Below are 72,089 nucleotides of genomic sequence, written 5' to 3'. Positions count from 1 at the left end.
TAAGACTTTCTAAGCATAGATTAGGGTAGGAGTATAACAAGGCTTTATGGAACTTTTATGGTGTCCTTCTTCTTCTCCAATCCTTCGGTTCTTGTTAATTTTTATATTTTTCTTTAAGATTTCTATTTCAATCATGTCTATGGTTGGCTAATCTCTTAGCTAGATCTAAGAGATGAAGCTTGTAGTTTTTCTTAATGCCTATTCTACTTTGATCCAAGTTATTTGGTTTCCATGTTGAACAATTCATTGATTTATGATTTGAATGAAGAAGTATTTTCAGTTTAGTTTGAACAATTGTTGACTTCCGGCACATTGGATGCTTAAGAAGACTTTAGATACTATCTTACCTGTTTTGCAATTGTGTGATTTGTAAAATTCCTTAATTTATCATTGACTCTGGGCATGGTAGAATCTTTTAATTCCCTACGATCACTACATTGATGCTTTATAAGGGAACCAATCTAATGAATGTTCAGTTTCTTTTTTGTGAATGAATTATGTTTTAACCGCTCTATCATCTAACTGGATAGGATAGGACATCGATTCCAATTGTGTTATCAATTGAAACAAGTAAAGTAACATTGAAATGGCTACAAGTGGACCTTTGCGCTCTAGTTTTTCTTATATTTGATAGTTTTTTCATAATTGTTCTCTTTTTCCATATTCCAGTAATTAGTCTAGATTCTAGTTCTAATTCTAATTTTTTCAGAAATTGTATCAATAGCAAGTCCCTGTCTGGGACTTCGTTGTGTTTTCTAAAATTTATTAGTTTTGAATTTAGGTTAGGATTAAATTTTCTATTTTTATTTTAGATTTTTCTGAATTCTCTTTTAGACTAACTTATTTTTGTGATTTGTAGCAATTAACATAGCGTCTTCAATTCGGTAACACATCCTTTCAACTTTTCTCTTTTCTAGATTTTCTATATTTCTTCTTCTGTAGTTTTTCTTTTCAAACTTGGGAATTAGAGTGTTTCATGCCCAAGTGGGTCCGTGACAATACGCTACGTCTCTTAAGTGAAGGAGGGTTAGTCGAAGGTTTGTCTATCCATTGTCGCATTAGACACCTTGAGATCCTCAGAGTTGGCAGAAACTATGGCTCAACCTCAACATCCGACTGAAGAGCAATAAGATGAAAACGAGGTATATAATGCTCCACCGCTGAGAACTTAACATGATTACTTTTAATTAGTGAAGGCTAGTACACCTTCCTGCATGGTGTTTCCACTCAATGCAGGAAACGTGGACTTTAAGCCAGGAGTGATCTAACTACTTCTAAAGTTTCATGGACTTGATTCTGAAAGTCCATATCTACTTCTCAAGGAATTTGATGAGATTGTAGCAACCTTGCACTTTCACAATGTGACTGAGGATACTCTAAGACTGAAATTGTTCCCTTTTTCTTTAAAGGAGAAAGCCAAGTCTTGACTTCACTCTTTAAGGCTACGATTTATAGGGACATGGGCTAAGATGACTTGGGAGCTCCTTAAAAAGTTCTTCCCGATTCATAAGACAAAGAGCTAAGGAAGGCAATCATGAATATTTTCCAAAAAGAGGAAGAGGCCTTCTAATGTTGGGAGAGATTTAAGGATTTATTGAATTCCTCCTGTCCAGACATTATCTATGAAACCTAGCAGGCAATAAGCTTTTTCTATGATGGACTGACTTCATCGACGTGCCAATTTGTAGAGATGATGTGTAATGAGGAATTCATGAATAATGAAGTCAATGATGCGTGGGATTATTTCGATTTACTTGCTGAAAAGGTATAATCATGGAATACTTCATCCAAGCCTGCTACTTTCAGGCCAACTTAATCTGGAGAGAAGGGAGGAATATACATCTTAAGAGATGAAGATAGTGTGAATGCAAGGGTGGTTAATCTCACAGGAAAAGTCAAAACCATGGAGCTAAAAAGAGTGGAGACAGTCAAACCTGAAAAGACCACTGAAATTGCTTGTGGGATTTGTGCCAGTAACATACACTCGACATGGGAATGTCCTACAATTCATGCATTTTAAGAGTTGTTACACGAGTAATCAAATGTTGTAAATAATTATCAAAGGCCTTTCAGTGCCCCCATCTCAAACACATATAATCCCAGTTGGAGGAACCATCCCAACTTCAGTTGGTGGAATGGACAGATGGCTAACATAAATAAAACACTCAAGGGGATCTTCCTCAATTTCCCAATTAGCAAAGATCCCAAGAGGACACGGTTCATAAATTTATGCAAAATCAAGAGAAATTTAATCAAAACAAGCTACAAGCATTCCAGGATATTAAAACAACCATGGGAATATTTGCATCATCAATCCAAAGGATTGAGCCACAACTAGTGGTTAGAGAGAAAGGGACTCTTCCAGCCAAACCTCTACCTAACCCAAAACCATAATTTGAGATAAGTGACCTGAGCTCTTCAAATGAGCATGTAGAACAAGCTAAGTCTATCACCACTCTTAGAAGTGGTAAGGTAATTGACAAAAATGTCCTGACGACAGCGTATAAGCCTGAGGACTCGGAATCCAAAAGGAATGGACTTAATGAGTTGTGATATGAGAAAGAATCGGAAAATATGTATATTTCTCCATTCCCACAATAGTTGAGTTCACCATAGCCTCTAACTAACATTCAGGATATGTTGGAGGTGCTTAAGCAGGTAAAAATCAATACTCTTCTTTTGGATGCCATTACACAAATACCCTCATATGCTAAATTTCTGAAAGATTTATGTACAATTAAGAGATGGAAAAACATACAAAAGAAAATCTTCTTGACTGAGGAAGTGAGTGCCGTCCTCAAGCAAGATATACTATAAAAATACAAAGAACCTGGTAGCCCAACCATGTCTTGTGTGATTGGGAACTATCGGATTGAGCAGACACTTCTTGACTTAGGAGCGAGCGTAAATCTAATCACATAATTGGTTTACAAACAACTCAGCCTTGGTGAATTAAAACCCACTAGGATCACATTTCAACTAGTTGATCGATCCATTCGCATACCGAGGGGGATAATAGAGGATGTGCTTATACAAGTAGATAAGTTCTATTAACCAGTAGATTTTATTGTCTTCGATACACAACCCATCATAAGCACAAGAATTCAAATTCCTGTCATCATTGGCGGACCATTCCTAGCTACATCAAACTCCATTATCAATTGTAGGAATGGAGTTATGAAATTATCCTGTAGGAACATGACATTAGAGATGAATAACTTTAATACCTGCAAACGACCCGAGGATTTTGATGATGCCCATGAAATAAACATGATCAATTCATTTGTGGAAGATTGAGCACTTTTGACTCTATACGTTGACACTTTAGAGACATGCTTGGCCCACTTCCCTGATTTGGATGATGAGATGATTAGGGAGATGGACACCTTACTTGATGATGACATCGGTACTTGAAACTAACCGGTGGAAGCTATAATTTGAAAATTTTCCACAAACCGAGACAAAGCCTCTACCGTCCAGTATCAAGGCACGAAGCTTAACCTAAAACCTTTACCAGGTGATCTTAAATATTCTTACTTGGGTCAAGATGAAACATATATGAGGGTGATTTCCTCCCACTTGGATGAAGAACAAGAGAGTGTACTCATTTCTACTCTTAAAAAACACAAAGGAGCCCTTGGATGGACAATCATGGACCTCAAGGGAATTGATCCTTTGATTTGTACTCATCGATAGGGGTGCAGACAAACCAAGCTAGCTCAGTTAGCTCGCTTGAATCGACTCAAAAAAGCTTGATTCAACTCAGTTTGAAGCTGAGTTCAAGCCAAGTCAAGCTGATTTTTTTAGCTCGAAAATGAGTTCGAGCCGAGTTCAAGCTTAACTCGACTCAGATCAAATCTAGCTCGAATCTAGCTCAAATCGAACCAGTTTGGTGACTCGGTTACTTTTCTCTTGATGTTGCTCACCAAGTGTTTAATGAAATGACTCAACGAAGTGTGGTTGGTGGCAAGGAAGGTATGTACATGAAATAAATACCCTTTTTTCTTAGTTTTTATGTTGCTTAGAAGGTGTTTGATAAAATACCTGTAAAACCATTGATTCTGTTTTACACACAATGGGATTTTGAAGTTGCAGTCCAGGTGTTTGTGAAAATGCCTCAATGGCGAACTCAGCTCGATCTTGGCTTGAACTCGGCCCGAGCTAGCTTGAGGACCGACCGAGCCGAGTTCGATCTGAGGTCAGCTAGTGGCCAAGCCGAGTTCGATTGGATGTACACCCCTACTCATCGCATTTGCCTTGAGGACAATACAAAAACTTCTTGACAACCACAACGTCGGCTAAAACCAAAGATGAAAGAAGTGGTTTAAAGCCGAGGTGCTTAAGCTATTGGATGTGGGTATCATATGCCCTATATCTAATAATCAATGGGTGAGTCCAACTCAGGTGGTTCCTTAGAAGTCCAAGATCACCATCATACCCAATGCAAAAAATGAACTTGTGCCAACTAGAGTTACGACTGGTTGGAGAATGTGCATTGACTACCAGAAGTTGAATACTGTCACTAGGAAAGATCACTTTCCTTTACCTTTCATTGAACAGATTTTAAATAAGTTAGCTTGTCATTCCTACTACTGTTTTATGGATGGGTATTCGGTCTACAAGCAGATAGAGATAATTGTTCACAACCCCAAGTGTAGGGTTGCAATGCAGTAATAATCTCGGTGAGACCAAGGTCGAATCCACAGGGACTAATCTCGTGTATATTCTGAGAGCAACTAGAAGTAGAACTAGAAAAAGATGTAAAACTAAATCTGGAAGTGTAGAGAGAGTAATTGTGAATTATTTAACTAAAACTTGGAAATTCAAAGGTGGGAACTAGAGTTTCCAAGGATCCACTTATAGAGATCTGGGAGATCTATGCTTGATTCAAGAACACAACTGGAATCAGAGTCCTATCTTATTATGTTGGAAGATATCTTAGTAAAACAAAATCTGAACTTCCTTTGATCTAATTCTCAATGGATGAGAGGTGTGAGAACTGGAAGTGATTCTATCACAAACCCATGCCCATGAAATAATGGCTCACAATAGGATATACCATTCACATAACCAAACATAAGAGAATTATGAGGATTAGAAGGGATTCCATCATCCAACCATGCGCAGGGGACGATGGTGAATAACAGGATTTCCTAATTTCACAATCTCAAAATAAGAAAAGAGATACTCAAAGCTATAGTAGATCTATTGCAATTTGAGTCACAACAAACCATTAAAAACTGAATGTATTTCTTAAATATCAAACTAGAATCAAAGAGAATTCAACTTAAACATGACTCAAAGAAATAGAAAACATCCCATCACGCTACAAGCTTCACCTCTTAGCCCTAGTTAAGAGGTTTAGCTAACCATAGACATGATTGGATCTAAAACCCTAGAAGAAAGCATGAAAACCTAAGGAAGGAAGAAGAAAAACGCTTGGCGATGGCTCTTCACGCTTTTGCTTCACTCCTTAAACCCTAGATAATGCCCAGGGATGCCCTGGGGACTCCTATTTATAGTTGTGCAACACCTCCTTTCGCACCTCTCTGAAAAAATCTGGAAATTGCCACAAATTTATGCACTCTGCTTAACTCTGCATAACTTCACATGATCCGTTCGATGACATCGAACAAGCTTCAATGTCATCGAAGGTGTTTTTTGTACGCGCTTTTTCCATGCTTTTGTAACTTCATCCAGACTCTGTAACATTCCATGTCATCGAACCTAACTTCAATGTCATTAAAGAGACCTTCGATGTCATCGAGGAGTGCTTCGAATAATAAAAAATGGTGCCTAATATGTCCAATGAGTTTTACCAAAATTCCACAGAAAATTCAATGTCATCGAGCAAAGCTTCAAGCCATCGAACAAGTTCTCAAGTCATCAAAAAATGTCTTCACTTTGTCCAGCGACTAACTCAATTTTCCTTCAAAAAATTTGATGTCAGCAACTTGTATTCGCTGTCATTAAATGTGTCCTCGATGTCATCGAACAATTCTTAATGACACAATCAATGTGTATTATGCACTTGTTCTTTCAGCTTTGTTCCTTCTCTACTTGGCTTCCTTGAATCTTAGGACCTTGAAATCTTCCATCTTTGTCTCCTAAGATCCATTCTTTGCCTTGGTGATCTTTGAGCGTTAAATCCATGCTTTTAGCACCTTTTCCAATCCAAGCTCTCAAATTCACCTTGCAACATAAACATGAGTAAATTAGGATATTAAGCAGTATCATGTTCATAAAACTAAGATATAAATGGGGTCCAATATGTAATATTTGACCCTCAACACAATTCCCAACTAGCATTTTGCTAATCCCGAGTAAAATATGCGAAAAATAAATCTCAATGCTTGATGTCAGGTAACATTTTCAGAAAATAATCTTTTATGCACTCAAGTACGAATGGGTAGACATAAGATACAAAAGTGAGATTTTGAAAACCTAGAACCAAATCACATAAGCAACCAGTCAAATAAGTTCTTTGTCTATTAAATCGAAGCATAATTTGTATATTAAGTTTTTCAATGTGCTCAGTGAAAGTCAACTTAGTTCCCGTACAAATACTATCAATTCATCATGTTAGCCATGCTCATCACTTCAAGATTAATTTGAACCTCAAGTACTGATTCCGAACTTATCCCATTTTCCTTCTTTTTCCAGTTTTTAATTTTATATCGACGGTCAGTTTTTATTCATTCTTGTTATTTTTGCATTCTTTTCCTTCTTTTTCATGACTTCTTTGTCGATCCCCTGTTTTTAACTAGTTTTTTTTAAGGTGGATAAAATTCTCCAAACTCGCTTCTCACCATCTGTCAATGATTCACATATTAACAATCAGAACTTCTAATATATCTACAAAAGGCAGATTGAGTGTGTTTGTGATTTAGATTAACATGATATTCAAACTTCCTTTTAATTAATTAAGTGCAAGAACTTAAGTGATAAATTACTTAGGTGATTAACTTTAATAATCCAAAATTCGATCTCTATCTTATCATACCCAAAGCATTCTTAAGTATACAATTCATCACTTCCCAAATAGATTTCAACTTAAATCATTGAAAATTTTCAAAATTTTTGTTCAAAACTGAGAAAACACTAATTAGTTTACCTAATCCCTCATCCCCAAATGAAAAATCTACATTGACCTTAATGTAAAAGAATTAAGCATGTAATGCAAAAGAAGCAATGAAAAGAAGAGGGAAGTAATGGAAAGGTAATACCTAAAAAGGAATTCTGAGGCATTTCCAATGATCTTAGTGTAAAGATGGGTTAACACAAAACAAAACTCAAAAAAATATAAGCAAACTATCCTAAAACAACAGAAGTAAACTACCCTAGTCTTATGAAAGCGATAAACCTACCTATACCTCTATTAGACTAGGAGATCAATCCTGGTACAGAGGATCAGTCAGAGGTATTGACATGTCCTCTGAATCAAATTTCTCAACAAATGGCTTTAATCAATGTCCATTTACTTTGAATTCATTGTCATTATTTGGATTCTTTATCTCGATAGCCCCATGAGGATAAATATTAGTAATATTGAAAGGGCCAGTCCAACGAGATTGGAACTTACCCGGAAAGAGGTGTAACCGAGAATTGTATACGAGGACTTTCTAACTTGGTGTGAATGATTTTTGAAGAATGTGTTAACATGAAACACCTTCATCCTATCCTTGTAAATTCTCGAGTTCTCATGCGCATCATTTCATATTTTTTCAAGTTCATTCAACTGAAGGTTGCGTAGTGAGTCAGAGTTGTCTAAATTGAAATTCAGATTTTTAATAGCCCAATAGGCCCTATGTTCCAATTCCACAGGTAAGTGGCAAGCCTTCCCATAGACGAGTCTAAAGGGCGACATTCCAATAGGGGTTTTGAATGGAATACGGTAAGCCCATAAGGCATCGGTCAATTAGATTGACCAATCCTTATCGTAAGGGTTAACCATCTTTTCCAAGATGTGTTTAATTTTTCTATTGAAAATCTTAGCTTACCCACTTGTTTGTGGGTGGTATGGAGTGCTCACTTTGTGGGAGATGTCATATTTCTTCATTAAGTTCGTAAATGGCCTACTACAAAAATGTGAACCTCTATCACTAATGATGGCTCTTCCAAACTGGGAAAGGATGTTCTCTTTTAAGAATTTAATGATCGCTTGATGATCATTGTTCTCGCATGGAATCGCTTCAACCCATTTAGTGACATAGTCTACAACAAGAAAAATATATGATCATCAAGCGAAAGATTGGGGGAATGGTCCCATGAAATCAATTTCTGAAGATTGGGGGAATGGTCCCATGAAAAATATATTAATTTCAATGATCAGAATGGGGTTCAAGGGCATCATATTTTGACGGGACAATGCTCTCAATTTCTGACAATGCTTATAAGCTTTGCAAAACTCATGAGTATCCTTGAACATAGTGGGCTAATAAAAGCCATACCGCAGAATTTTGGTCATGGTCTTTTTAGCAGAAAAGTAACCACCACAGGCTGGAGAATGATAGAAGAAGATGACACTATGGTGTTCATTGTCTGGCACACATCTCCTTAAGATTTGGTTTGGGCAATATTTAAACAGATATGGATCATCCTAGAAGAAATTGTGTACCTCGGTGAAGAATTTTTTTCTTATCTTTTGTAGTCCAATGTATCAACGTGAAACCTGTAGCAAGATAATTAGCAATATCCGCAAACCAATGTGAATGGGAGACTTTAAATATTTGTTCTTCAGAGAACATGTCATTTATATGTGTCATCTCAAGGGAATCAAAGAGATTAAGGCGGGAAAGATGATTAGCCACTAGGTTCTCTACTCCCTTTTTATCTTTTATTTTCAAATAAAATTCTTGAAGTAGGAGGATCCATCTTATCAGGCGGGGCTTAGCATCATTCTTAGAAAGAAGATACTTGAGTGTCACATGATCTGTGTAAATGACGATCTTAGATCTGATCAAGTAGGACCTAAATTTGTCCAAAGCGAACACCACGGCTAAGAGTTCCTTTTCCGTAGTAGAGTAATTCACTTGGGTAGGATTTAGAGTTCTACTTGCGTAATGAATAACATAGGGCTTCTTTTCTTTTCTGGCCTAAAACTGCCCCAAGAGCATAGTCAGACGCATCGCACATAAGTTCAAAAGGAAGGCTCCAGTCGGGTGGCTGCATGATAGGTGCAGTGGTTAACATGCCCTTAAGCTTAGTAAAAGCTTCTTGACATTGCTCAGTCCACTCATATGGTACATCCTTTTGAAGTAGATTAAATAAAGGACGAGAGATGTGACTAAGTCCTTTATGAATCTCCTGTAAAAACCTGCGTGTCCTAAGAAGGATTGCACATCTCGTATGTTCTTGAGTGGAGATAAGTTAGAGATAAGATCAATCTTAGCCTTATCTACCTCAATTCCCTTGGACGAGATGATATGTCCAAGGACAATTCCCTTACGAACCATGAAATGACACTTCTCCCAATTCAGTACCAAATTCTTTTCCTCACATCGCTTCAGCATATTTTTTAAATTTTTCAAGCATTCGCTGAAGGATGGACCAAAGATAGTGAAGTCGTCTATGAATACTGTTGGGGACAAAAGACACGGAGTTCGGAAACTCAGACTCTATGCCTCGGTCGCCATTGGATGTGTCGGATCCGGGGCATGGTTTACTGAACCGAGATAGGAGTTGAGCCGGCTCGGACTGCACATCAGCAATCTCGATTTGATTATAGCTCAAATATCCATTAAGGAAACAGTAATAGGAATGACCAGCTAGCCTTTCCAAAATTTAATCGATGAAGAGCAAAGGAAAGTGGTCCTTCCTCGTGACGGTATTCAACTTCCAGTAGTCAATGCACATTCTCCAACCAGTAGTGACTCTAGTTGGGAGAAGTTCATTGTTGGCATTAGCTACAATGGTGATTCTGAACTTCTTAGGAACCACCTGAGTTGGACTCACCCATTGACTATTGGATATAGGGTATATGATACCCACATCCAATAGCTTAAGAACCCCGGCCTTAACTACTTCCTTCATGTTTGGATTTAATCTACGTTGTAGTTGTCGGGAGGTCTTCGCATTATCCTCTAGATAAATGCAGTGAGTAAAAATTGAAGGGTCAATTCCCTTGAGGTCCGCAATCGACCATCCAAGGGCTCCTTTACGCTTAATGAGAATAAAGATGAGCATACTCGCTTGTTCTTGCTTAAGGTGGGAAGAGATCACCACTAGTATGTCTCATCTTGACTTAAATAGACATATTTCAAATCAGAGGGCAAAGCTTTTAGGTCAAGCATCGGTACCTTGAGGTTAGACGGTAAAGGCACTACATCAGTTTAGGGTAATTCTTTAAATTGTGGCCTCCACCAGTTAACTTCAAGTACTGGCACGTTATCCAGCGTGGTCCCCATCTCCCTAATCATATCAACATCAAAATCATGGGAGTGGGCCAGGCACGTCTCTAAAGGATCAGAGGATAAGGTCAAAAGTATTTTATCTTCCACGAAAGAGTCAATCAGGTTAACATCGTGGGCATCATCATCATCCTCTACCTGTTTGCCCATATTGAACAAGATATTCAACTCCAATGTCATATTTTCAAAAGACAAACTCATGACTCCATTCCTACAATTAATGATTGCATTTGATGTGGTAAGGAATGGGTGACCAATATTGACAGGAATTTGAGTGCTCATGTCCACGATGGGTTGAGTATCCAGGATGATAAAATATACCGGGTCGTAGAATTTGTCAACCTGGACCAACACATCCTCAATTATCCCTCTCGGTATACAAACTGAGTGATCAACAAGTTGTAATGTGGTTCGGGTGGGTTTCAATTCACCCAAACTTAGTTATTCGTAGACCGAGTAAGGAATCAGATTTATGCTCGCTCCTATGTCAAGAAGTGCGTGCTCAATCCGGTAGTTCCCAATTACACAAGGGATGGTTGGGCTACCAAGATCTTTATATCTTTGTGGCACATCTTGCTTAAGGATGACACTCACTTTTTCTGTCAGAAATTATTATTTTTTTTATACTTTGTCGCCTCTTAGTCATGCATAGGTCTTTCAGAAATTTGGCATATGAAGGAATTTGTTTTCAGTATCCAGAAGAGGGATGTTTACCTTCACTTATTTAAGCACCTCTAGAACGTTCTAAGAGTTAGAGAGAGATTTTGGTGCAATCAACCATTGGGGGAATGTGGTCATCGGCTTACTTAGGGGTTCCAGTTCTAATCCATGTGGAGTATTGCTAGGTCTATCAGTTTCATCTACTTCCGGATCATTAGACTTTTCAGCCCTTACCGGAATAGATTTGTCAATTGTCTTCCCACTCCTAAGAGTGGTGATAGACTTAGCTTACTTCATTTGATTTGAAGAGCTTTGATCACTTATTTTGTATTGTGGTTTAGGATTGGAGAAAGGTTGGGCTGGAAGAATCCTTTTTTCCCCAATTGAATTTTTTATCTCACGCCCTTGTATGGCCTTTAAAAGGTCTTGAAGGGTTTGCAATATACTTTGATTGATAAGCTCTGGATTTTGAATATGTTTTTAAACCAGATCCTCTTGAGGTTTCCCTTGATTCAAGAATTGGTTAGGGATTCCTTGAGGAGTAGTAGTTTATCCATTCCTCCAAGTAAAGTTTGGAGGATTTCTACAATTATGATTATATGTGTTAGAGATGGGTCCACTAAAAGGTCTTTGATAGTTATTCATGGCATTCGATTACTCATTCAGCGCCTCTTGAAAAGCAGGTATCGTTGGGCAATTTTCAGTTGTATGTATGTTGCAAGCACAGATATCGCAAACAACTTCCTTAGCCTTATCCTTCTTAAGTTTCATAGCCTCGACCTTCCTTGCGAGACTGGCCACTTTAGCATTTATATCATCTTCTTTCAGCAAGTATATCCCACCTCTCTCCCTTGCTTGAGTAAGCTTAGATGTGGTGCTAGGTTTTGGGGTGAGGTCCCATGATTGTGCACTTTTAGCGAGTTTGTCAAAGTAATCCCACACCTCATCGACATTTTCGTTCATGAACTCCCCATTGCACATCGTCTCGACGAATTGGCGCATGGAAGATGTCAGTCCATCGTGGAAGAAGGTTGTTATATGCCACGTTTCAAAATTGTATTGTGGGCATGAACTAATGAGATCGTTGAACTGCTCCCAACATTGGAAGAATGTTTCATCTTCCTTTTGGGCAAAGTTCATGATCAACTTCCTGATGGTGTCCGTCTTATGGTATGGAAAGAATTTTTTTATGAACTCTTTCATCATGTCAATCCATGTGCCAATAGATCGCGGACTTAATGAGTGCAACCACATCTTAGCTTTTTCTTTCAAGGAGAAAGGAAAGAGTTTTAGCTTAACCGTGTTTTCAGACACGTTAGGAAAGTATAAAATGGCTATAACCTCATCAAATTCTTGCAAGTGCAAGTATGGACTTTTAGATTCAAGTATTAGGAACTTTGGAAGGAGTTAGATCACTCCAGGCTTGATATCCATGTTTCCTGTGTTTCCTGCAAAAACCATACAAGAAGGGGCGCTCAAAGCCTCCGCCGGTTGTAAGTAATCTCATAAAGTATGAGGGGGGGGGGGGGGTGCATGATGCACCTCATTCTCATCTTGGGCTTCCGCAACTCGAGGTTGTGGCTGATTTACCGGTTGATTTATAGGTTGATTTGCAGCTATAACCTCAATTAACTCTGAGGATCTCGAGTGGTGTCCAATCCTGTGATGGGTAGATAACCCCTCAACCAATCATCCTTCACTCAAAAGACATCGAGTATTGTCATGGACCCACTTGGGCATAAAACACTCTTAGCTATCAATTTCAAAATCCAACCTAAACCTAAAAAGGAAAGAGGGGATAGAAACCTAGAAATAGAAAGAGAGAGAGTTACCAAATTAGAAGGTTTTATGTTAGGATCTTGCAAAAGAAAAAAGGAAAGTGAGTTTCTAAAAAGGAAATAAGGAAAGCAACCTAGTTTCTAAAAATAGAAAATAGAAAGTTTCTTAAAAAAATAAAGTAGGAAAGTTTCTAAACCTAAAATTAGAAAGTAAATCTAAAAAGAAAAAAAAAGAAAGTTTCTAAACCTAAAAATAGAAAATAGAAAAACTGTAATCTTAAACTAATTCCAAAACTAGTTAATCTCAAAAAAATACAACTGTTAATACCTGGCAATGACGCCAAAAACTTGTTCACAGCCCCAAGTGTAGGGTCGCGATGCAGTAATAATCTCGGTGAGATAGAGGTCAAATCCACAGGGACTAATTTCATGTGTATTCTGAGAGCAACTAAAAGTAGAACTAAAAAAAAAGATGTAAAACTAAATCTGGAAGTGTAGAGAGAGTAATTGTGAATTATTTAACTAAAACTTGGAAATTCAAAGGTAGGAACTAGGGTTTCCAAAGATCCACTTGTAAAGATCAGGTAGATCTATGCTTGATTTAAGAACACAACTGGAATCAGAGTCCTATCTTATCTAGTTGGACAATATCTCAGTAAAACCAAATCTGAACTTCCTTTGATCTAATTCTCAATGGATGAGAGGTGTGAGAACTGGAAGTGATTCCATCACAAAACCATGCCCAGGAAACAATGGCTCATAATAAGATATACTAATCTCATAACTAAACATAAGAGAATCATGAGAATTAGAAGGGATTCCATCATCCAACCATGCCCAAGGGATGATGGTGAACAATAAGATTTCCTAATTTCACAATCTCAAGACATGAAAAGAGATACTTAAAGCTATCGTAGATCTATTATAATTTGAGTCACAACAAACCATTAAAAACTGAAAGTATTTCTTAAATATCAAACTAGAATCAAAGAGAGTTCAACTTAAACACGAATCAAAGTAATAGAAAATATCCCATCACGCTAAAAGATTCACCTCTTAGCCCTAGCTAAGATGTTTAGCCAACCATAGACATGATTGGATCTAAAACCCTAGAAGAAAGCATGAAAAACTAAAGAAGGAAGAAGAACGCTTAGCGACGGCTCTCCACACTTTTTCTCTACTTCTCAAACCGTAGATAATGCTATGGGATGCCCTAGGGACTCCTATTTATTGTTGTGCAACACCTCCTTTTACACATCTTTAGAAATTTTGAAAACTGCCTCAAATTTACGCACTCTGCGTAACTTCGTGCGATCTGTTCGATGACATCGAGCAGACCTTGATGTCATCGAAGGTGTCTTTTGTACGTGCTTTTGTAACTTCATCCAGACTCTATAACCTCCGATGTCATTGAACCTACCTTCGATGTCATAAAAAAAGCTTTCAATGTCATCGAGCATTGTTTGAGGAATCGATAATGTGTCCAAAACAGTCCAGAGAGTTAATCCAATTTCTTTAATAAATTCGATGTCATCAGCAGGTCTTCGATGTCATTAAGGAGTGCTTCGAGTAATAAAAAAAATGGTGCCTAATATGTCTAGCGAGTTTTGTCGAAATTCCACAGAAAATTTGATGTCATCAAGCAAGTCTTCGATGTCATCGAGCAAAACTTCAAGTCATCGAACAAGTTCTAGAGTCATCGAAAAACATCTTCAATTTGTCCAGCGACCAACTCGATTTTCCTTTAGAAAATTTGATGTCATCGACTTATGTTCGATGTCATCGAATGTGTCCTCAATGTCATCGAACGGTGCTCGATGACACAGTCAATGTGTATTCTGCACTTGTTCTATCCGCTTCGTTCCTTCTCCACTTGGTTTCCTTGAATCTTGGGACCTTGAAATCTTCCATCTTTGTCTCCTAAGATTCATTCTTTGCCTTGGTGATCTTTGAGTGTCAAATCTATGCTTTTAGCACATTTTTCAATCCAAGCTCTCAAATTCACCTTGCAACACAAATATGAGTAAAATAGGACATTAAGCAGTATCATATTCATAAAACCAAGATATAAATGGGGTCCAATATGCAATATTTGACCCTCAATAATAGCCCTTAAAAATTAAGAAAAGACAACGTTTACATGTCCCTTTAGCACTTTCGCTTACCAAAGGATGCCATTTGGATTGTGTAATGCTCCCGCCACTTTTCAGCCATGCATGCTGAGTATCTTTTTAAACATGGTAGGGCAATTTTTAGAGGTTTTCATGAACGACTTCTCTGTCTTTGGTTCAAATTTCAGTGAATGCATTGAACATCTTAAATTAGTGCTAAAGAGATGCAAATAAAAGAACCTTGTGCTAAATTAGGAGAAATGTCATTTTATGGTTCAAAATGGGATAGTCCTTAGATACATTATATCGTCCAATGGAATTGAGGTAGACAAGGAAAAAATTGATTTGATCTTTAACCTACCTCCACCCAAAAGCAAATGCGACGTGCGATCCTTTCAAGGATACACCAATTTTTACAAAAGATTTATTAAGGACTTTAGCCACCTCTCTCATCCTTTATGTAATCTTCTTCAAAAGGATACTACATTCGAGTAGAGTGAAAAATGCCATAAAGCTTTCACCAAGCTTAAAAGCATGTTGATTAACACTCCCATCATGCAACTACCCGATTGGAGTCTTCCTTTTAAAATTATGTGCGACACGAGCAATTTTTCCATTAGGAAAGTTCTAGGCTAGAGAAAATAGAAGAAGCCCTACACCATTTACTATGCAAGTAAAACTCTAAATTCTGCCCAAGTAAACTATTTCATTACGGAGAAGGAACTCCTAGCCGTAGTGTTTTCGTTGGATAAAAAGATACAAGGTAATCATTGTAACGTCTCAAAAAAATCTGTACAAAGACTAGAGTACCATCTCAAGCAGAATCACCTAAGGATCGTATCCTGTTGTAATTAAGACGAAAAGTAGTTATGTGCTAAACTAAATAATCAGTGGATTTAGCTCGAACCACCATTTCCATAAATGACAAGACCTAAAACCGTTAATACCACTGACTCAATACTACATAAAGACCTAGGTGAAATCCCAAGAGCCTGTCGCTCTCGGGAGTATATTGAAACTCCGTATCGGACCTAGACCACACGTCGAGAATCCGATGATCGCAAAACTATAGGGTTATGTCCATCCTACTGGGCTTGACAACCATTGCGAGAATCGAGCCCATATAGTATCCAGAAACACACAACTTCAGCCTTGAGTAAAGTGTGTGAGAAACGTGAATATCTTTAGAAAATGTAATAAAACTTAAATGAATTGGGCCATTCGCTCACACGTGAAATTGAGGATTTCGGAACATCAGTTTCTGACCAAACTTCACCGATGGGAAAAGTAAATTTCTCTGTTGATATGCGTATACTTGTTGCCCCGATCAAGCAAGTTCGACCGTTAATCTGACATAGGTCCTACACAGTCAATCGTCCAATCCAATCACACTGAAATCACATCCTGGCATAGATCCATTGTCAGGAAATTTACCCTATGATGTATGTGATTTGTGGTTCTCCCTATGTGCCCTGTTTGTCAAAAACAGTCACCCTTTAGATATAACCTAAGTATACTAGGGCCCTAGGGCCATTTGCATCACTTCTAGGCCTATATATAGCCCTTAAACCACCCCATCTCTCTCCCATACGAATTTCTCCAAACCCTAGGAGAGATAAGAGAGAAAAGAAGGGAAAAGAGGGAGGAGGGAAGAGAAATCTTTGGATATAGCTGTAGTGGTTCTCTCCCACTACTCCACATAATGATTTACCTCCTCACTTCGCTGCCAAATCATTTTCGGCTACAATTTGGGTAAGAAAACCTAACCCTAGTATCGTTGTAAAGATCCAGATTGAGTAATTGACAGACTAGCTAACCTATTTCATGATTTAAGTACCCGTCGTTCTGTTTTAAGGAACGTAGAATTCGAACCACGTCCGAATCGAGTATTCCGACGAAAGGTGTGGACTATAAACATTTGGGTTATGGTTTTCAATGCTTTCAATGTCAACTAATGATTTATGTCTGACTTGATTGCTGCCATACAATCATAGTTACGCCATTTTCGATATAATATAAATGTATAAACTATGTAGAACGAAATATGCATCCTGTGTGTTTGTGGAAATGTTTGAATGAACATGTAAACATGATTTGTGTTTGCCATGATTGCCAATCTAGGATTCGTGTTAGTCATATGCATGATAACCTCTTTGTATAAGGATTTGCTAAAATATATGTTGTAACTAACCTAGTCTATATATTTGGTGAAGCATAGCTTAAGTGTTTGATAAATTGTCTGAATGAGAAAATGTTGGTGATTTGTATTTATTAAGGGTATTGAGATAGGATTCTCAATTACCTTATTCACATGTATAGTTTCCTTTAAGTAATCTTATTTGCGTTTATGCATTTTATGGATAAAATGCAAGTGCTAGGTAATATGATCAATGTGTGAGATGAAATGTTTAAATGAGGAATTTATTTGGATTGTTTGCTAAATGCTGAGACTATTATTACATGTGCTTACTTACTGCATTTGAGTAAGATTGGGGCTACGACATAGCCCAGGCAATCAGTAATAGTCCCCGTTTAGGTGGTCGTATTAGTTTCGCCACATTAGATATATTCGATGAATCTGGGTCGCATGACGATTGTCGACAGTGGTTAGGCCATGAGGGGTGCTTATGCGCTCCATGTCGATTAAGTTAGTGTGTGCTCGTACCAATCGAACTTGTTTAATAAACCGATCGGCCTATTGTATGTTTACCATGTATGGACACCACTACTTGAATCTAAGGTACCCATTTCCAATGTAAAAGCCCGTTTCAACCATAGTACCACGATCAGCTAAGACTCATAAGCTGGGCATGGTGGTATGGGACACCATGGTCGAGCTTTCGGCCTATGCTAGGGTGATAAGCCTCCCCATAGTGACCTGTGCGTAACCCAGACTCATGAGTCGGGCATGGTGGTATGGGACACCATATTCGAGCTGTCGACATATGCTGAGGTGACGAGCCTCCCCGTAGTGACTGCCAGTATAAAATTTTAACTTGCCTATTGACTGCTTTTCATTAGGGGTGATGCCCTACAACTTGCCTATCGTATGTAGTTAACTAGGATTGACGACCCTAGATGGACCCTTCAGTTTGGGTTAATGATATAAAGGAAGGTACCTTAACTTTCCAAACCTGCTATATGAATAAGCTTAATTAAGTACTCAGCTAACATGGCCATGCATCACATTAGTTAGGATGTGCTTTTGGCAAGGAAGGTGCACTTTAGGGAGTGTTGTTATATGCGAACTTGGTTGTCAGAGTCGCTTGTGAGGGAGCTTTATGCGAGGGTATACATCATTACCTACACGCCGTTCCTGCATTAACATGAGTAGCTAGGAAGTGATTGTTGTATTACTTTATCATTACTGCTTGATTGACTTAACAACATGTTAACCTTTGCCTTATAGTACCATTGAGTTGATCACTCACTCCCACCCTGGGATGGTGTTTTAAAACACCAACCAGACTCTGTTGTAGACGCAGGTGATGGAGAAGTCTATGCAGCGGAGTTGGACTTCATAGATGAGGAGAAAGAATTCTTCTACGTTCAGCTCTAAAGCAGGTCTATGTAGACCTTGTGCTGATTTGACGAGATTACAGGGACATATGGATTAGTTGGACTGTAAGTGTTATAGTTTATAGCCCCTTTTTGTTGTCAAATTTGTGGTGTTAAAGACACTGTTATGAAGCGTGCATATGTGAAGAACAATGCTTTACTCAAGATCAACTTTGATTGACAAGCACTGTTCCAAGTCAAGATCTCAAGAAACTTTCAAGTTCAACCTCAAGATCTCAAGAAGCTTTCAAGTTTGAACTACATCAAGACTTCAAGCTTCACTACTTTCAAAGGTCTCTTGTCTCCTATTTTCAATGTCCTTACTTCACTATTGAGGTATGACTGACCTTAGGTTGACCTTTAGACTAGGTCATTCTGGATACATAATTCATATGTTTTATATAAGTGAGTTTAGGTTGTTCTAAGACTAGTCATAGACCTTGTTCGACTAGTCCTAGCACTGCTTCGACCTATCTAAGAATTTCATAAATCAGTTGTAAGTTTCTTACAAAATTTGGATACTTTCTGTTAGGCTTCGACTAGCCTTAGGGACTGTTTGACTAGTCGTATGAACAGTGTCGACTACTTCAACCAGTCGTAGACCTACGACTCAAAGTACAGTATTGAAATTCGGCTAGCTTCGACTAGTCATGAGCAACCTATGACCAGTTGAAGGAGACCTACGACCAGTCGTAGACCACCTACGACCAGTCGTGAAACTGCCAGATCTTATCGTTCTATGACCAGTCGTAGAGTTCTTTAGACCAGTCGAAGACGTGATTTGCTCAGTTACAAATAGAGTACGAATCTCAGAATAAAATAATGAATTTTAAGCTAATTTAATCGGCCTTCTGAGAGATAAGTCTGTGCTCCATTTAAGCTAAGTGTGCATATTTAATATTCTCTTTCTTTAGCTTTTGTCATTTGATTTTATTCCTATATTCCAATCTTATTTAAAAAGAGGAATTACTTTATTCTGTCTTCTTGGAATCAAAATCAAGTAGAGCTACGCCCAATTTGGTTTAATTTAAAATCTATTAGAACCTAGAACCATTATAAAGTGAGTATTGGACATTGAACTTTCACATTTAAATCTTTACTCCAACTTGGTTCTTCTAGGCTGCTACAACGAAAGAGAAATTCAGGTATTTTACATTTGTGTAATTTACTTTTATTTGGTTTTCTTTTGGGATTTGCCAGAAAAATCTCATTGTATTGGTTATTTAAGGAGAGCTAGGAAAACTCAGAAGAGGGGTTTTTTTAATTGTGTAAGCCCACAGAGAAAAACACAATTGTAAAGGTTTTGGGTGAACCTGGAAAACCTATCTTTGATAGTGAATGCTGATATCCTCTATGTGAGGATATTAGGAGTGGAGTAGCGCTGTGTGGTTGTTGTTGAACAGTTGGTGTACACACAAGCGAACCACTATAATTCTTTGTCTTGTGGTTTGAATGCTTGCTTAAGTTTTATATATCTTTTCATTCAGATTTGTGGAATGTATGTGTGGATGTGAATGTTATAAAATTTACATTTCAAGCACAGTGGGAATGTTGTAATAATTTAGTTTTAAATTCCTGCAATTTATTTCAATTCCTTGCTATTTATTTATTCCTCTCTGGTTTGAGTTTTTGATACAAATGACGTTCTAGAAATAAGGTTGTCCTGCCATAAACCCTTGGTTTTTATGGTGTAAGGTTGTCCTTAGAACTGAATTCGTATCAACCTCTCAATTCTTGTTTAGAGAGGTTGCTTTTATTTCAGCATTGTGATTTGATTTAGTTTATTTGGTTATCTATCTTTCTTTATACTGCTGTTAAAGTTATATTTTGACATCGTCCTATTCACCCCCTCCCCCTCTAGGACATATAGCTTGGACATTTCAAGTAGTATCAAAGCCTAATAGCTCACTCCTATGCTTTTTGTTTGGATTTAATTCCTGCGCTAACGATCTAAGCTATATATAAGATGTCACATTTTGATAGCCTATCAATCACTAGGCCTCCAGCCTTTGATGGCTCCAATTATGCCTATTGGAAAGCCAAGATGAGGATCTTCCTGAAATCAATGGATAAGAGTGTGTGGCAAGCCACAGTGACTGAATGGAACCCACTTACCACTGAAGTGACTGGTATCGATGGTTCAAAATCAATGAGAGTAACACCATATTTCTCATGGACCACTCTTCAAAAAAATGAGAGTAGTGCCAATGCAAAAGCACTAAATGCAATCACTTGCGCACTATCACCAGATGAGTTCAAGAGAATCATATCTTGTGATACTAGAAAGAAAGCCTGCGATATATTAGAAATGACACAAGAGGGTACTATAATTGTCAAAAAATCTAAAGTCCAACTCCTCACAATCAAATTTGAAGAAATTCATATGGAGGAAAATGAAATGTTTATGGACTTTTATACTAGATTAAATGACATTGTAAACTCAATATGGGGTCTTGGCGATAAAATCCCAGAGAGTAAAGTGTGTGCAAAGATACTACGCTCACTTCTTGAACGGATCAACTCTAGGGTAACCTCGATCCAGGAACTTCTTAATACGGATAATATGAGGGTAGAAAAACTAGTTGGTTCTTTACAAACCTATGAGTTAAATTTTAAAGCTCCTAAAAGTAAATCTATCACTCTTAAATCTTCTAAAGACAACTCTGATTCTGAAGATGATATGGCTCTTTTAGCGAAAAATTTTTACAAGATTTTCAAGAGTAAGAAGAGGGTTGATTTTCAAAAATCAAATGACAAGATTAGATCAAAACCTAAATCTGAAACTAGGAAGTCTTTGAAAGATAGTCAATGTTACAACTGCCACGAATATGGGCATTTAGCAAACAAGTTTCCTAAAAAGGATAAACCCAAAAAGAAGGGTATGTTGGCTACTTGGGATGAATCATCTGATTTTGAAGCTTCTTCTGAATCAGAAGATTCTGAAACCGAGTCGGGCAGTGAAGTTAAAACCCTTATGACTCTAGCCAAATTCACTTTTTCAGATCATGATGATTCAACTAGCGAAGAAAATTTGAATAGTGATTATGAAAATGAAGATGATCTTCAAGATGCTTACAATGCCTTATACGAGAAAAGTTGTAAAATTGCTGTCAAACTTAAACTTCAAAAAGAAAAGTTTTTTAAACTCAAAGAATGTTTTGAATCTCTTGTTTTAGAAAAATTTTAAATTTCAGATTGTTTTGAAAAATCAAAATGTGATTTAGAATTCAAAACCTCCTTGATTAAAAATTTGAAATCTGAAAATGAGAAACTTAGAAATGAAGTATCTTCTCTTCTGAGTTTAAAGGATACATGGAGGTATGCCCAAGGTGATCCAAAGTTAGAAAAACTTTTATCCGGATCTAGAAAATGTGGCAACAAATGAGGGTTGGGCTACGATAAAAATGTTCCTCATAAACAAAAGAATACTTCTCCTATGTTTGTGAAAGGAGAGTCCTCTAACTCAAAAGGGAAAAATACTAGTCGAGGTTTTTCTAAAAATTCAAAAGCTTTTCAAAAAACTAAAAGCAGCTATGTCAACTTCAAAAATCAGAACAGAAACCCACTAGCTAAAAAGATAGTGGATTTACTCAAGGAGCTCTTAAAATCTAGCCCAGTAGGTCATTCTTATAACAACAGACAGAAGAAAACCAACTATACTCCTAAACCCAAAACAATTCTGAAATGGGTTCCTAAGGTTGCCTGCTTGGTTACCCACACCGCTTTCAAGGCAACAAACCATTCAAAGTGGTACCTAGATAGTGGATGCTCCAGGCATATGACAGGCGACAAGGCTTTATTCACCGATTTTAAAGATATGACTGATGGGTCAGTTACTTTTGGTGATGGAAGCAATTGCAAGATTATGGGCCAAGGTACGGTCCAACTTTATAACCTTCATTTGTTTAAAAATGTTTTGTATGTTGAAGGACTGAAACATAATCTTCTAAGCATATCTCAAATTTGTGATAATAACCATAGTGTACGGTTTTCGGATCAAAGCTGTGAGATTCTAAACAACAAGGGTTTAGTAATACTAACTGGACGTAGAACATCTGAAAACTGCTATATTATTAGTGAATCTAGCTCATCTAATCAATCGTGTTACATGGTCCATACAGACGAGACTGATTTGTGGCACAAACATCTTGGACATGTACACTACCGAAATCTATATAGATTGAGCAAACGGGAACTTATAAGAGGTCTACCCAAACTATGAAAATTAGATAAAATATGTGGTGAAACCAGATTGGCAAACAAATGAGGAACTCACACAAAAAGGTGAATTCCAATACCACATCAAAACTACTCGAGCTTCTCCATATGGATCTTGTAGGACCTACCAGGACGGAAAGTCGAGGTGGCCAAAGATATATCTGGGTAATAGTAGATGACTTTACCATATATACATGGGTTCTCTTCTTAAGGGACAAATCAGAAACCTTTGAAGAAGTGTAAAAGGTTCTCAAAAGGATTCAAACTGAAAAAGGTTCTCAAGTCAGTAAGATTCGTAGTGATCATGGATCTGAATTTGAGAATAGCGGTTTTGAGAAGTTCTGTAGCGACCAGGGAATATTACATGAATTCTCAACGCCCAAAACTCCACAACAAAATGGAATAGTTGAAAGGAAAAATAGACTGCTTTAAAAAATGGCTAATGTCATGTTGAATAGTATGAAGTTCTCTAAGAATCTTTGGCTTGAAGCAGTCAATACAGCTTGCTATATCATTAACCGGATTTAAACTAGTAAAGGTAATAATAAAATGGCTTATGAAATGTGATTTGATAAAAAGCCTACTGCCAAATACTTTCGAGTTTTTGGCAGCAAGTGCTATATTTTACGAGATCGTGAATATCCGGGAAAGTTTGATACGAAGAGTGATGAAGGGATCTTTTTAGGATACTCTTTAAACAGTCGAACTTATAGGATTCTGAACAAAAGGACCTGTGTGATTCAAGAGTCTATCAATGTAGTCATTGATGATCACTTAAACACACTAGTATCAAGTTCAGATAATGATGAAGTACTAGTAATTGATAAATCTGATACTTCATCTAATCAGACTGATTCTGAGCTGAGGATTGTTAAAGATCATCCAACCACACAGATTCTTAGAAACCCTCTCACTGGTGTTCGTACCCGTAGAAAACTTGAGGATATATGTAATTACGTATGTTTTACATCCCAAATAGAACTATCTAACATAAAAGAAGCTCTTGCTGATGAAAACTGGATTGTTGCGATGCAAGAAGAACTTAACCAATTTGGGAAAAATGATGTTTGGTATCTCGTACCTAAACCTAAAGATAAACACATCATTGGTACCAAACGGATTTTCAAAAATAAGTCTGATGAGCTTGGCAATATAATTCGAAATAAGGTTAGGCTAGTGGTACAAGGTTACACTCAAATTGAAGGCATTGATTTTGATGAAACCTTCGCACCAGTAGCATGTCTTGAATCAATTAGACTTTTTATATCCATTGCATGTTTTAGAAAGTTTAAGATTTACCAAATGGATGTTAAAAGTACTTTTTTAAATGGCGATCTGCATGAGGAAGTCTATGTTGAACAACCGATGGGTTTTGAAGACCCCAAAAATGCTGATCATGTGTATCACTTTAAAAAGGCACTTTACGATTTAAAACAAGCTCCTAGGGCATGGTACGAGAAACTAACAAAGTTTCTATTATGCCATAATTTTTAAATGGGATGTGTTGATAAGACTCTGTTTATTAAAAAACATGATGATCACATTTTAATAGTACAGATTTATGTTGATGATATCATTTATGGATCTACCTATACTGACATGACTATTGAGTTTGCAAATTTGATGAAATCTCAGTTTGAAATGAGCATGGTTGGGGAATTAAATTATTTCCTTGGGTTACAGGTAAAATAAAAACCTGATGGAATGTTCATTTCTCAATCTAAATATGCTATGAATTTAATTAAGAGATTTGGATTTGATAATGGTAAGAACTTTGATGCTCCTATGAGTACAACTTTGAAACTCTCAAAAGATTCTACAGGTAAAAATGTGGATCTAAAATTATATCGGAGTATGATTGGTAGTTTACTATATTTAACTGCTAGTAGACCCGATATCGCTCTAAGTGTTGGTATTTGCACTAGATATCAGTCTGAACCTAAAGAGTCGCACTTGACTGTTGTTAAGCGGATTATGCGATATGTCACAAGTACTGTTAATCTCGGTCTCTGGTATCCACATGAGACTAGTGTTCAATTAGCTGGGTACTCGGATGCTGACTGGGCTGGTAATCTTGATGATAGAAAATCAACCAGTGGTGGTTGCCTCTATATTGGAAACTGTTTAGTTTCTTGGTTTAGCAAGAAACAAAGTTCTATATCACTTTCAAAAGCTGAAGCTGAATATATCGTAGCTGGTAATGCGTGTACACAACTAGTTTGGATGAAACGTATGCTAAGTGATTATGGAATTAAACAGGATTCTATGTTATTATATTGTGATAATTTCAGTGCCATAAATATTTCAAAAAATCCAATTCAGCATTCTCATACTAAGCACATTGACATTAGATTTCATTATATTCGAGGATTAGTAGAAGAAAAGGTTATATATTTGGAATATATTCCTACCGAGAATCAATGTGCTGACATTTTCACTAAACCGCTCGACAAAAGGAGCTTTAACAAAATGAAATTTGATCTTGGCATGTGCATTTTAAAATGAGTATTTATGCCTATTTGTATCATATTGTATATATTTGCTTGATTAGATTTCAGATTTTGTATATATTGCCTGAAATCAGATTTTTTGGCAAGTACTCGACCAGTCGTGAGTATACACGACCAGTCGTGCTACGACCGGTCATGTACATCCACGACCAGCCGTGAATTACGTGAATCACTTAAAATTTAGGAAAAATGCTTCATCTTCTTCATTTCTTCTTCACTCTCCAATGGACCGACGCACGACTAGTCAAACCCTTCCTTCAAAATCTTCAAGGTTAGTGCTCCTTTTCCATTTTTCTTGTAGATTTAAGTCTAAATTTCTTCTATTTTTTTCTTGAAGTTATCTATTTCAAATTTCGTTGAGATTTGGGGTTTTTCTTGGGTAAAATCTGATTTGAGAAAACCCACTTCTCAATCCTTTGCAACTCTATATTTCCTTAAAATCCTTATTGCAAATGGCATCTAGAGGGAGAAAGACAACATCCCGTGGTCCATCTTCTTCCTCCAGATCGGCCCCTATCACTAAGCGTCATCTTCGAGCTCTCGAGGACGATCCATCTAATGTTCGGGACATCAGATTGCGTAATGTTATTCTTGAACATCCTGTTGATATTAATCATGTTACTCCTTTTGATATCCTTCCTATGCTCCAAGTTGTAGGTTGGGATAACTTATTACATTGGAGTGGGCCAGCATACCGGTCCATTGCCCAGTCCATGTTTGCATGCATATGTGATTTTTCATTGAAAAATTTATCTTTTAAGATAGCCACAAGAGAAGGACTATTTGACGTTGATCGTCATTTGATTTCAGCTCTTATGGAAAATCCTGTGAATGATGAAGGCATTCCTATCCATAACTTACCTGAAAAACCATCAGTATCTGAAAAACGTATACTCACAAAAGATTTATGCAATTTGGATGTTCAATGGACACATAAAGGGAATGTGCTTCCCTCAAAGTATCTGTTATCCAAATACAGAGTTCTTTACAAAATCTTTGTGTCTAACTTGTATCCTCGATCGGGTAATAAATCTGAATTAACTTCAATCATGGTTCGTGTCCTTCATGTTGTTACTAGCGGTGCTTATGTTTGTCTACCATCCTTGATTTGTCACTCCATTATTCAGTTTGGACTCCATCCTGGTCACAATGACATTCCTTTTGGTTATTTAATGACTATGTTGGCTACACATATGTTAGTCGATATGCCGGTTGGAGAAGCCCCTATCCATCATCTGATATTTAACAATTCTAATATCAATAAGATGAAGCTTGATTTCCTTCCTGGTCAAGGTGTTGGTGGTGGCAATGCTGAAGCTGAACATGAGGAAGAAGCTAGTGATCTTCCTCCTGATGATATCAACATGGATGATATTTTTGAAGAACTTGAATCTGATTCTGCAACTGATCCAGATTATGAGCCTTCTGAGTTTGATGCACGTCTGCGTGCATTGGAAGATAAAGTTGAGAATATGAATGTTAAGATGGAAAACATGTCTGTTGCCCATGATTTACAATTCAAGTATATGCGCAAATATCTTAGGCGCTTGAACAAGGGCATGCATCAACTTGATCCTTCCATCCCTGCTCCTTCATCTGGTTCAGATTAGTTCTTTTAAGTTAGCTGGTCTGTTATAACTTTATTACTCTTGTGTTAGCTTAACTGGTTTTGAGACTGTAGCTATCTTTGACTTAGCTCTGTTTATGAATTATGTGGGCTGTTTATGCTGGTTAATCATATCTTGTCTTGTTTCCACTCATATATCTCTTTCCTTATTTCTCCTCAGCCATCTGTTCTATGCTTCCTTTGTCCTATTGTGACAAAAAGGGGGAGAATGGATATGGATGTGATGTGTCTAATGATTATGTTATGAGGAGGGAGTAGCATTGTATGTTACTCAGGGGGATGTTACTCAGGGGGAGTAGTATGTGCAGAAGTGGACTGTATGTTATGTTGAATATTGATTTATAAGTTTACAGGATCATGTTAGTATATGCCGGTTAATAACAACTGGTGTATGATTCTTTAATCAGATATTCTGTGTTATGTAACATATCTTGGAAGTGTGTTTTGTCACTAATTTGACAAAGGGGGAGATTGTAAGTGCTATAGTTTATAGCCCCTTTTTGTTGTCAAATTTGTGGTGCCAAAGACACTGTTATGAAGCGTGCATATGTGAAGAACAATGCTTTACTCAAGATCAACTATGATTGACAAGCACTGTTCACAAGTCAAGATCTCATGAAGCTTTCAAGTTCAACCTCAAGATCTCAAGAAGCTTTCAAGTTTGAACTACATCAAGACTTCAAGCTTCACTACTTTCAAAGGTCTCTCGTCTCCTATTTTCAATGTCCTTACTTCACTATTGAGGTATGACTGACCTTAGGTTGACCTTTAGAGTAGGCCATTCTGGATACATAATTCATATGTTTTATATAAGTGAGTTTAGGTTGTTCTAAGACTAGTCCTGGACCTTATTTGACTAGTCCTAGCACTGCTTCGACCTGTCTAAGAATTTCCTAAATCAGTCGTAAGTTTCTTACAAAATTTGGATACTTTCTGTTAGGCTTCGACTAGCCTTAGGGACTGTTCGACTAGTCGTATGAACAGTGTCGACTACTTCTTTGACCAGTCGTAGACCTATGACTCAAAGTACAGTATTGAAATTCAGCTAGCTTCGACTAGTCATGAGCAACCTACGACCAGTTGAAGGAGACCTACGACCAGTCGTGAAACCGCCAGATCTTATCGCGCCCAAATTTTCAAATATCTGTTGGTTCTATGACCAGTCGTAGAGTTCTTTAGACCAGTCGAAGACGTGATTTGCTCACTTACAAATAGAGTATGAATCTCAGAATAAAATAATGAATTTTAAGCTAATTTAATTCGGCGTTCTGAGAGATAAGTCTGTGCTCCATTTAAGCTAAGTGTGCATATTTAATATTCTCTTTCTTTAGCTTTTGTCATTTGATTTTATTCCTATATTCCAATCTTATTTAAAAAGAGGAATTACTTTATTCTGTCTTCTTGGAATTAAAATCAAATAAAACTATGCCCAATTTGGTTTAATTTAAAATCTATTAAAACTTAGAACCATTATGAAGTAAGTATTGGACATTGAACTTTGACATTTAAATCTCTACTCTAACTTGGTTCTTTTGGGCTGCTACAATGAAGGAGAAATTCAGGTATTTTACGTTTGTGTAATTTACTTTTATTTGGTTTTCTTTTGGGATTTGCCAGAAAAATCTAATTGTATTGGTTATCTGAGGAGAGCCAGGAAAACTTAGAAGAGGGGTTTTTTAATTGTGTAAGCTCACAGAGAAAAACACAATTATGAAGGTTTTGGGTGAACTTGGAAAACCTATCTTTGATAGTGAACGCTGATATCCCCAGTGTGAGGATATTTGGAGTGGAGTAGCGTTGTGTGGCTGTTGTTGAACAATTGGTGTACACACAGGCAAACCACTATAATTCTTTGTCTTATGGTTTGAATGCTTGCTTAAGTTTTATATCTCTTTTCATTTAGATTTATGGAATGTATCTGTGGATGTGAATGTTGTAAAATTTACATTTCAAGCACAATGGGAATGTTGTAATAATTTAGTTTTAAATTCCTGCAATTTATTTCAATTCCTTGCTATTTATTTATTCCTCTCTGGTTTAAGTTTTTGATACAAATGACGTTCTGAAAATAAGGTTGTCCTGCCATAAACTCTTGGTTTTTATGGTGTAAGGTTGTCCTTAGAACTGAATTCGTATCAACCTCGAGGTTGCGTTTATTTCAGCATTGTGATTTGATTTAGTTTATTTGGCTATCTATCTTTCTTTATTCCGCTGTTAAAGTTTTATTTTGGCATCATCCTATTCACACCCCCCCCCCCCCCCTTAGAACGTACAGATAGGCCATTTCATGGACACTTTACATTTTGATATTTTGTCTATTTTGAAACAATACATGTATATATTCAGCCCGGTTATATAATCATACTCTTGAGATTGTGAAACACTTACCTGTTCAAATATATATGTTTCAGTCTTACGCTTGCTTAATTTAATTATATCTGGAGTATGATATGTTGTTTTGGTATAATCCCACTCATCTTTAACTCATTAATATGGAGGAAATCTGAACATCATTATCCATGTTGCATAAGTGATGTGCTGGATCTCGGGAGTAGAGCTTTACTAGACCCTTGAAATTTAGGGCGTTACAAGTTGGTATCAGAGCATAATTTGGATTAAACCGGACCTGGGTTATAGGTAACATGATGCACTCTGACTTAAGAAGGGGGCGATGGAATCTAGAAATCACATTAGGATCCCAAGTTTCACTGATGGGTGAAACAAAATGTTGTAGGTTAGTTCCCAGCGAATACTTGAGGGACTTGGATCACCCAAATCACCTTTGGGCCGTCAGTCGACGAGTCTAAATCATTAATTGACAAATTTAAAACTGAAAACCAACCCAAAAAGGCACGAATATGTTCGCATACAGTTAAGAAAATGGATTGTGCCGGCTTAAAGACCCAAAGCACGAAATACCACGCATCAAATCATGACCCCGGGGGGTGGCCACCACCCTAGGGTGGAGTCACCGCCGGACAACCCAGGGGGGTGCGGCGGTACCGCCCGGACGGTGGTGCACCGCCCGCCTCCACAGCGGGGCAAGGCGGCGCACCGCCGACCGGCCACCCATGTGAGGCCACTCCCACATGTGGGACCTCCCACTTAACCCCCTCTTTTCCCCCTTTGCTCATTTCATCCTATTCCTACCCCAAAAATACCCCTAAACCCACTAGCAACTCTTATTCTCTCTCACTTCCTATACATTCACATCTCCCATTTCTTCCATTTCCTACACTCATCTACCACCATTTCCCTAAACCTATCTCTCGAAACTCTCCATCTTCTTTATTTCCACTCATTTAGGGACAAAACCCACATTTTTGTGTCTCATAACCTTCACACCTTCAAGTCCACTCCATTCTCCAAGCTTTCCCATCTCAATGGCCCTCTTTGAGCTCGTCACTGTCATTTTCTCTATCTCAACGTTCCTTTCCCTTATGGGAAAGAAGAGAGCGGCCCCAGATGAGGCCGGGCCTAGCCGTCCAAGCCGTTCTAAGAAGAAGACAGATGCCGAGACAAGTGCAAGCGCTGAGGGAAAGTCGAAACGGGATCTCAACCCTCGAATCCCACTAGAAAGGTCTCTACCGGTGGATGCCGAACTTGGTAAGTTCCATGATCACAAAGTTATATTTGAAGCTCATGTTGACGAGAAGTTATTTGGATTGTATCCAGTAATTAGTCTTCTCTTGGAGAATGGGTGGGGTCACATATTCGAAGGGAAGGCTCATGCAAGTGAAGGCAACGTACGAGCCTTCTATGCTCACATACGGAACCCAACTGTAGAGCCCCTCCAGTTTACTATTCCGTTGGGGAGGCATGAAGCTAGAGTAGACGTGGATGTTATGGCCCATATCATGGGAATAGAGTGTGTTGTGGTACATGCTAGTGAAACTCATCTCGCTAGTGGATGAGAAAGAGATCACCGCACACGTTTCCTTTGCGGCCGACTAGTTCATTGGAGGGGCGAAAATAGCCTCACATCGACACGTATGACGGCAGACTTCCGCTTGCTCCACCACGTATGCACATATAACGTGTATCCTAGGTCTAGTAACCACACAGAATGCACTTGATTTATGGTGGACTTCTTGTACAGAGTTAGATAAGGAGAAAAAGTATGCCTGCCTACTCTCGCCTTGTCTCAGATAATCAAGACCGCATGATCTACTCGGGAGGACGCATCCCTCCCATTCGGCCGACTCATCTGCAAGATAGCTCGTAACTTCGGCTTCAGGCTTCATATGGATAATCTTGCGCCTATCCACTTCATCAGTGAGACTACACTCAACAATATGGGTATAGGCCCCAGGCAACGCCAAGCAAGGCTTGATGAGTACGGGGATGAGATAGAAGAAGAAACTGAAGAAGAGGAGGGAAGTGAAGAGGAGGATAGCAATGAAGAAGAGCATGGCAATGAAGAAGAGGAAGGCAGTGAGGAAGAAGAAGAGGAGGCCCATGACTTAGACGGGGGACCTCCTACTACACATGAAGACCGCCATGATCGAGCTGCCCTAGAAGCCCGCATGGCCAAGATTGAAGTAAACCAGGCCCATTTAAAACAGAAGTTTGAAGAAAACCAGGCCTATTTGAAACAAAAGTTTAAGAGAATGTCTCACACCCTAAGGGCCCTCCTGTGCTGTATGCAGGATAAGGGTGCGCCTTCGCCTTCGCCAGAGTTGGAGGACTAGTCACATGCTTGTAGTTGTTTTCCTATTTTCTTTGTGATAGCCTTGGTTAGGCTTAGTTTGAGTGTTGGTTTAGTAAGTATTATAGCTTTTTAGTAATTAGCTCACATGCATTCTCTGTCATAATTCATGTAATACTACACCATATGTATTGTGATAAATTTTGGTTAAATGAAATGCATGAAGCTTCTTTCGATTTTGAAATGTGTAGAATATTTAGGAAAAAGTGGATGATATTATCCTAATCTTACATGCTCTACACCCTATGTTGTATATAGGGAATGCCTCCTAAATCACTCGGAATATGGCACGTCTCCCACTTGGCAGATCGATTGACGGGGCACCTCCCCCAAGTGATAGCCACATGGACCCCAGTTTGGGCCCGGGTATAGAGACAATGTCGGATTCACAGCCGGCCACTAGCCCCACAAATGGGCCAACACCGAGTGCACCACCGATTCTGGGTTAGAATCGTGTGTCTTCGTCGATGGCACACATGCCTCATGCAACCTCTTCCCCTGATAGGTTGGAGCAAATGATGCTCCTGATGCAGTAACAACAACAGTTTTTAGCCACTATAGCGGGGGCCATCGCACGAAACATGAATGCGGCCCATCGATGCCACCTGTACAACCAACTGGGGCTATGCCTGCAAGTGGCCTATTTGTGCACTTTCATCACCTCCGTCCTCCCACTTTTGCGGGTACTTATAGACTCGAGGCTGAGTATTGATTGGATCGCATATCGAAGATGTTGAAGCCGTTGCACTGTACTAAGGTAGAGCAAGTTGAGCTTGTTACCTATATGTTTGAAAAGGAAGCTAGTCTTTGGTGGGATAGCATCCTACGAACCGTTCCCATAGGATTCGTGTGGGAGTGGGACGAGTTCAAAAACCATTTTCATGGGAAGTACTTTCCCCTCACTTACCGTAATGAAAAGGAGGGTGAATTTCTCTACCTCCGATAGGGAGGAATGACCATAGCAGAATAAAAGAACCGTTTCCAGATATGCTCCATTGATCCTAGCAAATGAGTCGATGAGAATGCGGCATTTTTAAAAGGACTGTGGGCTGATATCCGCACCAACTACGCTAAGCTAGTAAACATGTCCCTGCGAGCTAGGATGGTGAAGGAGTGTCTCGAACACGTGTGCCAATGGGCCTGAGGCCTCGGCCTGAATTACAGAACCGGCTGTTTCTTGGCAAGAGGCCGCAAGTGAATTCGCCACCTAGACAAATGGCTCTGCTTGCCCAGCAGAGGCGATCTAATCTTTGGTGCGTCTATTATAACAAGACGGGACATACAAAACCCTTTTATTTTACCAAGATGAGGGATAACAACTTTACGCCGCCTCAGAAGATTAACCGCCAGCCACCACTAGCTATTTCGGCTCAACCTTTATGATCTGCGCCACCGGCACAACCATTCAACCGACCTCCCGTACCTCGATACCGGCCGCCTCAATGCCTATGGTAGTGTAACCCAATCGTCCTAAACAAGCTCGAGTACATGCCCTCACAACTGAAGCATCTGAATCTGCGGTTGCAGTACCGCTAGCCTTTGAAGTCACTGCCCACATTCAAGGTACACCAGTTTTTCTGTTGGTAGACACCAGGTCCACTATATTAATGATAAAACACTCTATAGTCAAGCGATTAGGGCTAAGCACTACCCCTATGGTTAGGGTGATAGTCCTCGCAACAGCAGGAACCTTCACAAACACCACTAAGCTTTGTAAGAGTTGCCCGATAGACTTAAGGAGCAGAGTGGTGTGCATTGACCTAATTGTCACCATGATATATCATTGTGACATCATCCTCAGCATGTATTGGCTTACCGAAATGAAGGTAGAGATTGACTGCGAAACCAGATTAATGATAACCCATGGGCCCGAGGGCACGACCTTCACTTTCCCAGTTCAGGTCAGTTGGCCCTACCACATTAGTTATTATGCTTCCCTATTGGAAAATTGTGGTGGTCCGTCACTTAGGGACACGCTTGTAGTCTAAGATTTCACAAACGTATTCAAAACGATACCTGGACTACCTCCTCAGTACGAAATCGATTTTACCATCGACCTTGTGCCTGGCGCAAGACATATCTCTTTGTCGACGTACCGTATGCCTCCGTGTGAAATGAAGGAACTGAGGAAGCAGATTGATGATTTGTTAGATTCGGGCTTCATACGACCGAGCATATCTCCTTGGGGAGCACATGTGTTGTTTGTAAAGAAGGATGGATCGCTGTGGTTATGTATTGATTATCGCAGACTAAATCACATTACAGTCAAGAACAAGTATCATCTGCCCAGGATAAATGACCTGTTTGACCAGTTGAAGGGGGCATAATATTTCTCTAAGATAGACTTGCAATCCGGGTATCATCAGTTGCACGTCAGGAATGAAGACGTGCAGAAAAATAGCATCCAGAACCAGCTTCAGGCACTACAAGTTCCTTGTGATGCCGTTTGGACTTACAAACACACCAGCCGTATTCATGGATCTCATGAACCGGGTGTTTCGGCCGTATCTATGCCGATTCGTCATCGTATTTATAGATGACATTCTTATATACTCCAAGAGTTGGATAGATCACGAAGAACACCTGTGAGCAGTCTTTGATACTCTCAGGAAGAATCAGCTATTTGCACAATACCAGAAATGTGATTTCTGGAATGAAGAAGTCAAGTTCCTGAGACATGTGGTTTCCAAGGAAGGAATCATCATGGACCTTGCCAAGGTAACCGTGGTACAGGACTGGGAGAAGCCTGGTCAGTAACAGAAGTGAGGAGTTCCCTCGAACTTGCCGACTATTATCACCAATTCATTAAGGACTTCTCCAAGATAGCCCGACCGTTGGCTCAACTCACTCAGAAAGATCTTAAGTTTGCTTGGAACGAGAAAGCAAAAGCAGCCTTTCAAGAATTAAAGAACAAGCTGACGTCCGCACCCGTGCTTGTACTTCCAGAGCAACGGGTCAAATATAATATATACACTGATGCATCTCGAGTCGGTTTGGGATGTGTAGTTATGCAGAAGGATAGGGTGATCACCTACACCTCACGACAGTTGAAGAAACACAAAGAAAATTACCCCACTCACGACCTGGAATTAGTGGCAGTCATCTTCACATTAAAGCTTTGGAGACACTACGTCTACAGAGAGGAGTTCGAGCTCTTTTGCGACTACAAAATCCTCAAGTACATCTTTACATAGAGGGACTTGAATATGAGGCAACGTCATTGGATGGAGACCTTGAAAGACTTCAAGTTTGAGGTCTCCTACCATCCTGGTAAGGCTAACCTTGTGGCTGATGCGTTGAGCCGCAAAAAAACTATAGAATTTGCAGCTCCACTGATGATAAAAGAGTGGAATATGGTAGAGTTTGTATGAGACTTCGAACAGAAGCTAACAGTGGAGGAGCATGTTGATTTATATTTTCAAGACACTACATCACAATGCTTCGAGTTAAGAATGGTGATCTATTTCAACAAATACAAGGTCAAGTACTTTGTCAACTTCTGTAAGCATCAATGTTCAGAGTTTTTAAAGCTACATTGAAAAGATGAGTGCTTGTTCAAGACTCAAGATAATGTTCAACTCAAGATTAAGTACAACTCAAGAACGAAAAATCCAAGCTTTAGAATATCTCAAGTTCAAGCTACATCATGTAGAGATCTCAAAGCTTCATAATCTTCAAAGGTCAACCATCATCTGAAGAAATGAAGATTCAATATCCATACTTCACATTTAAGGTATGAATGACCTTAGATTGACCTTAGGGTAGGTCATTTTATATACATAAGTCAATTGAATCATTTTATAAGTGTTTGATCTGTTCTAAGACTAGTCCTGGACCTTGTTCGACTAGTCTTAAAACTGCCTCGACCAGTCTAAAAAATTTCAAGACCAGTCTTAAGTTTGTTACAAATTTTTAGAATTTTTTGGTTGAGCTATGACCAGTCCTGGACTCTATTCGACCGGTCATGTGACAATGCACAACTCGTCCTATGACTAGTCCATGATCTACGAATCAAACTACAGCGAACAAATGTGGTGCCTCACGAACAGTCGTAGGATGGTCACGACTAGTCATGGAGGTGTCAAGTCTGGTCGTGCAAGGCCTACGACCAGTTGTGGAACAGTTTTATCCGATCGTGCTTAAAATTTCAAAATGCAGTTCGTCCTATAACCAGTCGTAGATGTGATTTCTGTAACTATAAATAGAGCACAAATTTCAGAGTTTTATATCCAATTCAAGTAAAATCAAAGCATCACTCTAAGAGATAAGTTTGTGTTCTTTTTAAGCTACATTGTGCATATTTAATATTCTCTTTTGTTAGCTTTTCTTATTTAATTTTGTTTCTGCATTCCAATCTAATTTGAAAGAGGAATTGGGATATTCCACTTCTTAGAATCAAAATCAAATAGAGCTACCCCAACTTGATTTAATTTAAAATCAATTAGAACTTAGAACCATTTTAAAGTGAGTATTGGACATTGAACTTCTATATTCAAACTTCTACTCTGATTGGTTCTTCTAGGCTGCTGCAAAAGGAGAAATCCAAGTATTTTACATTATTGTAAATTTCCTTCTTTTGGTTTTATTTGAGATTAAGTTAGAAAAATCTCATTGTGTTGGTTATCTGAGGAAAGCCAGAAAACTCAGAGATTGGGGTTTTTGAATTGTATAAGCCCATTTAAAAGACAAAATTGTGAAGGTTTTAGGTGAACCTAAGAAACCTATTTTCACAGTGAACGCTAATATCCCCTATGTGAGGATATTAGGAGTGGAGTAGCAAGTTGTGTGGCTGTTGTTTAACAGTTGGTGAACACACAGGCGAACCACTATAATTCTTTATGTCTTGTGATTTGAATGTTTGTTTAATTTCTATTTCTTTTTTCATTCAAATTTATGGGATGTATGTGTGGATGTGAATGTTGTAATATTTACATTTCAAGCATTGTGGGGAATATTATAATAGTTTAGAATTTATTTCTTGCTATTTCCTTTATTTCCTTTTAGTTTGAGTTTTTGAGGTTGCTTTACATTTTCGTATTATGATTTGTTTAAAGAGCTATCTTTACTTTATTCATTTATATTCCGCTGTTAAAGTTTTAATTTGGCATAGTCCTATTCACCCCCTTCTGAGACATATAGCTAGGCCTTTTCAAGTCGTATCAGAGCCTAATAGCTCATTTTAATTGTTATATTTTTGGATTTATTTCCTGAGCTAATCGATCTGAACTCCCACTTACAGCCACTTATTGATGACTGAATCATTGTGGCTCAGAAGGAAGATTAGCTACTGGTGGAAATGAGAGAGCGTCCGATCAATAATGAAGAATCTGAAAGGAGGATTCGCTTAGATGGAGGTTTGCGATATCGTGGCCGCTTATGTGTCCCGAACCGTCACGACCTGAGGAGAGAAGTCTTAGAGGCCGCCCACAATTCAAAGATGGCGATGCATCCAGCCACTACGAAGATGTATCGAGACATGAAGCGTTGGTACTGATGGGACAACATAAAGGCCCAGATAGCAGATTATATATCTCGTTGTCTCACATGCCAGCAAGTCAAGGCCGAGTATCGCTGACCCCCTAGTTTACTTCAGCCCATGGCCATGGCTGAATGGAAGTGGGATTTCATATCTATAGATTTCATTTTTGGGTTACCAAAGACGAGGAAGGGACATGACTCCATTTGGGTGATTGTAGACCGATTAACGAAATCGACCCATTTCCTCCCAATTAAAATTTCTAACTCTATAGATGATTTAGCCAGCGCTCTTAGTTCAGTTCGGTAGAACGTGGGTCTCCAAAACCCGATGTCGTAGGAACACACGATTCATATCCATTTTCTGGACTCGAATCTAAGAAACAATGAGAGTGAAACTGAAGTTCAATACCACGTTCCACCCACAGACCGATAGATAGAGGGAATGAGTAAATCAGATATTAGAAGACATGTTACGAGCATGCGTGCTTGATTTCAAGGATAGTTGGGCTAATTGTCTCCCCTATGCCAAGTTTGCTTATAACAGCTTCTAAGCAAGCATTGGCATGGCTCCTTACGAAGCCCTGTATGGACTCCCATGTCGAGCACCACATTGTTAGGCAGAAGTTGGAGAGAAGAGCTTGGTTGGCCTAGACTTGGTTCAAGCAACCTCAGAGAAGATTGATATTATCAGGTGTTGACTTTTTGTACCCCAGCGTAAACAAAAGAGTTATGCCGATACAAGATGGCGACAGCTAGAATTTGAAGTCAGGGACCATGTATTCCTAAAAGTTTCCTTAATGAAGTGAGTCCTTCGTTTTAGGAAGAAAGGAAAACTCACACCGAGATTTATTGGCCCATTGCGGATTTTAGACCGAGTGGGTGTGGTAGCTTACCGTCTCGCCTTGCCCACACCACTCGTAAGCGTGCACAACGTGTTTCATGTATCGATACTGAAGAAATATGTTCCTGACTCTACCCATATTATCAAATGTGAACAAGTATAGCTAAGTGAAGATGCTACCTATGTATTGCGACCAACACGTGTTGTAGATAAGAAGGAACAAGTGCTACGCAGCAAAGTGATCCCGCTTGTGAAAGTGTTGTGGACACACTACACTGAGGAAGAGGCTACTTGGAAAACAGAAGCTACCCTCAAATCCTTGAGTATGAAAATGTACTAATTTCGGGGTCAATTTTTCTTTAAAGGTGGTAGATTGTAACATCTCGAAAAAAATCATACAAAGACCCGAGTACCACCTCATGCAGAATCACCTAAGGATCGTATCCTGTCATAATTAAGGCGAAAAGTGGTTAAGTGTTAAACTAAATAATCAGTGGATTTAGCTCGAACCACCATTTCCACAAATGACAAGACCTAAAACCATTAATACCACTGACTCAATACTACATAAAGACCTAGGTGAAATCCCAAGAGCCTGTCGCTCTTGGGAGTACATTGAAACTTCGTATTGGACCTAGACCGCACGTCGAGAATTCGATGACCTCGAAATTATAGAGTTATGTCCATCCTACTGAGCTTGACAACCATGGCGGGAATCAAGCCCAGATAGTATCCAAAAATACACAACTTGAGCCCTGAGTAAAGTGTGTGAGAAACGCAAATATCTTTTGAAAATGTAATAAAACTTAAATGAAATGGGCTGAGGATTTTGGACCGTCAGTTTTTGACCAAACTTCACCAATAGAACAAGGAAATTTTCCTGCCGATATCCATATACTTGTGGCCCCGATCGAGCAAGTTCGACCGTTGATCTGACATAGGTCCTCCACAGTCGATCGTCCTATCTAATCGCACCGAAATTATATCTTGATATAGATCCATTGTCAGGGAACTTATCCTATGACATAGGTGAGTTGTGGGCCTCCCTATGTGCCCTGTTTATCAAAAACAGTCACCCTTTGGATATAACCTAAGTATACTAGGGCCCTGGGGCCATTTGCATTACTTCTGGGCTTATATATAGCCCTTAAACCACCCCATCTCTTTCCCATACGAATTTCTCCAAACCCTAGGAGAGAGAAGAGAGAAAAGAAGGGAAAAGAGGAAGGAGAGGAGAAATCTTTGGAGATTGTTGCAGTGGTTCTCTACCACTACTCCACGTACTGATTCACCTCCCCACTTCGCTACCCAATCATTTTCAACTACGATTTGGGTAAGAAAACCTAACCCTAGTATAGTTGTAAAGATTTAGATTGAGTAATCGACAAACTAGCTACCCTAGTTCATGATTTAGGTACCCGTCGTTCCGTTTTCGAGAACGTAGAATTCGAACCGCGTCTGAATCGAGTATTTAGACGAAAGGTGTGGACTATAAATATTTAGGTTATGGTTTTCAATGCTTTCAATGCCAGCTAATGATTTATGTCTGACTTAATTGCTGACATACGATCTTAGTTACGCCATTTTCGATATAATATATATGTATGAACTATGTAGAACGAAATATGCATCCTATGTGTTTGTGGAAATGTTTGAATGAACATATAAATATGATTTGTGCTTGCCATGACTGCCAATCTAAGATTCATGTTTGTCATATGCATGATAACCTCTTTATATAAGGATTAGCTAAAATATATGTTGTAACTAACATAGTCTATATATTTGGTGAAGTGTAGCTTAAGTGTTTGATAAATTGTCTGAATGAGAAAATATTGGTGATTTGTATTTATTAAGGGTATTGAGATAGGATTCTCAAGTACCTTATTCACATGTATAGTTTCCTTCACGTGATCTTATTTGCGTTTATGCGATTTATGGATAAAATGCAAGTGCTAGGTAATATGATCAATGTGTGAGATGAAATGTTCAAATGAGGAATTTATTTGGATTGTTTGCTAAATGCTGAGACTATTATTACATATACTTACTTACTGCATCTGAGTAAGATAAAGGTTATGACGTAACCCAGGCAATCGATAACAGTCCCCGTTTAGGTGGCCGAATTAGTTTCGCCACATTGGATATATTCGATGAATCCGGGTCACACGACGATGGTCAATAGTGGTTAGGCCACGAGGGGTGCTTAAGCGCTCCATGTCGATTAAGTCAGCGTGCACTCGTACCAATCGAACTTGTTTAATAAACCGATCGGCCTATTGTATGTTTACCATGTATGGACACCACTGCTTGAATCTAAGGTACCCCTTTCCAATGTAAAAGCTCGTTTTAACTATGGTACCAAGATCTCCTAAGACTCATGAGCCGGGCATGGTGGTATGGGACACCGTGGTAGAGCTGTCGGCATACGATGGGGTGACGAGCCTCCCCGTATTTACCTGTGAGCAACCCAAACTCGTGAGCCGGGCATAGTGATATGGGACACTGTGTTTGAGCTGTCGTCCTACTCTGAGGTGACGAGCCTCCCCGTAGTGACCGTGAATATAAACTTTGAACTTCCCTATCGACTGCTTTTCATTAGGGGTGTTGCCCTATAACTTGCCTATCGTATGTGAAAAGGCCAAGCTATATGTCCAAGAGGGGGGGTGAATAGGACAATGCCAAATAAATCTTATACCTTAGCTTCCCGAACATGCTGTATGAATAAGCTTAATTAAGTACTCGGCTAACACGGCCATTCATCGCATTGCATTAGTTAGGATTTACTTTTGGCGAGGAAGGTGCACTTTAGGGAGTGTCGTCATATGCGAACTTAATTGTTGGAGACGCTTGTGAGGGAGCATTGTGCGAAGGCATACATCATTACCTGCATGCCATTCCTGAATTAACAAGAGTAGCTAGGAAGTGATTGTTGTATTGCTTTATCATTACTATAGTACCACTGAGTTGATCACTCACTCCCACCCTGGGACGGTGTTTTAAAACACTAACCAGACTCTGTTGTAGATGTAAGTGATGGAGAAATCTATGCAACGGAGTTGGACTTCATAAATGAGGAGGAAGAATTCTCCTACGTTCAGCTCTCAAGCGGGTCTATGTAGACCTCGTGCTAATTCAATGGGATTATAGGGACAAATGGATTAGTTGGACACTTTACATTTTGATATTTTGTCTATTTTGAAAGAATACATGAATATATTCAGCCCGGTTACATAATCATACTCTGGAGATTGTGAAACACTTACCTGTTCAAATATATATGTTTCAGTCTTCCGCTTGCTTAATTTAATTATATCTAGAGTATGATATACTGTTTTGGTATAATCTCACTCACGTTTAACTCATTAATATGGACAAAATCTGAACATCATTATCTATGTTGCATAAGTAATGTGCTGGATCTCGGGAGTAGAGTTTTGCTCAATCCTCGAAATTCAGGGCATTACAATCATTTATATCAACCATGCGATATTGAAGTACCTTCTTTCTAAGAAGGATGCTAAGCCACACTTGTTAAGATGGATCCTCTTACTCCAAGAGTTTGAAATAGAGATACGCGACAAGAAGTGAGTAGAAAAAATAGTGGTTGACCATATCTTTAGGCTTGTCTTATTGAATTACATTGAGATGACACCGATAAATGACGTGTTCCCTGATGAACTCTTTAAGGTTGCCTAATTACCTTGGTTTGTTGACACTGCGAATTTTCTTGCTACAAGTGTCACACTGATTCATTGGATTACGCAAGATAAAAAGAAATTCTACACCGATATGCGCAAATTTATCTGGGATGATCTGTATCTATTTAAATATTTCCCAAATCATATAATTAGAAAATGTGTTCCTAACAATGAGCAATAAAGTGTCATCTCCTTTTGTTATTCTCACGATTGTGGCGGCCACTTCTGGACTAAGAAGACCACGGCTAAAATTTTGTAGTGTGCCTTTTACTAGCCACTATGTTCAAGGACTCACACAAATTTTACAAAGCATGTGAGCATTGTCAAAATTTAGGAGGATTGTCCTATAGAAACATGATGTTGCTAAACCCCATTCTTATTATTGAATCATTTGATTACTGGGACATTAATTTCATGGACCCATTCCTCAAATCATTCAAAAATCTCTATATTTTTTGCGGTAGATTATGTTACCAAATTGGTCGAGGCTATTCCATGCCGAAATAATGACCATCAAACAGTCATTCTTAAAAGAAAACTTCTAGGGACAGCCATACACCATAAAAATGGCAGGGCAACCTTGCTAGAACAACTTTCAAATGAAATTGAAAATCAAGCTTAAAAAGGAATTGCAGAAAGTAAATTCTAAGCTATTACAACATTCTCACAAAGCTTGAAATAATTACAACATTCACCACCATACATACATCCCACAAAAATTAATTAAAAGATTAAAAGAATAAATCAAACAACCACAACTCAAGGGATTATAGTGGTTCGCCTGTGTGTTCACCAACTGTTATACAACAGCCACACAAAAAGCTACTCCACTCCTAATATCCTCACACAGGAGATATTAGCGTTCACTAAAAATAGGTTTTTCCAGGTTCACCCAAAACCCTTACAATTGTGTCTTTGTATGTGGGCTTACACAATTAAAAAAACCCCACTTCTGGGTTTTTTTGGCTTTCCTCAGATAACTAATATAACAAGATTTTTCTGGCAAATCTTGAAAGAAACCAAAATAATAGAAAGGAATTTACAATATGTAAAATACCTGAAAATCTTCTTCGTTGTAGCAGCCCGGTAGAACCAAATCAAAGTAGATGATTGAATGTCCAAGTTCAATGTCCAGTACTTGATTACAATGGTTCTAATTCTAATAGATTTTAAATTAAACCAAATAGGGCTTGCCTTAATTGATTTTGATTCCAAAGAAAGGGAATAACAATTCCTCTTATCAAATCAGATTGGAATAGCAGAAACAAAATCAATTAAATAAAGCTAAGGAAAGAAGAATATTAAATAAGCACACTTAGCTTAGATGGAGCACAGAATTATCTCTCAGAAGTTCGACGAAGATTGGCTTGAATACTTTAATTAAATCGATGATTTCTTCTGAGATTCGTGCACTATTTATAAGTGAGAAGATCGGGTCTTCGACTGGTCTAGAGGGCTCTTCGACTAGTCAAAGCAACAACAGATATTTGAAAAATCTGGCGGGATATGCTCTGACCGTTCTACGACTGGTCGAAGCTCTCCTACGACTGGTCGTAGGTCACCTACGACTGGTTGTAGGTTTCCTTCGACTGGTCGTAGGTCCTGAATATCTTCGCTGGACTTCGAGTCGAAGAATGTACGACTGGTCGAACATCAGTCGACACTGTTCCTACGACTGGTCGAACAGATTCCTGGACTAGTCGAAGGCTAACAGATTTTATCCGGAGTTTATAACAAACTCACGACTGGTCGAGGAATTTCTTAGACTGGTTGAAGCAAGTCTAGGACTAGTCGAAGAAGGTCTAGGACTAGTCGAAGAACAAACCAATCACATGTAAAATAAACATTCGGTTTATGTATCCGAAATGACCTACTTCTAAGGTCAACCTATGGTCAATCAAACCTCAACCATGAAGTATGGACATTGAAACATTAGGAATAAGAGACCTTGAAGTATGAGCCTTGTAATCTTGATGTAGATTAAACCTTGATGTAGCTCAATCTTGAAAGTGTACTAACTGCCTTGAACTCTTCTTGAAGTCTTGCAGCTTGAGTCTTGTCTTGTGAGCTTTGCTTGTTGTGAGCTTAGCTTGCAACTTGAATGTTGATCCTTGAGAGAGCTTTATTTAAGCAAGTTATATATAACATAACAGTGATTTTGTCACCATAAATTTGACAACAGATAGGGATATAAACTATAGCACTTACAGTATGTGGTTAACTGGGATTAAGGTCCTTAGATGGATCCTTCGGTTTGGGTTAATGATATAAAGGGAGGTACCTTAGCTTCCCAAACCTACTATATGAATAAGCTTAATTAAGTACTTAGCTAACACTGTCATGGATCGCATTGCATTAGTTAGGATGTGCTTTTGGTGAGGAAGGTGCACTTTAGGGAGTGTTGTCATATGCGAACTTAATTGTTGGAGTCGCTTGTGAGGGAGCTTTGTGCGAAGGCATACATCATTACCTGCATGCCATTCCTGAATTAACAAGAGTAGCTAGGAAGTGATTGTTGTATTGCTTTATCATTACTACTAGATTGGCTTGATAACATGTTAACCTTTGCCTTATAGTACCACTGAGTTGATCACTCACTCCCACCCTGGGACGGTGTTTTAAAACACTAACCAGACTCTGTTGTAGATGTAAGTGATGGAGAAATCTATGCAACGGAGTTGGACTTCATAAATGAGGAGGAAGAATTCTCCTACGTTCAGCTCTCAAGCGGGTCTATGTAGACCTCGTGCTAATTCAATGGGATTATAGGGACAAATGGATTAGTTGGACACTTTACATTTTGATATTTTGTCTATTTTGAAAGAATACATGAATATATTCAGCCCGGTTACATAATCATACTCTGGAGATTGTGAAACACTTACCTGTTCAAATATATATGTTTCAGTCTTCCGCTTGCTTAATTTAATTATATCTAGAGTATGATATACTGTTTTGGTATAATCTCACTCACGTTTAACTCATTAATATGGACAAAATCTGAACATCATTATCTATGTTGCATAAGTAATGTGCTGGATCTCGGGAGTAGAGTTTTGCTCAATCCTCGAAATTCAGGGCATTACAATCATTTATATCAACCATGCGATATTGAAGTACCTTCTTTCTAAGAAGGATGCTAAGCCACACTTGTTAAGATGGATCCTCTTACTCCAAGAGTTTGAAATAGAGATACGCGACAAGAAGTGAGTAGAAAAAATAGTGGTTGACCATATCTTTAGGCTTGTCTTATTGAATTACATTGAGATGACACCGATAAATGACGTGTTCCCTGATGAACTCTTTAAGGTTGCCTAATTACCTTGGTTTGTTGACACTGCGAATTTTCTTGCTACAAGTGTCACACTGATTCATTGGATTACGCAAGATAAAAAGAAATTCTACACCGATATGCGCAAATTTATCTGGGATGATCTGTATCTATTTAAATATTTCCCAAATCATATAATTAGAAAATGTGTTCCTAACAATGAGCAATAAAGTGTCATCTCCTTTTGTTATTCTCACGATTGTGGCGGCCACTTCTGGACTAAGAAGACCACGGCTAAAATTTTGTAGTGTGCCTTTTACTAGCCACTATGTTCAAGGACTCACACAAATTTTACAAAGCATGTGAGCATTGTCAAAATTTAGGAGGATTGTCCTATAGAAACATGATGTTGCTAAACCCCATTCTTATTATTGAATCATTTGATTACTGGGACATTAATTTCATGGACCCATTCCTCAAATCATTCAAAAATCTCTATATTTTTTGCGGTAGATTATGTTACCAAATTGGTCGAGGCTATTCCATGCCGAAATAATGACCATCAAACAGTCATTCTTAAAAGAAAACATCTTATCCTAGTTCAGAACTCCTCGAGTCATCATAAGTGATAGAGAATCCCACTTTTGCAATAGGTCATTAAAATCTTTAATGAAGATATATGGCATTTCACATAAAGTGAGTACCCCCTTATCATCCTCAAACAAGCGACCAATCCAAAATTTCAAATAGGGAGATTAAACAAATTTTGGAGAAACCAATTAACCCCGACTGTAAAGATTGGTCAATTTGATTAACTGATGCATTATGGGCTTACCATACGACCTACAAGACCCCTATTGTAATATATCCCTTTAGACTTGTCTATGGGAAGGATTGTCACTTGCCTGTGGAATTGGAACATAAGGCCTACTAGGCGATTAAGAATTTTAATTTCAATTTGAACAATGCAAGCTCGCTACACAAATTACAACTGAACGAACTCGAAGAAATCCAGAATGATGCGTATGAGAATTTGAATTCGAGAATATACAAGGATAGGATGAAGGTGTTCCATGATTGGAACATTCTTTGAAAATTATTCATGCCAAATAAAAAAGTCCTCTTATATAATTCTCGACTTCACTTTTTTCTAGTAAGTTGAGATCTCGATGGACCGGCCCCTTCATAGTCAAAATGGTTTAGCCTCATGGGACTGTCGAGATTGAAAATCCAATGAATGGTAACATTTTCAAAGTGAATGACCATCATCTCAAATCATTCATTGAGAAGTTTGATTTAAAGGATATGTCAAAACCTCTTATTATTCCTGTTTACCTTGATTGACCTTCTAGTTAGATGGAGGTTTATTAGATTTATTGCTTTCTTAGGATTTATGATTAGGATTTTTATTTTAGTTTTAGTTTGTATTTTGTGCTAATCCCTTTAGACATTAAAGACTTTGAACCAATCCATTCTTCTTCCTCAGGTACTATCTCTTTAACTCATTCCCCTTTTATTTTCATTATCACATGTTGATCTAATTACATATATCTTTTACATTAAGGACAATGCAGATTTTAGGTTGGGGGTAAGATTGAATAGATCTAATCAATATTTTCTTAGTTTTGAGCAAAAAAATTGAAGATTTTTCCAATTTTCATTTTTAAAGCTCTTTTTTGTTTAAGATAGTCATGTTGTATATATGAATATGTTGTAAGTATTAGGAAGAGATATATAATGAAAATTTTAAAAATATAGAGTTTAATTAACTGACCAAACTGTGAAATAAGTTCTATTAACGAATTGATTAATAGAAAGTTTAAACGTCAATTGAATCTAGTTCATAATTCACATTTAACTCGTATTCTGTGAAGTGTACTCGATTTTCTAATCTTAGCTTGAATATTAAAAGTGTTAGGAACCAAGTCTAGAGATCCTTATCTACCTTAACTATAAAAATTTAGAGAAAAGGGCTAGTTAAAAAAATAGTGAGATTGAAAATGGTTGTCTATTCTATTGTTTCAATAAAAAAAATTCATGAAAAAGAAGGAAAAGACTGAAAATAGTGTGAAAGTTGTCGACATAAAATCAAAAGCTGTGAATATAAGTGGAAAGCAGATATGTTCGAAATTAGTTATTATGTTGATTTGTTCACTTTGAAGTAATGAACATGGCTAACATTATGAAATGAAAGTTAACTTCTAGGGAATGTAAGTTGAAACCCACTGAGCATACTAGGAACTTGATATTTGGATGCATTATATTAGTTAATTGATGAGAAGGAACTTCATTAGTTTTTTACTAGTGCAATTAGGTTCTAGATTGATGAGATTTCACCCGTATATCTTTGAATTTTTCTCACATGTATAGGATTGCAAAGGATGTTATTCTTTGAGGCGGATTTAAAATTGAATACTTGAAACATTGATTCTTCTCAAGTTTTGCTTGGGACTAGAAAAATACTAGTTTGGGGTGTGTTAAGTATAAAATATTATGTATTTCACCCTTGTTATTCATTGGTTTTAAGAACATGAATATGCTTAATTGATCTAATTACACATGTTTTCATACGCGAGGTGATTTGGAGAGCTAAGGAGAAAAGAATGATTAAAGAGAAGATTTAATGCTAAAAAAATGACCAAGTGAAGATTTAGAAGTTTAGAGGTATTTGATAAAGAATTTATATGCCAAAGATCCAAGAAAACCAAGTGCTAAGTAGGGAGAAAAGACTAGAAAAATCACAAGTCCAACTACAGAAATAACAGACTGTTCAGTTCCACCTTCGGCTCGACCTTCTGTCTGACTAAAAGCGTACAAAATAGTCCAGTGAAAAATTATGATTTTTGAAATTAATTCGGTTCGACCTTCGGCTCAATTTCTGTCCCACCAAAGATAGCCTAGGTGGGACCTAAGGTAGACAAAGTCTATAAAAATTTCTTAAGCATAATTGAGTGTGACCGATGAAAACTTTGGTGTGACTGAAGCGTAGCAAAGTACGTAAATCTGAAGTTGGTTCAAAGATAGTGTGATCAAAGCCTATATAAAGGGATGTATTAGGACTTTCTAAACACCAATTAGGATAGGAGTAGAGCAAGGAATTGTGGAGCTTTTATGGAGTCCTCTAATCCTTCGGTTCTACTTAGTTTTTATATTTTTATTTAAGAGTTTTATTTTAATCATGTCTATGGTTGGCTAATGTCATGCCCCAAACTCGGAAACCGAGCTCACAAAATTCTCGATCGTCGAATCCGGTGCCAACAGCCTCCATAGTACCTCATTCTCAGCTCCCAACATCCATATTACAGATTCTGATCCTGGGATCCTACAAGGAGGATTCTAATGTGATTCATGCATTCTATCCATGCTGTGTGGGGTGGCCCATGTGTGGGTGGGAACCACCTTAATGCGTTATCTCCCACCGTCCAGAGAAGTCTGGACGGTGCTGCATCATCCACACCATCCCTGGTTAGGACAGTGGATCTCCACCATGACATATGTGTTTCATTCACTCCGCCCATCTGTTTTACTATGGGGCCCACCCCACACGTGCTGCACACATGGGGGTGGGGCCCACCTTGTCGTTTGTGTCCTATATTCACCGTCCATTTAGACATATACTGTTGAGGCCCCCACCATGATATATTTATTATATCTGCACCATCCAGCAGATATGGACGGTGGAGATCCACCCACCTTGATTTATGTGCTTATCCCAGCCGTCCACTGACTGGACGGTGGGCCCCACCGTGAGGGATGTGTTACATCCAAACCATCCATTCATTTGGTGAGCTCGTCTTATTGCTTAAGACTGTAATGAGGCAGATCCAAATCTCTGGTGGGCCACGTGTGTGGCAGCCACCTTGATATATGTATTCTCCTCACCACCCATTTGGACATGAGGCAGATCCAAATTCTTGTGGGCCACGTGTGTGGGACCCACCGTAATGTATGTAAATCCACATCGTCCAGCATCCAGGGTCTGAATGCTGGATCCCTGGATGCTGGCATGTGTTTAAAAATAATAATAATAATAATAATAATAATAATAATATAAAATGATATTATATTATATATGTATATATATAGCATGTATATCTGGTGGGCCCCACGTGGGACCCACTTACTTTTGAAACAGCTTGGCTGGTGTGCGCTGACAGCAGCTATATTGCTACTGTCATGACGTCCCCAAGTTCAGTGGGTCCCACCTGTATTGACGTTAGCAGGTTTTGTGGGACGCCACCATGTTGTATATATTTCATCCACACTGTCCACATATCTGGACGGTGCTGTTCAATGTTTGGACGGTGCTGATTTACATGGACTATGTTTGGACAGTGCTGATCATCATTAGTGAGCCATGTGCCCCATAGAATGATAGTGTACAGTAATACACATGTTACACCTATAACTATTGAAATGATTTTAGGTGTAATCCAAGCTCTCACTTGAGGCCCTTTGTAGTGGATATAAGGCCCATTTGGCGAGGCCCGATATGATGTATGTATGGCCCATGGGATGCGGCCCGCTTTGATGTACATGAGGCCCAGGCATGAGGCCCACTTGATTGTATTAGGCCCATGTGTTGTGGCCCACTTGATTGTATTAGGCCTATGTGATATGGCCCACTTGATGTATATGAGGCCCATTGGTGCGGCCTATTGCTATATATACATTAGGCCAATGTGACGCGGCCTATTATGATGCGTATTAGGCCCATGTGAGTGGCCCATTGTGATGTATTCATGGCCTATGGGCAAGGCCCATTGTGATATGTATTAGGCCAATGACGCGTGGTCCATTTGATGTATTCGAGGCCTAGATACGTGGCTCATTTGATTTATTCGAGGCCCAGATACGTGGCCCATTTAATGCATATGAGACCCATGTGTAAGGCCCACATGTTATGTATTTGAGGCCCATGTGTAGGGCCCACTTGTTGTGTATATGAGGCCCATAGTGATGTGTATGTAGCCCTTGTATGAGGCCCATTGCGATGTATGTTAGGCCTTTGTGTGAGACCATGGGCCCACTTTATGTTTGGCTCTATATGGGCCACGACTTAAGAACGATGTTGGTTGAATGTCCACATTGATGGGAAATGATGATTAAATGTCCACATTGTAACCTTCCATTAGGCCATATTAGGCCATTCTCACCAATTCCGATTGTCGAAGTCGATTCCAATTGTCGAGGCAGATGCCGATTATCGGTGTCAGTTGTCAATACCAATTATAAGTATATGACAGCATAACATCATGATACATGCCCATACGCATCATCAGCATGTTTATTATGAGATGAGGTTGACCATTGCATATGTCATTGGGCAGGTTGTTATGAGACTCACTGATAGGTGGAGATTATCTTTCATGAGTGCACGGTATGCGCAGGATTAATGCATGACCGGATTGTATGACTCATGCATCTTATATTATGTGTTGTGATTACAATATGCCCTAGTAACATCAGGGTCGTAACCTCTACAAGCATATCATGGATGGCTAGATGGGACACCAAATTTTTTTAGTTTGAGCATCTGGGCACTTTGGATGTCCATGAGTGAAATTTGCTAAAACTCCATGGCCAGGAGACACCCCAATGTCTAGACCGAGTGGATACATGAGTGCCCAAGTGTCGAATACCAGTAGGCCGCGTCTCCCACTATGTCGTGGTCGGTTGGGAGAGGGTGTGGCCTTATCCGCCCGATTCGTAGTGGGCAAAATAGACTGAGTTTTACCAGCTCATAAATGGGTCCGCTATCGACGTGCCAAGTAGGTATTGGTTGACTACTAGCCAAGTGGATAGTGAGGTTTCTTCCACTCACCTGGTTGCGCGTGATGAGGTGGTAATCTAGCTTGGAGTGTACTAGACCCCGGTGATGATCCCAGAGATGTATGGTACTGATTTGCAAACTTATTGAGTAGGAGTTGCATACTCATTCATTCATTCATTCACTATCCACTTGGTCTGGTGGTGTGTAACTAACTGTTGTGTACCTTCGTAATGGTAAGGATTTCATTTGGGGCACGCGACTAACCTAAGATCAGGGGTTTACCACATTGAGTCTGGCAATCCAAATTTACGTATGGGACTGGTTTGGATAGAAGTCCCTTGTGATGGACCCCATAGCCTGCGATACTACATACTATCATCCCGACTTCACTCCAACTTATTCATTTCATTTGCACCGCATATTGCATTGCATTCGCAACATTTAGCATTTTGGGTTACTATGTTTCTACATTTATATGACTTAGATGAGGTTGATGGTATTCGTGGCTTATCAGGATTTACATTTTGTATTACATCCTCGGCATCTGATATTTGGCTCATTATGATCTGCATTTGGTACTTTGATATTATATGACTCAAGGACTTACCAGTATGTTTTCGCTTACTCTGATATCTGATGATTCATGATCTTGCCAGTATTTTCGATAATGTATGATTATAGCATTGCATTTGTGTGCTTGGCACTTATCTCGCGCACACACTTTCACCACCCTCTAAGCTTTCTACAAGCTGATGCACAATAGATGTGTGTAGGCAGCGTTAGGTTGCAGCAGCGTGGAGCTTGGAGCATATAGCTGACTTCTGGAGCTTCCGATATTGTTATTGTATTTCCTTTTATGCATTGTACTTAAAAGTTTTGATATTGGTGGTTATGTGATGATGATGTTGCCTTTGTGATTTAGGTATACTTGTGGTTATGCTTCTTACGAGTTAAATGTACATTGGAATCCTCCTTGCAAGATCCTAGGATCGAAATCTGGTGTATGGACGCTGCGAGTTGAGAATGGGGTACTACGGAGGCTGTCAGCACCAAATTCGGCGATCGAAAATTTTGTGAGCCCGGTTTTCGAGTTTGGGGCGTGACAGCTAATCTCTTAGCTAGAGCTAAGAAGTGAAGCTTGTAGTTTTTATTAATGTTTATTCTACTTTGATTCAAGTTATTTGGTTTCCATATTGAACAATTCATTAATTTATGGTTTGAATGAAGAAGTATTTTCAGTTTACTTTGATTCATTGTCGACTTCGGGCACATTAGATGCTTAAGAAGACTTTGATACTATCTTATCTATTTTGTAATTGTGTAATCTGTAAAATTCATTGATCTATCATTGACTACGAGCATGGTAGATACTTTGAATTCCCTACGATCAATACATTAATGCTTTATGAGGGAACCAATCTGATGAATGTTTAGATTATTTTTTTAGTGAATGAATTGTGTTTTAACTGCTCTATCATCCAACTGGATAGTATAGGACTTCGATTCCAGTTGTGTTATTAATTGAATCAAGTAAAGTAACATTGAGATGTCTACAAGTGGATCCTTAGTGCTCTAGTTTTTCTTATCTTTGATAGTTTATTGACAATTGATCTCTTTTTCCATATTCCTGTAATTAGTCTAGATTCTAGTTCTAATTCTAATTTATTTTAAAAAGCATACCAATAGCAATTCCATGTGAACTCAACCTTGGTCTCACCGAGTTATTTCTATAGCATAGCCCTGCACTTGGGATTGTGAACATCCTACACGACAACTTGGTACACGTACACTCCCATGTTAGAGGAACACTTTTTCATCTATGTTGGTAGCTCTCACAAGAGATATTATTTGGTTTTCTATCGGCTAACCAACAATCACTAGCGATCCTAGTCCAAGGCCCTACGTACAATCCTATCGAAAGCTTCCTATGGAGACTAACACATACACACTTGTATCCAGTAAATGTCATCCTAATCTAAGGCCTTATGTACACTTAGACCCGAGGCTTTCGATGGAGACTAACATGTACACACCCGTGTCCAGTGAATTCGTCCCTACACAAGAGCATAGGTCCTACACAAGAATCCATTTGAGTTTAGGTCAGAAACTCTATACTCAATCCTACACAAGGAAAGAGTATGTAGACTCTAAAATTGTCAGGCTTACTTTCCAGATTAAGTCCCGTTGTTGCACCATTTTGAGATGCTTCATCAGTGCTCTCTCGTGCTTGAATTGAGTTCTCAATTGCTCCACAAATTGTTATGTGGATGGTTCAAGTCCATAATTAAACGCCTTGCATGCGATGCTTAGTGAGGTGACCAAGGTGATTAGAGGATGGTAGAATCTCCTATAACTGAAGGTTTTAGTTGATTCCTAGTATAGATTCACCTAGATAGGTCTTCTAGAGGATATAGACAATAATATACATATAGGCTTAGTGTCTAGTCTCTATAAAATGGTAGAAATCAAGTTCATTTTCATAATGGAGGTTGAAATCCTTATTAGAGTGGTAAAGCTTAAGAATATGACTTTAATCTCTTTGGTATGAAGTCTACAGGAGGGATATTCAATAGGAAAACAACTAGGTTTCATTTGCATTTAAAAAAAAAAAAAAAAAACCTATGTCAATACCTAAATGCCAAATGTCATTTATATAAGATTTGAGTTCCAAAGGTTATAAAATGGGCAGAAAACGGCACCTTCAATTGATCGAGTGATACTTCGATCGATCGAACAATTTCAATTTTTTTTTCCAAAAAGCTTGTTGGATGATTTTCGTTGTCTTCGATCAATTAAACAAGGTCTATCGATCAATCGATGATTCAATCAAGACCGATCGAAGATCTATCGATATAATTAATAAATTCCCAAAAAATGATTTAACTTGCTAGACCTTTCTGGCTCCCATCGATCAATCGGCCACGTCCATCGATCGATCGATCAGGACAACTAATCGATTGAGCTATCGATCAACAACACTTATGAGTCTGTTGTTGGGTAGTTTGGTTTACAGCAGCTCATGACCTCTATAGCCTATCTAACCATGTTCAAATGAGGCTCTTATGGCTAAGAGATGATTAAATAAAGGTTTATCTATTCAAAATCAATCATCTAGAGGTTAGGTTGTTTTGGATATAAGGATAGGGTCACTAAGGCACCTCAATTTATTTGTTCTTCACTCTTTGATGCTTCATGTGCACTTGTTCTTCGGTCTTCAACTTCCAAGGACTCAACTGACTCACTAATACACAGACTCACATGATTAACAAATAGGTTCACAAATTAGTACATTAATAAGTTTTGCACCGCTTCATCATGTCGAATTCTAACCCAATAGTACTACATTCCCTATTAATTACGGAAAAGAAAAATGTCTCAAGTACCATATTCATCAGTGGTAGGGAACCTTACATTTGCCATGATATGAACCAGTCCAGACATTTCGCAATCAGTGAAAGTAATTAGTGAATTCATGACGAACCAGGAGAGAGATTGTTATGGGTAAAAATGGACTGACCTAAGGAGACTAGTATAAGAGAATAGCAACCCCAGGAAGGTAACCCGGGTCGCATGACCGAACACGACCTCCACGAATAGGTCGACGACCTGACCATAAGCAGAGAGTCCCATTGTTGCCAATCTCTCGTTGCTACGACCAACAAGCTACTTTATGGGTCAGTTCAATCCCAGCCGAATACCCAACTCTGGAAAATCAACATCAGGATGGCATCAAACCTTAGACCTAGAGCTCGACCTTACCTGGTCGAGTTCGGCTATCAACCACAATCTTATCAAGGCCCAACCACCTAAATTTATTGTAGGGATCATTCCGGGATCTATGCGGAGGATCTCGGAAGATAGTTGTGATACGCACCTACCAAATGGGAAAATTTTCCATCTACGGAACTCACCCCAGAGCTATAAATAGTTTTGATATGCATCTACCTTTCTTTGTAGATTGGGCATACCAATCTACAGAGAAAGGTATGCCTAAAAAACCTTAATTCAACTAAGACCCAATCCCTGAGCTCTAGCCTAGGCATCGGAGGATCCCCTGTCTTAGCCAAGGTCTCCATTGTCATTTTACTTGTGTAGGGACTCGAAGGTTTATTTAGGACGACCAGATTCATGGATCAACAGTTGCAGTTGTCCATGGGAATGACAGGTAAAGCCACTCCCATTTCATCTATTATCTCCAACTACACCATGGAGAAAAGGCAAGAAGAAGACCTTAGCTGCCATTACAACGCCTGCACCGGCTTTAGTCAATCTTTTTGTCGACATTCGAAATCCACCCTCTCAGCATCAAACGGGTTTCGCCCCTGCAGTGCTCGCGCCCAGGTCTCGTAGTCGGAGTGGTCGACTTGTCTCTCTAGAAAACCACATTGAGGCCTTAAATGGTAATATGAATTGACTGATGCAGATCCTAGAGAGACAAAATCCACCCCCCGGCTATGAGAGAAAGGTTGACGTTGCCATCGAACAGTCGCAACCTCCACAGGTCCCCCCAAAACCTTTATGGAGTCAGAATATAACCAGGGCAGCACAACCAAGTGCCTGCTCAAACTGCAAGAACTGCCATGCTTCCTAAATTCGACCTGCGTCATACGCTAGAGAATAGAAGGCGCGACAAAGCCCATGAGGCAGTAAGGAGAAAATAGTTCTCTAATTTTCCCGTTAAAATTGTGCATAGTTTAATTTTATTATGATTTTTATGCTAATAAGTTGTTGGATTATTATGCATTACTTATACATGTTGGAATTATGTTTAAGATATGATTTTAATCATATTGGACATATTTTGTAGGTTGGATCACAAAATTATTCTTTGAATCGTGAAACTACACGTACGCGTTCAGGTCTCAAACAGTGCATAGCTTGCGCAATAAATGAACTTGATGGTTATATTAACAAAACTTATAATTTTATTGATATTAATCTGACCTGAATTTTATATTTTAAATCTTAAGACAACGAGATCCACTTTTGGGATATTTTGGACGTACTTGTGACCTGTCTGACCCAAAATAGTATTATTATACTTATTGATATATTTGCAAGTATACAGACTATTTTCTACCCTATTGGGTTTTTTTTTATAATTTCAGATTAATTAGTTCATGAAAATACCGCTAGACTTTTATAAATTCACGAGTGATAGATACAAGCCTTGCTTTTCACTAATTTTAAGAGCGACGGATGTTTCTACTCTATATGGGTTGTATTTTGCTCCTCTCTCCTTATTTTTGTTGTGTTAGCCTATTGTTACTCCTCTCTTTTATGTCTTGGGCATGTGTCTTGGAGTTATAAAATTCTCATTGTTCAATTTAATTCTTTATTCAGGCAAATGGTGTGTTAAGGGACTCACAACTAGTGACTTATATGTATTTATCGTGAACGTAATACACTCTAGGTAGTGACCCTCTTAATCAATGTGTAAATCCTTATATTTGGTTAATGGTGCATACATCGATGTAAGCAATCCACGGGCACATGTTACATTACCTTCTTGGAATTAAATGTCGCAATTAGTCACTCCATGAATAAATCATGTTACGTAATTCTTCAAATCCATGTGTTGTACCATCTCAATGTGTTATGTAAATCCACGATAGTGTTGGACATGCCAACGAATTTTCATGGTTATAGGATGCAAAGTGAGCCAAATTTTTATAAATTATATTGCACAATGTGGTGGTCACTATGTTTGATGAGCCGCAACCACTATGTCATGCATGCATTCATTTAAATTTGATTCGCATACCGACACCCCTCGTAATGATGGAATACGAGGTGTATTGGAACCGTTATATCACTCATATGAGGAATTACTTGAATTATTGTTAACCTTAAAGGACAACAATTACTATGAGTAGGGCATTGACCCTTTCTAACCATACAGATAATGCATATGATGTATAAGTTGAAGATACAGGTGAAAACCTCCCTACGGAGGATTATTCCAAGTAATGGGCGATAATGATGCAGATGTTTAAATTTTAGTTTAGTTTTAATTACATTTCATGTAATAAATATGAAATTTTGTAATAAGCTGCCAACTGTGTGAACATTTGACGTTCAGTTAAAATTTTATGTTTAAATGCAATAAGATTAAGGTGTGGTTGTTTTATTTTTGTGAATGTAAATGCATGTGATGAATGTAAAGTACAGGAGGTTATGCCTTGAGAATGATGTCTAACACCACGGAACTCAGATCCCAAATAAGGTACATGGGAATTGATTTTTGGGGCGTTACAGCTTGAGCTATAGACAGAGATACACGAGTAGGTGAAGTAGCCACCTCTTAGAAGGAATCCGCTAAGAGATCACAAATTATCGACCATATATAAAGATGAGTAGAATGTTGCATTTGCCATTATTACAGATGAGGGGGAATCCATCTACCTTTTAAGAAGCATTAAATGACCCTAATGTTGAGAAATGAATGGAGGTCATGCATGACGTGATGAACTATCCACATAAAAATGAGACATGTGAGCTGGTGCAGCTTCCAGTGGGGTGTAAAGCGATCAATTGAATGTAAATTTATAAGAAGAAACATGATAGATATAAGGTGATATTGGTTGTGAAAGGGTATGCGTAGGAGGGTGTCAACTTCAACGAGATTTTTGCGCATGTTGTCAAGCAGGTGTCTATCAAATTTATGTTGGCATTGGTTGTCCAATACAACCTGGAATTGGAACGAATGTATGTGAAGACTTCTTTCCTATATGAGAGTTATAAGAGCATATTTAGATGAAGCAACCAAAATGGTTCGAAGTACATGGGATAAAATAATAAACTTTGAAGGTTGAGGAAGTTGTTATACGACCTGAAATAGTCGCCTATGCGGTGGTACAAAAGGTTTGATACTTTCATGTTGGGTCAGTGATTTACCAGAAGTGAATATGATCATTGTGTTTATTACAAAACAATGAATGGTGAATAATTTATCATACTGGTATTGTATGTAGATGACATGCTTATTACTAGCCATAATATGTTTGAGATCGATATGTTAAAGACTCAGTTGTAAAGGACATTCAAAATGAAAGATATGGGGGTTACAAAGAATATTCTCAGCATAGATATTCATAGAGACGTAAAGAGGAATAGGCTACGGTTATCACGGGAAGAATACCTTAAGAAGGTCTTGATAAAGTTTGGTATAAATAAGGAAAAATCGGTTAGCACAACCCATGCTAAGCACTTTAAGATTTCTTTTTAATAATGTCCTACTACAGATGAAAAAAAGTAAGTGGTGTCTTGTGTACCCTATTCAAGAGTTATTGGCAGTTTGATGTCTATCATGGTATCTATGAGATCGGATATTTCACATGTAGTGGGTGTTATGAGCAGATACATGGCTAACTCTGGTAGGCAACATTGGAAAGTAGTAAATTGGTTATTTCAGTGTATATGAGGTACAATGGAGTACGTCTTGACGTTTGAAAAGTCAAAGGACAAATTGATAGGCTATGTGGATGCTAATTACACAAGAAATATGGACAATAGAAGATCAATTTCTGGCTACTCGTTTGTGTTAGTAGGTGGGGTGATCAGTTGGATGTCAAAACTTCAATGTGTGGTTGCTCTTTCTAGAACCGAAGCTAAGTATATGGCGGTGAGAGAGGCATTCAAAGAAGGTGTTTCGTTAAAAGGAAAGATAGATCTGCTTAGGCTTCAGCCGGAGGCCATGCCGGTTACTTGTGACAGTGAAAGTGCGATTAATTTGGCGAAGTACTCTATTTATCACTCACGCACTAAACATATTGATGTCTGTCATTTATCATTTTATCTAACAAGTGCTTGAGGAATGCGGCATTACTCTAGAAAAGATCCATACAAGTGTGAACCCAACCGACATACTTACGAAGGCAGTTCCTACAGAGAAATTAAAGTTCTATACTACTTCTCTAGGCTTAGCGAAGGTTTAATGAAGACGAAGTGTACACAAGAAACTACAATGAAGGTATGATGGAAGGCAATTAGAGATAGTGATGACATGGTAGAGCAATGAAGCATGAAGTTTGAATCTATGATGGAGATTGTTATCAAATGTCTTTAATCTGACTAATATCCAAGGTCTGTCGATGGCATCAATAGACCACTCGATCCCATCGAGTGGATGTAGTTCTGATCAACAGTCTACTCGATCCCATCTAGAAACTCCCAAATTTTAGTTTTTGTTTGTTGAATAGTTTTATAATTGTTGCTCGATGGCATGGACTGGCCCTCAATGGCTATTGATGCCATCAAAGGTCCCATCGAAAGATGCATGCGGTTTGGCACAAGTGCATATTTTCTTTCCTAATTAAGTTTTAATTCTATATAAGATGTTGTAAACGGGGAAAATTAGGGTTAATCACATACTATAGGCTTCTAGAGCAAGAGGGAGACCAAAGCTAGAGTTTTGCGAAGGGATTTTGGGGTTGTTTGGATCATTAAATCCATCAATCTCTTATAATTTTGCTTTCATAGTGGGATTCGTTGTCACTTTCTACCATGATTTTTTCCCACAAGGGTTTTTGCACGTAAAAATTGTGTGATTTCTATGCATTTGTGTTGCATTTGATTTTATCTTGTTTCATTGAATTTGTATTTTCTTCCATGCGATCCCTAACAATTAGAACATGAGAACTCAAAAGTTCATAACCTATGAGGCGAACAATATCCTCGGGTGACACTAAAAATGGGTGCATTTCATTTCTGCTTCTCAGTTGACATGTATATAACATTTATAGTTTTTTTTTTTTTTTTCATTTTGGAAATTCTAATAGATTGATTTTTAGGGATCTTAATAAATAAATCTTTTATTAAAAAAAAAAAAGGCTTTATCTATTTTGAATTCCCAAAGGCATCCTCTGAAAATTAGGATGGATGTCACAATCACCAAAATGTCCTTGGTCGGTTATAAAAAATTGGTATGGTAGAGCATCACGTCGCAAAGGTCTTTTTTTTTTATTATTAATTACATCCAGCCTGTTCAAAAGTTGAACCCATCATGATGAATTGCCCAGAAGTTTATCATGTGGGCCACACATGGAATTGGAATTTTTTTTTGGATGGTATATTATGTTGTTTCGTAAAATGTTTCACACCTGATATTGGACTGGCTTGAGTTTTTCCTCGTGTGATAATCGTTGCGGGGCCCTTTGTTACACCGATTTGATGTCATAAACACATCACATGTGCCATGCAGCGCTGGCATTTGCCCCTTCTCTTGAGGGCGTGATTGGATTTTGCCACGGTGACATCACTTACATTTGGCTACAAATGTGAGTTGGTTACTATTATTTGTTTTATCCAACATTATTGACAAAAAATGATAGTTTCAAACTTATTATAATTTTTTAATCTTTCTTTCTTCTTTTTGTACTTTCAATATATGAATTCAAATAAATAGCTTTAAATGATAACTCATATAATTTATAATACGCAGGAATTTAGAAAACCAAAAATGACCGAAAGAAATAAATGAAAAGCATTTTGGTAAATATACCTTCCATTATTATTCTTTTGAAAATTCGACTAGAGGAGAGACGCCGGTTGCGTCCTACCCCCGCCCAGACGGTAATCCGTCCGGGTAGGGCTCTGTGGGGCCCATTGTGATTTAAGTGTTTTATTTACGCCGTTCACCGCTTTTTTCCAATCATTTTTAGGTATGAACTTAAAAATGAAGCAGGTCTACAGCTCCAATGGACGACAAAGTAGAGATTGAACGTCCACCATTAAAAGCTTCTTGGGAGCTGAAGAAGTTTTGGATCAAGCTGATATTTGTGTTTTCACTTCATCCACGTTTACATGACCTTATTAATAGGTTGGATGGTAAAGAAAAACGTCAAGTTGGCCCTTAGAAAGGTTTCAACGGTGAGTGTCATTATCAGTGCAGCTTCCTTTGGTGTGGTCCACTCGAGCTGTGTACCTGCCTCATTTTTGGGATCATAACTGAAAATTATCTTTAAAAATCAGTGACGGCGTGGATAAAACACTTATATCATGGTGGACCCCACAGAGCCCTGCCCAGACGGAGTACCGTCCGGGCGGGGTCGGGCGCAATCCGCGTTCCTTAGAGTAGACCCTTTCATAAATTCTGGGTTTTTTTTTTTTTTTACAAAAATCTCTTATATTATAACTGTCTTGATTGATTTTTCAATGGTGCCCAAACATGCACTAAATATTGCTGGGGAAGGACATGCAGCCAATCATACTGTATACATGCAGTGTCCTTTTTCCGTCACGAATACGTCACTTATAGTGGAAGATTTTAGACTTCGTAACTCAACGTGGGGACATGGCCTCCACCATTGAAACCTTTCCCGAGCGCACAATGATGTTTTTTTTTTTTTGTCATCCAAACTGTTCATGAAGTCCCATTGATCCAAAAGTTGTGGCCCCCATGAAGCTTTTAAGGGTAGGCGTTCAATCCCCACTATCCTCGGGTGTGATCCACTTGAATTTTGAATATATTTCAATTTTGAGCTTAAGATGACCGGACAAAACGAATATATCTGTGTGACGGTAGACCCCACAGAATCCTTACACCACGCAGCTACCCGGATCACGCCCGAATTTTAAGGCGACATTCTCGGGTTAATTTGAATTTCACCAAGTCTTCATTTGCCACCGTAGAAGTGTGAAATTATCAAAATGCCTTTAGAATTCTGGGTTCAATTGAATTTGTAAGACATCCAAGCTGTCCAACAGATAGATCCCACAATAATGATCAGATCAACAAAAATTATGGTGGATCCAATCAATGAGTGGGCCACACCCTAAAAATTAATTTGCACCACCCAAAAACATGTAAATTCACATGTAATGATTTCATTGGCAAAATTTTTATTTGGAGACCCTATGGTATACGGGTTGATGTGCATTTTCACTTCCTCATACTACCCACCTCCCTAGATAAGAACAAGCTAAGGCTAACCAGGATGTATGGTGCTATCCACACTGTCCATCTATTTTTCCATATCATCTTAGGATGCTGTTCCAAAAATGATTCAGATCCAATGATCAAGTTGACCACAACACAGGAAGAAGCGTTGATAATGACACACACCATTGAAATCTTACTAGGCCCACCGTGTTGTTTATTAGCTATCCAACCTGTTAATAAGGTCACATAGATCTGGATGAAGGCAAAAAATAGATATCAGTTTGATCCAAAACTTCTGCAGCTCTCACGAATTTTTTAATGGTGGTCGTTTAATCCTATCTCTGTGATCCACTTGGGCCTTGGATTTGTTTATTTTCTATTTTACTTACTAAAATGATAGGGAAAAAAGGATGGACGGTGTGGATAACACTATACATAACGGTGGCCCCTCAGATCTCAGCCTGCTCCGAGCTCGGTACACGCAGGTGGGGTGGGGTACCCAATCCGCTGAGAAAGCGTCTCAGGCAACTCGATTCACGGAGGCATTACGTCCTGAAAGCGGAAGAAATTTTGTCGCAAAAATCCAGAGGAACGGCTATACGCACGTGGCTGCGTAGGCAACTGAGTACGCTAGGCTGACACTGACAGTAGCATGCCAATCGCTATTGGTTGGGGCTCTGTGGACCCACCATGATGCATGTGTTTCATCATGCCACGCATCCATTTCAACAGTCTAATTTAGGGAATGATTCCCCGGATAAACAGATCCAAAATCTGAGTACCACCCCACCATAAGAAACAGCGATGATTTAACAGCCACTATTAAAAACTTCTCAGGGTTACAAAAGCCTCAGATCAAGATGATAGTTGTGTTTTCCATTCCTTCACGTCTATGCAACTTAATAAGGTTGGATGCCAAATAAATATTATAGGATAATGCTATATACATAAGCCTATGTTTTGATTGAGTTTAAAAAATAATCTTACTTTTAAACTTTTTTCTAAAAACCGCCGATGTTTCCACCGTGGTATGAAAAAAAAAAATAACATCAACGATCTCATATTATTTAGGTACGGAGTACCGTATTTTTTTAAAAGATATTTTTCCTCTTAGGGAAAAAATTTTTAAAAACACAAACACCCAATAGCACCAAGATTGTCCACCTATCTGCAAACCTTATCTCCCACTGATCTCTCTCCCTTTCTTTGCAAGACCCCGTACCTTTTAACTGAGTTACTGGGTACGCTTTTATCATGCTGAGTAAACTCAGTTGGGCCGACTGTGAATGTATGTGGTTTATCCACACCGTTCCATCCATTTTTACTGATAATTTTTAGGGTTGATCCCAAAATTGAAGTGAATCCAAAGCTCAAGTGAACCATTACAAGGAAACAGTGTAGAATAATGATTTCCACCGTTGAAACCTTCCTAGGGTCCAAATTAATTTTTATTTGTCATCCAACCTATTCATAAGATCACAAAGACATGGATGAAGAGAAACCACAAACATAAGATTGATCCAAAACTTCTTTGGCCTCCAAAAAAATTTCAATGGTAGAGGTTCAACCAAATTGTTTCTTGTGGTGTGGTCCACTTGAGATTTTAATTTGCTTCATTTTTGGGATCTAGTCCTACAAGTATCTTTTAACATGGATTAACGGAGTGGATAAAATAAATAAATAACAGTGGACCCCACACAGTTTACCCAGTATGCTAAGGGTAATGAGTTACTCAGTATAACAATCCGCTTCCACCTTTTAGTACTTAGGTATTACCATGAAAACCTAACTTAGTATAAATACAAATATAGCATATTTAAATGTACACCTTCATTATAGCTAAACTCTAACCATTTCAAGTAAGCTACACCCATAAATCAAGCCATCCATCCAATGATTTCCAATATGGACCAATCACAGTAGATCAAGATCCATAGTTAATAAGAAATCTATAACTGTTAATAGGCAATCCATCACTTAATCATACCATCAAGCCATTAGACTTAAAAAAAATTGTTAAACCTATTCAAACTAGGCTAGCAACCTTTTTAATGGTTAATAACCAAATGGTGATATAATTTGACCATTGATGTTTGAATTGGAATCAATCTGATCATTGCATCAATGGAAAACATCATTTAGACACACAAGATTTTGAAGTATAGGCCCCATAAACTATAAGTCTATCCCATCCTTAGTCTAGGGATCTAACTTGAAATGAGGAACCTATTTGTCGGTGTGAATCAGACTAGAAACTAATCTAACTGTCGAATCAACGAAAAATATCATTTCGTCACTCAAATCAAGTTGTATAGGCCACCTGAGTTGTGGACTGTCCTCATTCATGTTCAGATGACATAGTTGGACTTGTAGAATCTGGTGATCGGAGTGGATTTCGCAACGCATTACTGTGGACCCTACACAAGTATCATGTGTGATTAATGGGGTGTGCACCAGTGTACCGAACTAGAAATCCGGTGAAATTGGGATTTGACCCAATGATGGCCAAAAAGGAAAGATTTTCTCTCTCTTTCTCACCCGAGCGAGATTCAAACGGACAGTCGTCTGTTGGCTTTAAACGTGGCCCACCACCTCAGCCTATTGCAATGATCTGGTCCATCCATCGTGCTCAGACAACTTTTCCAATCAAACCCAACTCGTTTTCATAAGAAAGTGCACACGAATGTAGGTGCAAACTGAGTCTTGTGCGGCTATTTCTGAAAGTGGAAACCCGTTTCGTGCTAATGAGCTGGCAATCCTCGCATATCTCTCCTCTTTCCATCCTTCCATCCTAAACCTATAGGCCGATCTCAACCCTCTAATTTATTCTTGTTTTAGGGTTTCCACAGCTATAGTAAGAGGCGGAGAGAATCTGTCAATTATGGCAACGTGGCTCAATCTCAACCATTCCCGGACTTCTAAAACCCTCGCCGGTGAATCTTAGACATCGAAATTAGGGTGTGAGGAGATCCTATACAACGAGAACAATATCTTGTGCAATATTTCAAGCCGGAGCGAGTCATCTCGAGCAGAATCCATGAAACTCGAAGAATCACTAATCGGGGGTCGGTTGCTGAGTCGCGGTTGAGTTATGACTGAATCAACTCAGTCCTCGGTTGTTCTTCTGCCAAGTTTTGGGTTAGTAAGTCGTGTGGGATTTAGAGAGTGTTGAGTGTGAAATATTGTATATTTTTCCTTATCATGCACTAGTTTTATAAGTATAGATATCTTTAATTAATTTGTTTACGTATGTTTTGCTATGCAAGGTGATTTAAATAGCTAAGATGAAAAGAATGATAAAACAAGAGATTTAATGCTTAAAGAATTACCAAGTAAAGATTTAGAGATTTGGAAGTTATTAATGAAGATTTCAAGTGTGAAAGATTCAAGAAAATCAAGCGTAAAAGAAAAAGTAAGTTAGAAAAATCACAAAGTACATCAATAGAAATAACAGATTATTCAGTCTCACCTAATGTTGGTTCGGTTTGACTGAATTTGCATAGAACAGTCCAGTAAGAAATTGTAAATTTTGGAAGAAATTCAATTTGACACTTAGGTGCGACCGAAGCCATATTTAGTGCCACCGAAGGAAAGTTCGATGTGACCTGAGGGAGACAAAGACTTCAAATATATTTTGGTGAAATTTGGCTGCAACCGAGAGAAAATTCGGTGCAACCGAAGATATGTTTGGCTGTAACCGAAGGCTACAGTTGGTGAGACCAAAGCGTAACATAAGTGCCAAATTAAAGTCAGTTTGAAGTCGGTGAGAATTTTTCCTATTTAAAGGAGTAATTCTAGCCTTCCTAAAGATGAATTAGGGTAGCATAGAAAGAGCAAGGAGCTGCAAAGTTTTTACGAAGTCATTCTTCTCTTATCCTTCAGATCTTCTTTTATTTTTATGTTTTACTTTTGAGTTTAATTCAATCATGTCTATGATTTGCTAAATCTCTTAGCTAGGACTAAGAGGTGAAGCTTGTAGTTATTTTTAATTTCTTATATTACTTTGATTCAAGTAATTGGTTTGATTGTTAAACAATTCATTGATATCGGTTTGAATGAAGATTTATTTTTAGTTTAGTTTACTTTAATCATTATCGACTCCGAGTACATTAAATATTTAGGAAAGCTAAGAGTGATTACTTATCTATTTTGCAATGGATTAATCTATAAAATCCATTGATCTATCATTGACAAAGAGCATGATAGATGCTTTGACTTTCCTACGATTAATACTTTAATGCTTTATGCTGGAACCAATTCAATTGAAGTTCAAATTTATGTTGATATATGAATAATGTTTTAACCACTCTATTGTCCAGCTGGATAGGATAGGACTTCGATTCCAGTTGATTTATATGATTGAATCAAATGAATTAAACATTAAGAATAATTATAAGTGGATCATTGGCGCTCTAGTGCTTTATCTTTGTTGATTTCTTACTCAATTATATTATTATTTCTTAAATCAAATTGCATTAGTTCTAGTTTTAGTTCTAAAGTGTTTCAAATAACACACAAATATAAGTCTCTATGAGTTCAACCTTGGTCTCACAGAGTTATTACTACATCATAATCCTGCACTTGAGGTTTATCTCGATGAAGTTTTTAGCATCGCTGTTGAGTACTTCGGCTACGTCTTTCTAAAATACCTTAGTATTATAATTAGTATAGGATTAGGATCATTTTTCGCTACATTTCTAGATTATTATTTTTTTGTGATTTTCATATACTAACATCGTTTCTTCTATTTTGTAGAATCTAACCTAGAATCGTCAATCGAGTACTATCTTTCCAACCATCTTGCTCTAGTTATTTCAAATTTCTTATTTTTTGTTGTAGTTCCTATTTTAGTAATAGTATGTAGATTTTGAATTAGGGTTGAGAGTGGTTCATGCCCAAGTGGGTTCATGATAACACTCTTCGTATCTTAAGTGAATGAGAATTAGTTGAAGGATTGCGTATCCATCATCGGATTAGACAACACCTAAGATTCTCTAAATTGGTCGAGAATATGACTGAGAATCAACCTCAACATCATGTCGTTGAGCAACAAGATAAAAATGAAGTGCAAAACGTCCACCAGCTAAAACATTATGCGATTATTTGCAACCAGCTAGGATGAGCACACCCTCATGCATGATCTTTCGACATAATACAGGAAATGTAAATTTCAAACTGAAAATAATCTAACTACTTCCAAAATTCCATGAACTAAATTCTAAGAGTCCATACCTACATCTCAAAGAATTTAATGAGATTGTAATGACCTTACAGTTCAACAATGTGTCAAATGACACCCTGAGATAAAATTTGTTCACTTTCTCATTGAAGGAGAAGGCCAAGTCTTGGCTTCACTCCTTGAGACCAAGATCGATTGGGACATTAGCTAAGATGACCTGGAAGTTCCTTAAAAAGTTCTTCTTGGTTAATAAGACCAATACCCTTATAAGGGTCATTATAAATTTCTCATCGAAAGATGAAGAAATCTTCTTTCAATGTTGAGAGATGTTTAAGGACCTATTAAGTACTTGCCCACATTATGGCTACAAAATTTGGCAGGTCATAAGCTTTTTTTATGATGGACTGACTTCTCCCATGCACCAATTTGTAGAGATGATATGCAATGAGGAATTCATGAACAAATCTCCTGATGATGTGTGAGACTATTTTGATATGCTAGTAGAAAATGCACAGTCATGAGATACTTCATACAAACCCACCAATCCCAAGTCAACTTGATCTAAAGAGAATGGAGGAATATACGTCTTGAGGGAAGAAGATGGTGTCAATGCTATGGTGGCTAACCTTATGAGAAAGGTCTAGGTCATGGAATTGAAGAAAGTAGAACTGGTCAAAGTTGAGGAGACCGTTGAAACTGTTTGTGATATTTGAGATTCGTACACAATGTAATGGGCTTCTGTAACATCTCGAAAAAATTTGTACAAAGACCCGAGTACCACCTCAGGCAGAAATCCTTAATGACCGAATCCTTTAGGAACTAAGCTAAATTAATCAGTGAATTATCTTGAACCATTATCTATACGAACTACAAGACTTAAAACCATTAGAATCGCTAACTCAACATTACTTAAAAACCTCAGAAAAATCCCAAAACCCAGTTGCTCTCGGGAGCAGATTGAAACTCCGTATTGGACCTGGACCACGTGTCGAAAGTCTGATTATCGTGAAACTATAATGTTATGACCGCCTTATTAGGCTTGACAAGCATCGCGGGAATCAAACCCAAATAGTATCCAGAAATACACAACTTGAGCCCTAAGCAAAGTGTGTGAGAAACGCAAATATCTTTAGAAAATAAATTCAAACTTAAGTAAATTGGACCATTCGCTTGCTAGCGAAATTGAAGGTTTCAGACCATCAGTTTTTTACTAAACTTTACCCTTAGATCAGGAAATTTTTTTTACACATGTCGGTATACTTGTGGCCCTGATCGAGTGATGATGACCGTTGAACTGAAACAGGTCCTCCACGGTTGATCTACAAATCCGATCGGACCGAAACCTTAACCCGGCTTAGATCCATGGTCAGGGAATTTACTCTATGACTTAGATGAGAAATGGACCTCCAGATGAGTCCCGTTTACCCGAAACAGATGTCCTTTAACTATAACCTAAGCATACCATGGCTCTAGGGCCATTGACATCAGTTCTGGGCCTATATAAGGACCTTAAACCACCCCTCTCTCATACGAATTTCTTAAAACCCTAGGAGAGAGAGAGAGAAAAGAAGAGAAAAGAGTAAGGAGAGAGAGAGTTTGGGAGATTGAGGCGGAGTTTCTCTCTTACGACTACACACACTAGATTGTCTTTACATCTAGCTACACAAGCCATTCCAACTCCGATTTGAGTAAGAAATCCAAACCCTAATCTCGTTTTAGGAATCTAAATAGAGGAATCGATGAAATAGCTAACCTATTTCATGATTTAGGTAGCCGTTGTACTGTAGACGGAAGCGTAGTGTACGAATCAAGTTCATAACGAGCAAACCAACGAAAGGTGCGGACTATAAATGTTTAAGTTATGGTTTTCAAGGCTTTCAATGTCAGCAATGATTTATGTCTGACTTGATTGTTGCCATATGATCTTAGTTAAGATGTATCTGATAAACTATACATGTGTGTGCACTATGTGAATATAAAATGCATTCTATGTGTTTGTTGAAATGTTTGAATGAAAGTGAAATTATGATTTATGCTGGCCATGACTATTAATCTAAAATACATGTTTGTTGTATGTATGAAAAGATTTGCTATAATATATGCTATAACTAATTTAGTTTGTGTATATAGTATTATGTAGTTTAAGTGTTTGATAAAATGTCTGAATGAGAAATTGTTTGATGAATCGCTTTTAATAAGGGTGTTGAGATAGGATTCTCAACTGCCGTATCTATATTTATAATTTTCTTCATGTAATATAAATTGCTACTATGAGATTTATTGATGAAATGCATGTGCATAATAACGTGTTCAAAGTGTTTGTTAAAATGCTCAAATGAGAATTATATTTGATTTGATTGCTAATTGTTGTTATGTTCAACATATGTGACTACCTATTGCAATTAAGTATTTTGGGACTACCACTAGTCCAGGCAATCGGTAATGGTTCCTGATTGAGTGGCCGAACTAGTTTCTCCACATTAGATACGTTCGATGAATCCGGGCTGTACGGTGATTGTCGACAGTGGTTAGGCCACAAGGAGTGCTTACACGCTCCATATCGATCAATTCAACGCGCGCTCGTACCAATCGTACTTGTCAAATAACCCGATTGGCTTATTGTGTGTTTACCATATATAGACACTACTGCTTGAATCTAAGGTACCACTTACTAATGTAAAGCTCGTTTCAACTATAGTACCAAGATCTACTAAGACTCATGAGCCAGACATGGTGGTATATGGGACATAGTGGTCGAGCTGTCGGCCTACGCTGGGGTGACGAGCCTTCCCGTAGTAACCAGTGAGCAACCTAGACTAGTGAGCCAAATATGGTGGTGTATGGGATACCGTATTCGAGCTATCGACCTATGTTCAGATGACGAGCCTCCCGTAGTGACCTCGAGTATAAAATAGGCCTACGTGGATGGTGATGAGCCTCTCCATAATGACCTCGAGTGTAAACTCGTGAACTTACCTATCCACTGATTTCATCAGGGGTGATGCCCTAGAACTTGCCTATCGTATATGACTAACGAGGATTGACGATCCTAGATGGATCTTTGTTTGGGTAAATGATATAAAGGGAAGTACTTTAGCTTCCCAAATCTGCTGTATGAATAAGACTAATAAATTACTTAGCTAACATGAAGATGCACCGCATTGCATGTGCTTTGGCGAGGAAGCACACGTTTAGGGAGTTTACTGTGTGCGATCATGAGATGATGTCGCTGAGGGATTGCAGGCGAGGGCATGCATCATTACGCATATCATTCCTGCATTAACCAGAGTAGTTAGGAAATGTTTGTTGTATTGCCTTATCATTACTGCTTGACTGAATTGATAACATGTTAACCTTTGCCTTATAGTACCACTGAGTTGATCACTCACTCCCACTCTGGGACGGTGTTTTAAAACACCACCCAGACTTTGATTTAGATGCAGGTAGTGATGCGGCTTACTTGACAAAGCCGGACTTCTTCCACGACGAGGAGTTCTCCTACATTCAGCTCTCAGGCGGGTCTATGTAGACCTAGAGCTGCTATCGCAGGGATTACAGGGACACTGGATTAGTTGAACATTTACATTTTGATATTTTGTACATTTTGAAACAAACATATGTATATATTCAGCCCGATAGCATGTTCATACTCTGGAGGTTGTGAAACACATATATATTTTATATATCTATCCCAGTCTTCCGCTTGCTTAATTATCTTAATTCTGGAGTATGATATGTTGTTTTAGTGTAATCCCACTCATGTTTAAGGCACTAATATGGTCAACATTCAAACATCATTATCTATGTTGCATAAGTGATGCATTGGAACTCGAAAGTTGAGCTTTGCTCGACCCTCGAATTTCGAGGCGTTACATGTGGGTATCAGAGCATGATTTGGATTAAACTGGACCTGGGTTATGGTAACAAGATACACACTGACGTACTTTGACTTAGGTGGGGGCGATAAAATGTAGAAATGAACTTAGAATTCTAAGTTTCACCAACGGGCGAAACTGACAGCTGAAATGTACCCCGTATGCATCTGAGATCACATGAAATGATCTCAATCCCTTTTTAGACCATCATTTGACGAGTTTAAGCTATTTTCGATGGATACGAAACTTGAAACATGTCAAAGGGCGTGAATATGTGTGAGATGGAACCCGAAAACACCTCACACGTGCGTAGGGGCCCAAAACACATTTTTTGGTGGGACCTCGGGGGTCCCCACATCATTCCGGCACCCTAGGGGAGAGACCATTGCCCTCGGCGGCGGCATCGCCACGGTTCGGTGGGACGAATGTGGCATCGCCCAGCTGGCGTGCCGCTCCTCTCTAGCGGCACGGCGGGCCCGCCGCGCGCGCCCTCCACACGCACGTGTGGTACCCTATTTTGGGTGGGACCACCCTATTTGCACCCCTTTTACCCCCTAGCTTCATTTCACTCCCATTCTAAGCTTCAAAATCCTCGAACACCCTCCAAAATCCAATCTTTTCTCTCAAATCTTCATTCCATACTCAAATCGTCTCCTTCTTCTTCATTACATACCCACCCTCCTTCATATTCCTCAAAACCCACCTTCTATCTCCCTTATTTCCCACTTAGTTGAGCACACAAACCCCTTTGTGTCTCATAAGCTCTAAAACCCACCAACCCGTCTCATCTTTCAAGCTTTCTTCACCTCCATGTCTCTCTTTGAGCTAGTTGCCACCATATTCTCACACTCCACACTCCTTTCCCTTATGGGAAAGAGAAGGGCGTCCACATATGAAGCTGGGCCTAGCCGCCCAACCTGTCCAAGGAAGAAAACAGGCACTGAAACAAGCACAAGCGCCAAGAGGGAGAGAGAGAGAAGATCAAAATGGGATCTTGACCTGTGGATCCCCATTGAAAGATCGCTACTGGCGGGCATCGAACTAGGTAGGTTCTGTAACTGTAGAGTGGTATTTTAGGCTCATGTCAACGAGAAGCTATTTGGACTTACCCCGTGATGGACATGCTCCTAGAAAATGGTTGGGGTCCCATATTTGAGGGAAATACCCATGTAAGTGAAGAGTAGTGCGTGCCTTCTATGCTCATATACGGGACCCACTATTAGAGCCTCTATAGTTTACTATCCCTTTGGGAAGAGAGCAAGCCATAGTCAATGTAGATGTGGTGGCTCAAATCATGGGTATGGAGCGTGGACTTGTATATGCTAGTGAGAAAAATCTGGCCAGTGAATGAGAAAGGAATTGTTGCACCCATTTCCTCTGTGAACAGCTTGAGTAGTGGAGGTGAGGAAATAGCCTGGCATCGACCAAATTTACAAACAATTTTCCCTGCTCCACCACATATTTACATATAACGTATATCCAAGGTGGTGAAACCGCACGGAGTGTACTT

Source organism: Magnolia sinica, chromosome 10, assembly GCF_029962835.1.
Source record: "Magnolia sinica isolate HGM2019 chromosome 10, MsV1, whole genome shotgun sequence".
In the NCBI taxonomy this organism is placed as follows: domain Eukaryota; kingdom Viridiplantae; phylum Streptophyta; class Magnoliopsida; order Magnoliales; family Magnoliaceae; genus Magnolia; species Magnolia sinica.
The sequence above is the reverse complement of the archived record's forward strand: the minus strand, read 5'-3'. Positions refer to the sequence as shown.